A 72,089-nucleotide genomic window follows, 5' to 3' on the forward strand; every position below is an offset into this window, starting at 1 on the left:
CCGACCCGCGGATTACCCGCGGACACCGCGGGTGTGTCCGCAAACCGCGCATCTCTAGTATATATATATTCCTCGCGTACTAATTGATTAAAAGAGCGTGCACTTGCTGCGTGCTCGCCCGACACTGCGGCGCGAGCGCTATGTCACGTTATCGATGGGAAATGCATTTTTAGACAATAGGATTTGCCTGAGCCAAGCGGTGGAAAATGTATTAGAAAAGACAGATTTCAAAAAATAATAATTAAACATTTTTAAACTTGAGACTTCCCGCGGCCTGGATTTTGGATGCTGGCGGGCCGCATCTGGCCCGCGGGCCGTAGTTTGGGGACTCCTGCACTAGACAGTATATCTTACCTTTACTTGTAAATGAAGACCATTCGCCTTTCCTTCTGGATGAAGATCTCTTTGACTTTGTTGTAGAAGTCCTCCTTTTTCTCTGAGTTTTAAAAGTCTCTCTTTCTCAATGGAGATAATTTATAAGTTTATCAGCTATTTTAATATCTCACCATGTTCCTTCACATTGGCATTGTGGATGCTGATATTTAGTCTCATGTAGAGCCAGATCAATACGTGATATTCCAAACGTTTTGAAAGAAATCTGCCTCACTTCTCGTCTGCCTTGTTATTTTCATCAGGAAACACGGAATTTCCGCGATTTTGACCATGAAAATTATCAAAATATACAGGAACCACACCAAAATCACATACAAAGCATAGACCAGAAGGACTCTTTGTAGGCCATGAGATTGACTTCATGTATCTTTTTTTAAGGATTTTTTTTTTTACATTTGTTTCTCTATGGCAAGATGCATTATCGTCTAGAAAACTGATGTCATCATCCCCAAACATCCTTTCCATTGATTGAACAAGAAAAGTGTCCAAAATGTCAAAATAAACTTGGTATTTATTGAAGATGTAATGACATATCCCCAGTGCCCTTACCTGACATGCAGCTTCATATCATCAATGACTGTGGACATTAGGGGTGTGGGAAAAAATCGATTCGAATTCGAATCGCAAATCTCACGTTGTGCGATTCAGAATCGATTCTCATTTTTAAAAAATCTGATTTTTTTTATTTTTAAATATATATATATATATATTTTTTTTTTTAATTAATCAATCCAACAAAACAATACAAAGCAATACCATAACAATGCAATCCAATTCCAAAACAAAACCCGACCCAGCAACACTCAGAACTGCAATAAACAGAGCAATTGAGAGGAGACACAAACATGACACAGAACAAACCAAAAGTAGTGAAACAAAAATGAATATTATCAACAACAGTATCAATATTAGTTACAATTTCAACATAGCAGTGATTAAAAATCCCTCATTGACATTATCATTAGACATTTATAAAAAAAAAAAAAAAAAAAAGAACAATATTGTCACAGTGGCTTACACTTGCAACCCATCTCATAAGCTTGACAACACACTGTGTCCAATATTTTCACAAAGATAAATTAAGTCCTATTTTTGGTTCATTTAATAGTTAAAACAAATTTACATTATTGCAATCAGTTGATAAAACCTTGTCCTTTACAATTATAAAAGCTTTTTACAAAAATCTACTACTCTGCTTGCATGTCAGCAGACTGGGGTAGATCCTGCTGAAATCCTATGTATTGAATGAATAGAGAATCTTTTTGAATCGGGAAAAAATTGTTTTTGAATCGTGAATCGTGTTCAATTGAAAAAAAAAAGAAAAAGATTTTGAATCAAATCGTGACCCCAAGAATCAATATTGAATCGAATCGTGGGACACCCAAAGATTCACAGCCCTAGTGGACATGTGCATGTTTTCATCATAAATATCATTTGAACAGTACCAAACAAAAGGGCTAACATCATCACCTTTCCCAATGAAGACTCGCGAGCAATCACTGAATAGTCCATGATTGCTTTTCCTTGGGCCAGGGGTCGGCAACCCAAAATGTTGAAAGTGCCATATTGGACCACAAATACAAAAAAGTAATCGGTCTGGAGCCGCAAAAAATTCAAAGACTTACAGTATATAAGTGTTATGATGATGGCAACACATGATGTAAGTAGCTAAATAGCTATATTAGCCTACTATCAAAATGACTATGTGTGGCAGGCTGCCGCAAATCTTTGTTGACAGAAATGTTGAAATGTAATATTTATTCTACACATTTTTACAACATTGGAAAACATTAGTAAAACTTCTCAGAGGGTGAGATAACTCCTGAAAATGACTATCTTAGAATGGCCAAAAGGTATAGATGTGTGTGTCCAAGTTAAAGGAAAACGTCAGGCTGTCTTCTTCTTATGGATTTATTACAATCTTTGCAAACTGGGTAAAGTTTGCTGTGGTCTGGAACAACATGAAATGCAGCCAATATTACATACAGATAATGAGACATGGACAAATAAACTAAATACGACATAAGTAAAGGAAATTAAATGAGCTCAAATATACCTACAAGCGAGGCATAATGATGCAATATGTACATATAGCTAGCCTAAATAGCATGTTAGCATTCAATTGCTTGCAGTCATGCAGTGACCAAATATGCCTGATTAGCACTCCAAAAAGTCAATAACATCAACACAGCTCACCTTTGTGCATTCATGCACAGTATAAAATGTTTGGTGGACAAAATGAGACAAAGGAGTGGCATAAAACAAGTCTTTCTGTGGCAGTGTCGGAGAAAGTTGTACATGTAAACAAACTGTTGAGTCACAGTCCACACAACAGTGAGTTCAAGGGCCGCTGAAATGAGTAGAACAAAACGGCGCTCGCCAAATACTCTCATCAGTGAAGCATAAACACAAACATATTAAACAGTGGGCTTGCTAACAATTAGGAAGGTTTGTGTCGTGTTTGTCCTACCACAGAAACCATATTACAACAAAAAACACATTTTTCACCCCATTTTTTTGCCATTTCCATACATTTTTGAAAAAGCTCCATGGAGCCACCGGGGCGCCGCTAAAGAGCCGCTTGTGGCTCTAGAGCCGCGGGTTTCTGCCCCCCGCCTTATTCTATTGGAACCTAGTGTTGTTCTGTTTAATGCAGTTCTTTGTTTAGCTTTTCTGTATTTAAATCCAATTTCCTTCAAGCACTTTCTCACAGTTCAGTCACAGACGATGACTCCAGTTTGTTTTTTCTGTGCATTTTCTCTTTTCAAAATACATTGCTTTGTTTTCTCGGTCTTGACACTTTTATGTTTTCCTTGGTCTTGCCTTTTACAACGCTCACATGTTGTTTGTACTCAGTCCAGATTTCACACACAGCTGACTGAACCATCAACATCTTTTGCAACAGTGCGCGATTATTTACCTTACTGAAGAAATTTGAAGAAAAATCCTCTCCTTTGTTTCAATTGACCTCTCTCGTGTTGGAGCTATGATTCATGTCAATCCACCTGGTGCAACAGTTCTCCAAGGTGTGAACGCAGACTAATGAACATATATGCTGCGGGTGTTAGCTTTGGAAAGGAAAATGTACAGGCTGATTCCATATTTCCTCACAATAAAGTAATTCCATATATTTTTTACTTTGCCTGATCTAAAAAAATATGCTGTTACTGACTACCACCATTTATTTTGTTGATTTCTTTTAGTGTTTTCTTAAAGCCAGAACCGGAACGTAGTTTTGTGTCATGTCTGTTATCCGCCTTCTTTTTTTAGAAAATTAAAAAAACATTTTCCAAGTCTGGCGATTCCATCATATTTAATTGCTGTAAATTGTGCATAAATGCTTATCAATAGTTGTCCTGTGCTGGGATAGGTTTCAGACCACCTTCTTTCTGAGAAACAAATGTCACCCAGAGAAGAACACGAGAAGCAAATCTAATTTAAGTCCTGCTAAATGCAGTCTCAAGGTTCACTTAGTGGAACGCATGCAGACGAGGCTGCCAGGCAACAGAGCAAAGTGGATCGTCAAGTTAAGGACAATATTTACAGACTCATGTCCACATTTCTGCCCTTAAAGGCCAAATGTGACTTTCCCCCCCGACCTGTGGCGTAATATTCATATTAAGTTATCACAGCGGTGTCGTCCTTGAATGTGCCGCCGCACTTAGCAGCAGATGTGATGAAAACATGCAGGATATCAGAGTGAATGGAAGTGGATTGGCGGTAATTCAAGCGACACCCGCGTCCTCTCTTATGGCTTCTCTCAATTCCAGACGCCTTGATGAGCTACTCTGGTTGAAGTAAACAAACATGCCACTTATCGGGTTCGCTGGAGATTTAACAGAGAGAATTGTTGTTTTTTATTTTCTCCCTCAAATGAGAGAAAGAAAGGAGACAATGCCCAACATATCATAGCAATAATGTGACTCACTGCAGACGACCACAATGCATGCCACCAGACATCTTTCTAATTGATTTCAATAGACTAAAAACATGAATGTCTTACTAATCTCTTATATCGAATTTTCGGACTATAAGGCACACTTAAAATCCTTTAATTTTCTCAAAACTCGACAGTGTGCTTTATGTACGGAAACATTTTGGTTGTGCTTACCGACCTCAAAGCTATTTTATTTGGTACATGGTGAAATAAGTGTGACACATAACAAATATGTGTAGACTGCAACTCAAGTAAACAACATCAAAATTGTTCCGTTGAAAATATAGAACATTGCACGCGGCGCTCAAAAATCTATCAAAATGTTTTAGTACGACTTTGGTAAGCTATGAAGCCGCACCGCTCGATGGATTGTACTGTGCTTCAACATACGAGTATTATTACGGTGTGTGTATAAGGTAAGACATATTATCTGGCGTTTTGTTTCGCAATATTATGCAAAAGCAATTTCTCTTACCTTCTGGTACCTGCTGATCTGTATTTGGGATCTAACTAAGTCCTGAAAATTTGTGCGCGTCCGCCTTCGTAGTTTGTGGCGACACCGTAGTCGATAAATTTCTTCTTTTTCTTTTTTGTTATGGGACATTTATCCGCTGTTGCCATTTCTAATATAAAGTAGTGTAAAGTTCTAACTTATATCTGTCAGCAAACTCGCCATGAAAGGGCTAAAACATACCGGTGCAGTGAGTTTACATTATTCACCCAAGGAACTTTAGTTATTATAGAGTTCCGGTCGGACGTTTTTTCACGGGACACATTTTCGGTGTTATTGCACTAGTGAGCCACGGATGAGTGTGTAACCCCCCCGGGGTTACCCACATATGCGGTCCTCTCCAAGGTTTCTCATAGTCATTCACCGACGTCCCACTGGGGTGAGTTTTTCCTTGCCCGTATGTGGGCTCTGTACCGAGGATGTCGTTGTGGCTTGTGCAGCCCTTTGAGACACTTGTGATTTAGGGCTATATAAATAAACATTGATTGATTGATTGATGAGGAGATGCTGCTCCGTTGTTGATTGAAGTAAAGTTTGAATGTCATTAAAACAGTTAGCTCCATCTTTTGACACTTGTTCCACTCCCGTCCTTGCACGCTACACCGCTACAACAAAGATGACGGAGAAAAGACACTGCCGAAGGTGAGCCACGTAAATAAGACCGCCCACAAAACGGCGCATCCTGAAGTAGTTGAGGAATAGTGCTGACGTATTGAAAAAAAAAAAAACAATAACATTTTATACAGTTTATACATTTATTGTCCACTTGTCTAAATAAGGATTTGCAGATGCCAACCAATCAGAAGCCTGTAAAGCAAATACAGTCCTCCCTCGCCACATTGTGCTTCACCATATTATGGATTATTATTATTATTATTTTAGCATATTTTTCATTTTTGTTGTCCTAAATTCAGCCTTTTCAAGCATGAACATGACTAAATAAATTGTAAATATCAAAACAATAGAATCGGTCACTCGAGGAGGCCAAACCAATCAGAGCGTGGTATTTAGTACTGTGGCCTCTTATTGGCTCAGCCTCAAACAGCATTATTATATTGGATTAAACAAGTGTCAAGGTGACTAAAATATGTTATTTCGTGTCTAGAGGGCAATCATGATGTTAAAAACGTATTTAGTAAGTCATAAACAGGTTTTTTATGCTCTACCTATAAAAATACTTGATTTCTTAGCAGAAATTCACTTAAACGAGGGATTAAAGAATAAAGTATGGCAAAAGAAACCCATTCCTTGGACAGTAAATAAATACAAATACAGACTTAAATTGTGTATGTAAGACAAACAAATACAATACACTAAACTTTGCACTATAAAGCCAAATAAAGACTTTTGCAAAATGTCAAGCTTTGACGGTTATTTCCTGTCATGGTTCAAGTGGAAGGTAAACCTCAAAGGTGCCTTTGCACGATATACAATATAATAACAATATAATAATGAACCTTCCTATGGTTAGTAAAGAAAATTTATCATAAAACGTACTTTTGGACTGATGATTCTGCTCATTTACAGGAGAAGCAAGTAGCTAGCTTAAATGGTACCATGAAAACATATTTAAACAGCCAAATAAAACTAATATGGCTCTTAAGAAGCCAGAATAACATCTAATGTTTCTTATGCCAAGAAAGTATATAATGTATGCAATTATTCAATTACATTTTAGAAATATAACTCAGTTAAAATATTTCACTGTTTATTACCTTTTTAGCTCATTCAACAATACCATGAAAATAATAATAAACGTGATAATTTTGTTCTCGATAACTGTGATATGAAATTTTCCTAACGTTAAGCGATCATCGGAACAGCAAGTCAATTCCGGGTCGGTTTGGTCCACTTGAGCTCAAATGTGAATAGTACACAGACCAAAGACAAAGAGCACTGTTAAAATGACGGCAAGATGCTTGCAGAAGTGATAAAAATGTAAGAGATAATGTGCTGCTCCCATCGTGTCTGACAACGGCACTCTTTAAAAGTATATTTTGGAAGCTTTAGTAAAATCTAAGACGGTAAATACATCCATCCATCCATCCATTCATCCATTTTCTACCGCTTATTCCCTTCGGGGTCGCGGGGGGCGCTGGAGCCTATCTCAGCTACAATCGGGCGGAAGGCGGGGTACACCCAGGACAAGTCGCCACCTCATCGCAGGGCCAACACAGATAGACAGACAACATTCACACTCACAGAATTAAAAAACAACCTATTCATCAGGTTGTGACTTTATGCTTCTGTACTATATGTTCTTTACTTTGGTGCAGTATCCCGATACAACAAACATTTAGTGTTGACCGATACCGATCCTATACAATATGAACACAAATCATACATACTTCTATTTTTCAGTGTGAAAAGGTTTGATTAAAGAAATACTTCAGAGAACAATGTGGAAAAACACAAAACTATTTGTTATTAACCATCTAGAATAAACTTATGCTGGCTTTAAGTTAAAGTGGAGTGGTAATTGATTTTCGGCGACACCTGTTAGGCACAATGATTTAATAATTCAAGCTCATGACAGAGTAAGTTAAATGATGCGGACACGTTTGTTACTGGATACTTTTTAATACGCTTCTGCTTTGGAGACATTGTATGTACAGTATGTGTAAGTAACATGCAAATATCATTATTTATTTTATGATGATAAATGTGTTTTATTGTTCAATTAAGGACACGTAGTATGTACGTCTAGCTTGTGTGCTTTTGTGTGCTTAGCTGTCGTGTACCCTATAGCCTACCATGTTTACCTTTTGTAAATAACTTCATTAAAATAAAAGAGAAGACAACTTATGTGCTTTATGGAGGACATTAAGATGTTAACTGGCTTGCACAAGTAAAGGTGCTGCAGAACTGCTTGTATTGGAGATTTAGATGCAAGCCGATATATTCCGATACTTGTTTTGTTGCTGATATTACTGATCGATTGGTATATCGATCGTATTGATATATCCCTACCAATAAACTTTTTTTTTTTTTTACATTTTTGGTCTGGACCAAAATACCAAACTATGAGGTGAACATTGCCAAAATCAAACAAAACTGTGTTTGAACCTGGATTTCAACTAAATACAGTCAACAATAACAACAAGGAAAAAAAACCTCCCCTCTTTTTCACGTTAAAACTGGATTTCTAAGAGAATTAAGAGACAACAATTTCACAATCTTAGCGAGATGTAATGAAAACATGAGTGTTTAAAAGAAGAGTGTTTAAAAGAAGACAAGTTTTGTTTTGTAGTTGTGTGATAAAAAACACAGTTGAATTTTGCAATTTGAAATGTTTCCATATCTTCCATTCAAGTCTCTGGTGTACAGCAGGGCTATTCAATTAAATTGTTTTAGGGGCCACATTTCCAGACAGCTAAGGACTGGAGAAACTGACTTCACCTTGCACTATTAGTCTTATTTTGTATATTCCGGAGAGCCAGCGTCTTCTATAGCAGGGCCCAACTTTTCCAGTACAGACTCACTTAAATATTGACATTGAATTAGTAATGTTACTCTCAATTTTAAAGTTCACAACCCTGTCAAATTTTATGAACGATATGTTAATCACAAAGATTATTCTTATCTATATACACATTAACCTTAGACTTAGGTGAGGCTGATTAGAAAAAAAAGGTACTAACCAAATATACTGCATAAGAAGCAACTTAAAGAATAACTGACGAAAAAAACATTTACATACCATTGCCCGAATGCAGCAGGGCTATTCAATTAAATTGTTTTAGGGGCCACATTTCCAGACAGCTAAGGACTGGAGACACTGACTTCACCTTGCACTATTAGTCTTATTTTGTATATTCCGGAGAGCCAGCGTCTTCTATAGCAGGGCCCAACTTTTCCAGTACAGACTCACTTAAATATTGACATTGAATTAGTAATCTTACTCTTAATTTTGATAGTATTCAATAATTATATTTAATCTACCTAAAGTTTACAACCCTGTCAAATTTTAATCACAAAGATTATTCTTACCTATATACACAAGAACTAATCTTATCTATATACACATTAACCTTAGGCTTAGGTGAGGCTGATTAGAAAAAAAAGGTACTAACCAAATATACTGCATAAGAAGCGACTTAAAGAATAACTGACGAAAAATACATTTACATACCATTGCCCGAATGCAGCTGAGATGGACTCCAGCACCCCGCGACCCGGAAAGGGACAGGATTGGAAATGGATGGATGGATGGATGGATGGATGGATGGATGGATGTTGTGCTAAAATAAATGATGAAAAAATAATAATGAATATGTTTCCTAACTAAACTCTTAATAAAATTAAAGTGAAAATGTAAATACAGCTTCACCACTTTAGTCATAATTGTTGCGCTGAAAAAACTTCTCTCTGACTTTAGCTGTTTTGGTTGAGATTGTCATTACTGCCCCAAGTGGTGAAAAAGTGTATGACAAATGCCTACCACCACAGCACATACAAATCACAGCTGAGAAACCGGCGCCGCTCGCGGTCCTACATGGTTAAGAAACACAGGCCTATAGTAAACATTTGATTTTGTTCTATTTATTTTGTTGGGGTTACAGGAGCGCTCAGCTGTTTTCATGGAACTTCTGCAAAAAAGCTTGCCAATTATCTCTATGACAGCACTGTAGTATTTTTTAAGAATCTGCTGCAAAAATGTTAGTCTCTCATAAGTTTTTTGACCTGAACTCGCTGACTAGCCCAAATGATGAAAAAATAGGAGGACCTGAAATGGAACCTTGAGGAACACCACTAGAATAATTAACGAGGTTGAACAAATGACTACGCTATAGCAACATGATGAAAAAAAACTGCCAAAAAGGAGAGGACTTGAAGGGGTGCCTTGAGGAACGCCTCAATTATGTACATCACCAGTTTGGACCCAAGTGTTTAAAAATGTCAAGGCAAGGATCTGCCGATGTGTTTACAGTGGTCCAAGTTCCTCTATACAGCAGAAGCACACTATTAGAATACAAAAAATGCACAAATGTTTGTCTACCAAGTTTTGAACCGAACCGGTGGGTCGGTGTGGTGTCATTCCTGTGCTGGTTTTAGCCCCAAGGCTGCCAGCTGAATAGCCCTGGTACACATTTACATTTTGGAGAAGAAGGTGGTAGTAAATAATGTAGTGTATCATGGGACAAAAACAGTCCTGTGCACGTGACTAAGTTCCATGTGCAGAGAGTTCACAGTGCGGTTAGCGCTTTGAAGTCAAGCATTTACAAGTCCAGCCAAGATATTTGACCCTTTTAGCCCTCAGAGTGATGTCCTCCTGTAGCATCAGTCAAAGGAGAAGACACTACGTTTGCTTTAAAATACTTCATGTCCAAGCTCAGTGTTCCATCATCTGACTATTAGAAGTCCTGTCTTCAGTCCAATAAGCCTTCAGTTCAAAAATGTGGATAATTTCTGCATGATTGGCAAGTAAATACGACAGAAAAGGACATGCATGCACAATTCAGGGTGGGACTCTGCGTAAATGAGATCAGTTCCTGGACAAGGACCTCTGCACCATCCTCTGATGAGGACAAGGACACAGGTAGCCCCTCAAGTGCATGCGTACCTTGATGTGCAGCGACGCGTAGATGAAGGGGTTGTAACACGCCGAGCTCATCGCAACCAAGTGACAGCAGACTTGGAGGACATTTATGTAGCGCTTGCCGATGATGTCACAGTCTGGGTCCAGGTCCAGTAGGAGGTTGAGCACCTTGGAAAGACCAACAATGTATGTTAGTACTTTAGCAACTACTGTTGCAATAAAATACTGCAATTAGAGTTATCCCAAAATATTTGGTTACCTACACTGTTTCTTTTAAAAAATTTTATTTAATTTTATTATATTTTAACAAGTCCTGTCCAGCCACTCAGCAAATCATAGTGTTGCTTTACAAAAGAGAAGTGTGGGATACTTCTCTTGTTGCCTTATTTGTATTTGACTTTATTAAATGGATGTATTCAATGTTTGGCGAAGCCGGACCGGAATAGGAAAAAGAAAAAAAAAGAAGACGGAAGGGGAAATTGCGGAGACAGGAGGGAAATAAGACAGAGAGAGAGAGAGACAAAAACAACAAAAATAACATCAGAAAATATGATACATACAAATATGATACCAGAAATCATAGCAAAGAACCAGTTAATGAAGTTAATAGTAACACAGAAATAACAATGAACATTATTGCACTACAAATGGAGCAATAAAAATACCAAGAGAAAAACACTATTGATAATGAATAATACTACTAACAATAAAGACCTCAACTATCAACTTTAAAATTGCTTCAAATGCAACAATACATAAATGTAATGAATACTTGAATTACAAATGTAAGTGGATAAAGAGTGGGAAAAGAAAGAGGAGCGGACTATATTAACCTTATAGATTGTTATGGTAAAACTAGGTTAAGCTTTAGCAGTGTGCCGTGTCTCAATCCGGTTTCCCCTGGACATGTATGTACAGTATGTATGTATGTTTGTACAGTGAATGAGTGTGCATATGTATGTATGACCTATCCCTCCATCCATCTATCCATTTTCTACCGCTTGTCCCTTTTGGGGTCGCGGGAGTTGCTGGAGCCTATCTCAGCTGCATTCGGCCTACACTGTTTCAAACGAACACGTCAGTCAGCGGTATTATTGCTGATATTCATCCGATTTTGTGGTGGGGAATGTTAGAAAAGGTTGATCAAGTGAAATTAATCAAACACATAACAATGGAAGCCAAGAAAAACACTAACATATTTGCTTTGAACTGGAATGGAATATGCTGCCTTTAAATCATTTGAAGTGAAAGTGGTTTTGGCGACACCTAGTGGTCACAATAACTCATTAATTAAAGCTTAAGAGGCTGTAAGTTGAATTATGCAGACACATTTGTTACTGGTTACTTTTTAATACTTTTCTACTTTACAGACTTTGAATGTGTACGTAATATACCAATATAATTATTTGATACATGTTTACTTTGACAAATGTGTCGTTTTAGACTGCAATATCTTATTAGGTATATCCAGCTTGTGTGCTTAGCTGTTGTGTAGCTGCTAGCTCCTAGTAGCCTATAGTGTTTATCCATCAAAAAATCAATGTTTATTTATACCATGTTTACCTTTTGCAAAAGACGTCACTAAAATATAAGAAAAGACCAACCTTGTGTGCTTATTGGAGGACATATAGATTTTAACTTTTCGATCTTTTTTTTTTTTTAATGACATCGAACCGATATCCAATAATATCAATATTGGATCATGACACTTCTAATAGAAAGTACATTTATTCTTGCTATGATAGTAGTCAGTGTAAAGTTTGTATGGAAGCAGGGACGTGCGGTCAGGGGAGGAAAAGCCTTATAAAATAAATATTAATATTTGTCCATTAAACTGTGTTATACATGTATTTAATGATGTATGATTTAAATTATAGAGTTTTTGTACATTTCCTGATCAAATGCATTAACTTCATAAGTCACCAATACAATGTTTGCAGAAATATTTCTACTCCATGAATTTGTAGCTTCCACAGCATACATAATGTATTCATTGACAGCATTCTTCTTGATAATTGGAGTATAAATAGAGAAAAATCGTCAGTGTAGTACTCTGACTCACCAAAGTGTGAGACTTAGACTTCCTTTTTATTGTCATTCAAATTTGAACTTTACAGTACAGATAAGAACGAAATTTTGTTACATAAGCTCATGGTAGTGCAGGATAAAAAAGCAATAAGGTGCATATATAAATAAATAAATAGGTTAATGTACAGATAAATATATTGCACTTTTTCACATGCATCCACGTTTATGTATGTATGTTATATTGTCTTTTTTATTCTAGCGAGTTAATCCATTTTGGGGGGAGTCGAGGGGATAATTATGATGCGTTCAAGAGTCTTACGGCCTGAGGGAAGAAGCTGTTACAGAACCTGGAGGTTCTGCTTCGGAGGCTGCGGAACCTCTTTCTAGAGTCCAGCAGTGAGTCAGCATAAGGTGGGTGAACTTCAGCTAGCAGGTGCATGTCGTAACTCTCGCTTTTTAGTGAGGAAGCCAGCGTTATGTTTACTTTTTTTGTAACACGTCAGATGCTTTTTACGCTCTGCTGAATGAATGAGGCTGTCAACATGGAGGATAATATATCCAAGATCAAAAACTTTCACTCAAACCAGAGTTGATCGTAGAAAGTAATTAAAACGTCTTACGTGTTTATAAAAGTAAATAAATAGAATGAGACTAAATCAGTCTACCCCAGGGCAGCTGTGGCTACGAAAGTAGCTTACCACCACCAGGTGTGAACGAATGATGGGTTTTTAACATGTAAAGCGACTTTGGGTACTTAGAAAAGCGCTATATAAATCCCAGTTATTATTATTATTATTATTATTAAATATTTGATAACAGTATTATGAAGGGGAATGAATCCCCTTTTTTTGTTGTTATCTTAATGAGCAATTTGTATTAACATTAATTATTCAAACTTAAAACTACAATGGCATCGATGCTTCATCTGGCGTGAAGGTCACCGCACATCACTGTAAAGCGGTATAGATTTATTATCCATTGAACGTCAGTATCTGGGGCTGCATGAGTGCTGCCAGCACTGGGTGAGCTGCGGTTCTTCAAAGGGAAACATGAGTTCCAACAAGTAGAGAAGGGTACATATGCTACTTCCCAAGGGACAATACTACAGAAAGGAAACTGTATTGCACTTTAGAGTAGGGATCGACCGATTGTTGGCAGGGCCGATTATCGCCATCGATATATTTGGCATTTTGACTTAAAACAATATCCGCCTTCTTTTATCGGTATCAGCATATATATATATATTTTTACAACTACAACAGAAAGAAATCAGACGATACAAATATCATGCCGCTATTTAGTATTTAAAAAACATGTGAACAATGTGATAAGTAGGGAGTAAGTTAGTAGGATTAACCAGCGCTCTTTTCTGCCAGGCTGGGGCTCAGACGGACCATTAAAATATCGGCTCCAAAAATTGGTTATGGGCCTCCTTGACTACTAATGGTTGGTATTGGCCCTGAAAAAAAACAAATCGGTCGATCTCTACTTTAGAGAAGCTTTTTGACCTCGGGGCCCAACTTTTCCACTAGCCACTTAAATTTTAACACAAAAACAGTAACTCACTCTTGACCTTAATCATATTCAATAATTATATCTAACCTACTTAGTTTACAACTATGTCAAATGATATGAAACAAAGTGTTACAAAGATTATTATTTATTTAACACACACCTGAGGCTCAATCAGGCTGATTAGAAACATAAGTACTAACCAAATATACTGCATAGGAAGGGACTCATTAATAACTGATGAAAAATAAACTTACATATAAATATATTGTGCTAAAATAAATAAACTAAATGAATAATGAATATGATTGTTAAAAGTGCTGTTTGCAACTTGCTCCGTTACATCTTTCAAACCAAAACATTGAACACAAAAATCATTGGCTAGCTCGTGTTACCATTAATGGTTTACCAGCACACATTTGTTTTAAAATGGTGTACATTTTTCACAATTACTAAGTTTATGTAATAGAAACATTTTACCGGCCCAAATAAAATGACTGGTGTTTACGGCGGTCACTCACCCGGTCTCGTCAACACGTACGCGCAGGGAGGGCGTGCACACATACAAAAGCAGTGCAACATTTTGTAGTCATGCTGTTGTTATGATAGAATATACATTTAAAGACAGCTAATGCTAGCTATGCAAATCTCTATAATTAGCCAACAACACCCACCAGAGCTAATGCGCGTGCATGTGTTACGTAAGGGCGTAGTTACGTCATTACGTCCTAAAAGCCGTAAAAGGGCGGGATGTAACACTTAAAATACATTGGAAAGTTGTCGCTGTCACGCCAAATGTATTCCCCCCTACAAACCCCCCCCCCCTCCCCCCATTTACTTCCGGGCACGTCATCCCATAGCTTGTGTTTTTAAATTGTTTTTTTTATTTTTTATAATATAGCATTAACAAAACGTCTGTATTAATCGGACAAATTAACTTGAGGATATTCCTGACTGAATGCATATTTGACTCGTGGACATATGCGGAAATGAATAACAGTAAATAAATGAGGGGGGGGGGGGGGGGGGGGGGGGGGGGAATTTGGCGTGACAGCGCCCTCTAAGCCAGTGGTCCCCAACCACCGGGCCGCGGACCGGTAGTACCGGGCCGCACAGGAAAAAAAATAAAAATAAAAAATAAAAAAATGTTTTTTTTATTTTTTTATTAAATCAACATAAAAAACAGAATATATACATTATATATATCAATATAGATCAATACAGTCTGCAGGGATACAGTCCGTAAGCACACCTGATTGTATTTCTTTATAAAAAAAAATAAAAAAATAAATACAAATAATAAAAATACCCCCCCGAGTTCAGCAACAAGGTTTTGATTGATTGATTGAAACTTTTATTAGTAGATTGCACAGTACAGTACATATTCCGTACAATTGACCACTAAATAGTAACACCCGAATACGTTTTTCTATTTGTTTAAGTCGGGGTCCACGTTAAATTCGTCGTTAATCCATACTTGTCAACCTTGACACCTCCAAATTCGGGAGATTTGTGAGGTGGGCGGGGGCGGGGTTAAGGAGTATATTTACAGCTAGAGTTCACTGAAATGCAAGTATTTCTTATATATATATATATATATATATATATATATATATATATATATATATATATATATAGTTAGAATGAACTGAAAGTCAGGTATGTATTTATATATATATATATATATATATATATATATATATATATATATATATATATAAATAAAATACATACCTGACTTTCAGTTCATTCTAACTATATATATATATATATATATATATATATATATATATATATATATATACAGTATATATGTATTTTAATATATGTATATATGTATTTTTTATATATATATATATATATATATATATATATATATATATATATATAGTATATATGTATTTTAATATATATATATATATATATATATATATATATATATATATATATATATATATATATATATATATACATATAATTAAAATAAATACTTGAATTTCAGTGTTCATTTATTTACACATATACACATAACACTCCTCTCTACTCATTGTTGTATTTGAAAGTGCAATGCTTTGCTGCCAGTAGCACAGGTTTTGAAGGAGCATAGGTATGTGCAGTGTAATATTCTGGGTTGGAGTCAATAACCAGGCGAGGTGATGAAGTTACGTCTCTTTACTTCATACTTCAGAACCGACTCCCACACTTGCCCATGACAAATTTGTGCTTTGTTTTAAAGATGTGATATTTGGATTTACACTATATGAAAAAAAATTTGAAAAGGAATTTTACCTTTGCAACCTCATTATACTATTGGCTAAGTTTTATATTCATAAATGCAAGTTTCTCAATACCCGACCTGTTTTTTGTGCCTTTAAAAAAGATTTAGAACTACATTAAAACACTCTCTACCTCTAACAACCAAAAAGCTGTGAAAACGACGATGCTGTGCTCCAAATTTTGATTATTTACAGAACTTGTGTGAGCCTATGGCTTTACATTTTGTTACATATATATATATATATATATATATATATATATATATATATATATATATATATATATATATATATATATATATATATATATATATATATTGCATTCTTCTTTAGTTGCTTTATTGAGTTTACAAACCCCCTGGCGCTGTTTTGTACTGTTTCTGTACTTGTTTTGATTATTTATTTATTTTTTGATTGTATGTAAATGTTGAATGTTAAAAAAAGAAATAAAAAATACTCCCACACTTGCCGTCAGGGTGCGAAATACAACGTAAACCGTTGGCCAACCAAAAAGTAACCACAAAACACTATACGGTATAATGTTCTGTGGTTACTTTCTGGTTGGCCAAGCAGACGTGAGGACAGACTGTCCTCACTCAGGTCCGCACAGACCTGGAAGGGGCGTGCCTTAAGTCCGGCTGGAAATCGGGAGAAATTTGGGAGAATGGTTTTCCCGGGAGATTTTCGGGAGAGGCACTGAAATTCGGGAGTCTCCCGGAAAATTCGGGAGGGTTGGCAAGTATGCGTTAATCAATTCATGGTAAAGCTAGCTTTGAGGGCTCTCTCGTTTACCTTTGTGGTTTTTCTCAGAAAAGTTGCCTGTTTCTCATTGTTTGTACGTAAGCGTACAAAATAGTCCATCGGCTTGTTTTGAACGGAAGGGTGTTTCATTTGGATATGGTGTTTTTGAGACTTTTATTAGTAGCGTTTAAGCTTGCTTGGCACCATGGCGCTATTGGATAGCTTCTCACCACACACCAAGCACTAAAACTTCTCCATCACCGTCACTTGCTCGCCTCCTCTTGCTGCGATCCTAAACTGTCACTGTCACTGTCGCGCAGCACTAACTCGATTGTCTTTACAGGTATTTATCGCCCTCTGCTGCCACCTACTGAAAAAGAAGAGTATTACATTACCTGCCGCACTTTATTATAGCATAGACACCCGACAATGGCTAATTAGGAGATATTAAATAATTTCCCACGGCACACCTGACGATCTCTCACGGCACACTGGTTGAAAATCACTGCTCTAAGCATCTGGAAATGTTGCAAACAGTCCCTTTAACTAAACTGAAATGCAAAGAAAAACCCAGCTTTACCACTTTAGTCATAATTTTTGCACTAAAGAAACTTCTCTATGACTTTAGCTCCAGACTTCTTCTGTTTGTTTGAGATTGTCATTACTGCCATAAGTAGAGGAAAAGTGTACTGAACGAACCACAGCTGAGAAACAAATATTTTTAGGCTGACGTCTCGGGGACGCTCACAGCCCAACCCAACATGTAAAAGGGGAACTGCACTTTTTTGGGGGGAATTTTGTCTATTGTTCACAATCGTTATCTTTAGTTGAAAGATGATAAAAAACGCTAGCAAGATACAGCTAATGGGAGTCACTGTTGTAGCCTTCAAAACCCTCCATCAACGTTTTATGTACACATTGCAAGTATTTATATAATGTAGTAACAGACACGATCATAACAATATGTAAAATTTTCAATATTTACCTTATTTTGATAAATTTAATCATTGCTGGGACTGATTTCTTCCGTGCATTTATTTCCGTTTCCACAGCAGCGCACATCTGACTTCTGGCAACAAATGTTTGTTCCTACTTCCGGAAACAAACGCAAGTTTTGTTTACTAAGCATGGCAGAATCAATAACAGACAACAAAGACGACTATTTTTGGACAAATGAGGATTCACAAGCTTATCTTTTTAAGGCTGAATATACTGAGGATGAATTACTGCTTCTAGAAGCGAGCATGAAGGAAGAGTGAGACCTTGGAGCAGACGAAAGCCAAGAGAGTGAGGTGAAAGTGACTTTGCCGCTGTAAATGTGGAACTTAAAGCCATGCTATTTTGACATAAATGGAGTGCTTACCCACATAAACCGGAAAAAACATTTGTCCATTGAGTGAGTCACTTTGATATTGATCATGATACACGCAGCACTACAGTAAATATGCTGTCTGGCTCGCTGTGTACAAACAAAACATGAAATGTGGCCTAATACTTTACAGATACTGTAATATGATTGTTTATGTATTTCAGTCAGTACAAATTGGTGTCCTATCGCAGTGTAGTGCATTACAAACTGAAACGCATTTCGTGTTGTCGTAGAAGCTAACTTTTACGGCTAATACCGAAAGCATGCCGATGTGTTACTACGCTAGAAAAAGAGTTCCAAAGTGTTCGCTCTCACAATAACAATGTCGCTACAGCTTGGTTATTATACAGGTTATGGAACGTAAATTAAGTATTGGTGACGGTTTTTCAATGGATTTTTAAAGTGATTTAGAGGTAGAATTGATTTCCCCCATTTGCTGCATTGCTAGCCACTTAGGACAAGCCGATTTTTATATGTCAGATAGCACAAAAAATATATATATATATTTTGTCTTCTTGTCTCTCATTTGTATTGCGAACGATAGGCAAAATTCTCCCAAAAAAGTGCAGTTCCCCTAGATACACTGCTTTAGAGTAGTCAGTGTACAGCTTATATAGCAAAATCCCCCCCAAAAAGTGCAGTTCCCCTAGATACACTGCTTTAGAGTAGTCAGTATGCAGCTTATATAGCAGTATAGATTTTCTATCCACTGAAAAAGTCAACACAATCATTATTGTAGAAATAGCTGGCAATACTTGTGGATATATATTCTGCTCTCTTGTGGGGATGATAGCCTGATTGCTCCAAAATTGCTATCCTGCTATCTTGGTGGTGATCTACTTGATCTACCGAAGACATGTTTGTTCAGCTATGCTGCATTAACTTGCCTCTCCCATTACTGTGATGATCTAATATGGGAGACTTTGGCACGGCTCATGGTGAACATCATATCTCTCATAACGATGTCTACAATTTATTCCTTTTATGGGCAGTTAATCCTGTGTGTGCGTTTGATGAAGCATGAAACATTCATGGAGAGACTTTTTGGACATAGTTACCTGCAAAGGCAGCCAGCAGAGAGCAAAGGCGAGCACTGAGGCCACCAACAGCGAGAAGGTCTTCCTCCTCTTTTGCTTCCAGTGCTGCTTCCCGCCGGCCCGCTCGCCGGGTACCGCATAGCGCTTGAGGCTGAGGCTGATGGCGCAGTACGAGATGCTGACGGACAGCAGTGGGATCATGTAGGAGGCAATGAGGATGAAGCAGGAATAGAGCAGTCGCAGATTGCCGTTTTCAGGCCAGAACTCCTCGCAAACCACGAGGTCTACGCCACTGGGCCGCAGGTCGAGGTAGCGTGTGTAAAAGGACGGCGGCGCCGCCAAGGCCAGAGACAAAAGCCAGACAGCCGTCGCCACCGCGCCACAACCCCACAAAGAGATCCTCCTTCGCACAGGGTGAGCTGAGAGAAGAAAATGGAAACATCAAGACAAAGAAAGACACAAAGGAAGCAACACATTTCAGCTGATGCTTGAAGAAATGATCTGGTCTGTCGCTGTCAACCTTGGACATTTTTCTGGAAAATCTCCTCTAACCTGTGGCGCGCCTCAAGTATTAATTTTGGGCCCGGTATTATTCTATCGCTACATCACAGATGTCAAACTCAAGGCCCCAGGGCCAGATCTGGCCCGCCACGTCAGTGTACGTGGCCCACTAAAGCCTGGAAAACATGTTTCAATAAAATACTTCAATGTTTTACTAAATGCATTTGTTCTTTAAAAAAAAAAGTGTTTTATATTTATACATATATATATATAAGTGATACAATGCATATCATTTAAATATTATCTAATCATGCCAAACATTACATCATGTACTGTGTTAAAAATATTTTTGTAAAGACAAAAATAAATAGTTAAATATCTGCTTGTCACCTTTATTTATGACTTCAAAGCAAGTTACCCATTCATTTGTACATAAAAAATCTAATTAAATGCATCAGCAAATGTGTGATAATATAATTTATTTACATTTACATTAGTGCTGTTAAATGATAATTTGCTCTTAATCGGATGCATCGTACTCGAATTTTGATTAATGATGATTAATTACCTGCATGCATAATTTAAATTAATAAAAAAACAAAAAAAAGCGACCCTCTAAAGGCAGCCCTTACTGTGGTGTGGCCTTCAATGAAAAGGGGTAATTTTGGAAAAATAACTAAATAAAATCCCTTTTCCTATCTTAGCAGATGATGTGCAAATGTTTATACACTTTACTTCCAAAACAGACTCACCTAAAACACTAATTTAATGCCTACAAGAGGTAAATGACTGGATGTCCATAAATTGTCTCAATTTAAATGACAAAAGAAACTAAGATCGTCATTTTTGGTGAGCCTGATCTCTTTTCTGGCCTGAACAGTGCCCTCGGCCCGGACCTACTGCCACCCTTCTTCGGAAACTCCTTAGGAAGGTCAAAGCATAACTGCCCACAAAGTACTCAAAAGTAGTCGTTCATGCATTGATAACATCTCGCTTGAGCGCTTGTACAGTAGGAAAGCGAGTCATGTGGCCTCATTCGTCACGCATTACCTGACACATGAAACGTGACGAATTGGGGGTGGGGGGAGTGCACTTTTCCCATCCAGTAGTGTTGAATATCTTAAAATGTGTTTTGTGGCAACTCCAACTCTGAACACAATGTCAGTTGCTATGTAGTGTGGCGCTTTCCATCATTTTCAGCAGACTGCATTGCAAAATGATTAACCCCCCCATATTTCCTCTCACGCGAGATCCACCCAGGAATGGTTGCCATATGAATCTCTTCCAGACTGTAACTCTTTGGCATTAATCAGTCCTCCACAAATGATGCATATTTTACAGTTATTTATAACGTTATAACAGGCCTAATGTTTGAAAACAAGTGAAAATAATACGTTTTAGAAACTCACGTCAATCAATCAATTAAAGTTGACTTATATAGCCCTTAATCACAATTCGGTTCAGAAAATGTTGACTTTGATTGCACAAAATCCTTGAAATTGCCTCAAGTGCGCCAGTACTGAGATCAACTAGAGTGGAAGCCATGTTTACTTCTGTAAACACTGCAGTGCATGAGACATCATGGCCGCATACGGGTAAGATTGCATTCACATTAGATTTTTTTTTTTTTTTTTTGTAACGCGAACGGCCACTAAAAAGATTGGTTTTGACAAAAAAAAATCAGAATTGGACAGCCTCTTGTTGTGTACATGCACCCTCCGCTGTTGCCATTCCTAACACAAAGTAGCGTATAGTTTTAACTTATATCTATTAGTAGACTCGCTATAGAAGCACTAAAAACTACTACAAGTATGGAGGGGAGAAGACACTGTAGAAGTGCAACTACGTAAGTAAGACTTCCCGCAGAGACTTTAAAACGGTCTGTAAAACATAATCTATGCACATTTTTGACCAAAGAACGACCATTACATGTTACGTAGACCACAAGGAAGTGTTCTAAATATAGAAAATAAATCAGAATATGAGGGGAACCGCACTTTTTGGGGGGAATTTTGCCTATCGCTCACAATTATTATGAGAGACAAGAAGACAACAGTTTTTCTTTTTGCTTTCTAACATATAAAAATCAGCTCATACTCGGTGGCTAGCAATGCAGCTAATGGGAGCAATCAATTTGACCTCTAAATCACTTTAAAGAAGCATTCAAAAACCATCAACAATACTTCATTTATGTTCCGTAACCTGTGAACTCTTTTCTTCTTTTTTTTCTTTTTGCGTACTAACACATCGGCGTGCTTCAGTATTAGCTGTAAAAGCTAGCTACGGCAAGAAATAAGCTAGCTTCTACAACAACACGGAACGTGTTTCAGTTTGTAATGCACTACACTGCGATAAAACACCAAGCTGTACTGCCTGAAAAACATAAACAATCATATTACAGTATCTGTAAAGTTTTAGCCCACATTTCATGTTTTGTTTGTACACAGCTGAGCTAGCCAGACAGCGTATGTACTGTAGTTGTACTAACACGCGTGGCGTGCTGCATCTATCATGATCGATATTAAAGTGACTCACTCGATGGACAGTTGTTCGTCTGGTCCAGCTGGGGACGTTTCCTGTTGATTTTGGGTAAGCAATCCATTTATATCGAAACAACTTGTTTCCAAATTCCATATTTCTAGCGTCAAAATGGCCTTCATCCCCCTCTGCCGGCTGTCTGCTCCAACGTCTCACTCTTCCTTTGTGCTCGCTTCTGTAAGCAGCAGATATTTAGCTTCAAAAGTATAAGGTTGTGAATCCTCATTTGTCCAAAAATAGTCGTCGTTCGTTGTCTGTTACCAAGTCTGCCATGATTACAAAACACACGTGTTTGATTCTGGAAGTAGAAACACACTGGAAGTCAGACGTGCGCTGCTATGGAAACACTAATCAGTGTGCGGAAGAAATCAGTCCCGGGAATAATTAAAATGATCAAAATACGGTAAATATTGAACATATTACATATTGTTATGAACGTGTCTGTTACTACATTATATATAGACTTGCCCTGTGTATATAAAACATTGGAGAGTTTTAAAGTTGTTTTAGAGGGCTTTGAAGGCTACTACAGTGACTCCCATTAGCCGCATTTTTCAAGTGTTTTTTTATCATCTTCATAAAAAACATGTGTGTTCTTGTCACTCTTAAAATGATTGTGAACGGTAGGCAAACTTCCAAAAAGGTGCAGTTCCCCTTAAAGTCCAGTGCCTTTTTTCTTTGAAATGATATATCCAAAATAAATGACTTTTTGGATGGACTTTTGTTACTGTAGTTGTGCAAATGTGAATATTTGGGCTACTATAATAAGTGTAGATTAGGGTTATTATTCATACAATACTTGTTGGAACTGTACAAAAGCTACGATTTCGGTACCCATCCTTAGACACACCACAGTAAGAGGATCCATACAGGATTGAATGAGGTCACCTACAGACTGCAAGACTTGGGGAAGAGTGGACCAAGGAAGCATGGCTTCCAAGATGTGTCTTACCTAAGACGACGTATCGGTCCACAGCGATGGCTGTGAGGGACAGCACGGACGCAAACACAGTAGCACATTGCAGCAAAGGCACCAAGTGACACAGCGGTCTCCCAAAAGCCCATCCATGGCTGTCGAAGGCATAGGACATGGTCAGCGGCACGCAGCTCAGACACATCAGCAGGTCTCCAGCAGCCAGGTTTCCGATGAAAAAGTTGGTGGCGTTGTGGAGTTTTTTATCCACCAGGATGCAAGTCAACAGGAAGGAGTTCCCCACGCTGGCGATGACCACGACGAGGCAGTAGAGCGGCATGAAGAGAGGTTTGAAACGAAGAAGCAGCTCCATGCCCACAAACATGTTCAGTGGGTCACTGTGGTTCAGTCCTTGGGTTTTGATTAAGTCCAGGTGGTCAGGTTCTCCTGGGTGGCTGGTGGTGTTGGTCAGTGTGAGGTCCACTTTCATGAGGACATCCATGCTGACCCAATGGAAGACAAACAGGAAATGTCATTCTTTCATGCTTCTCATCACATTCCACGGTTGGCAGATCAGTCAATACGTCTAGGAAGGAATTTGACGTTGGAAGTTTTGGGGAAAATTGCAAAGCAAAACTTTTCAGTGTAAAATCTTACTAAACAGCCTCAACAGTTTCTGTGTCAAAAGTCTGCCTTTACAAAGATAATACTGTATTTCCTCTTTTAATCGCTGTAACAACATATTGACTCAAATATAATCAAAATCTGTTTTATTTCTTTCATTCAGTTTGAAGACAAAATCCACCACAGAAACATCTCATTAAATCAGGGTTTCAATGTAACGGAATAACAAAATAATAATAAAAGTAGGAATGTTCCGTTTAACATTCTGGCCTGATCCGAGACTTTGACTATTAATTTCTGAAATGAAAATGTTTTATAGCAAGTAACTAAATAAAACACATTTTAACAAGCTGTCATGTCTGTTGATCATGTTTTTGTTTGGCCATGTGCGGTTTATTTTTTGGACTCTTTTTAGTTCCTGGTTGTGCACTCTTGCTTGTTTTGTTTCCATGACTACTTATTAGTTTCACCTTTTCTTTTTGGACTCACGCACCAAACTCATTTGGACACACGCGCCTGTTGTAATCATGTCACGATTATTTAAGCTTTCAGTTGCCAGGCAGTCGGCCTGGCGACATTATCATCACTCTGCTTCATGCCATGTTTACGATTCCATGCTCAGTTCACGCTGTTTGTTTCACCGTTCCATGCCAAGTAAGTTTTTGTTTATTGTTTATAGTTTCTGCTCTTGTGCAAGATTTGTTTCAATAGTCAAGTTTGTTCTCCGCCTTTGTGTGCGCCTTTCGTTTGTTCTTTTTTGATAGTGTTAAATAAAATATGTACTCACATTCACGTCTTGCCCGTGCCAACTTTCCGTTGCATTCCGGTAAAACAAAACACCCCAAGGACCAAGTCTTGACACAAGCTTGTTATATCACATTTAGAATTTGCTAGTATTGTTGTAAATCAGATGATGTGTTAAATATGTGGCATTGAATGCTACATACTATTCTTTTTTTTAACCAAAAAACATTACCCGTGCACAATAATTAAACAAAAGCAAAAAGTGCTATTGGCTCCCATTTAAATAATTTAGTTTTTCCCTCGAAGTCTTCTTGTATCAACATACTTACTCCCTGAGTATGTATACAGTAACAAATATGAAAAAACAATGACATTGTAAATTCAACAAAAACAATATTGATCTAATCACTTTAGTATTGTTTATACACTGATACTACACTAAGTATCAATAGTCAACGTCTGGATCGATCACCCCTACTTTACATTCAAACTTTAGCAATTAGCTTCTTGTGTTGTCCTGCTCGGTGTGTGTGTAGCATGCATAGCCATTCCGTTACCTCTAGTCCTCCAGTGATAATGCTACTTAATAAAAAGGTTATATAAAGTATTAAGTATTTTTTACCCAAATGGTGGTGAGGATTAGTATTTTTAGAAGCAATTTCGCACTGTGGATAGACGACACGTTTGTTGATACTTGCTCTCAAAGACACACAACCTCCTGGAATTCATACAACTCCTGCATGTGTGTAACAAGGAATATGGAAATGCAATTGTGTCTTTCAGAGCGTGCATCTCTTTTGAAGGAATCTTTCATGAGTAAAATCTTTAGCCATGTACCTGCAAATTCTGTGACACAGCTGAGCTAAAACCGATCGTAGATCTATAAACAAAAGCAAACATCGGCATCCAATCCTATGATGTATAAATAAAAGTTGGATATTTTCTCTGTCTGACAGTTAAATGACTCTGCTTCATTGATCCGCCTTACCTTTATAATAACATCATGAATCCTCCTTTTTGGGTTTTTTAACCTGCTAAACAGCCTTTTTTCCAAATGTACTTCTACTGCCTCTTTTCACATTATTTGTGCGTGAAAGGCCGGAAGAAAAGCTCTGAGAAAAGTTGTTTGGGTAGAAAGGAGGTATGTTGGCAGCTGTTGGTTTGCATGTGTGAATCTGTAAATGCAAAAATGAGCCACCCTTCCCCGTCATCCATCCATCTTCTTCCGCTTATCCGAGGTCGGGTCGCGGGGGCAGCAGCCTAAGCAGGTAAGCCCAGACTTCCCTCTCCCCAGCCGCTTTGTCCAGCTCTTCCCGGGGGATCCCGAGGCGTTCCCAGGCCAGCCGGGAGACATAGTCTTCCCAACATGTCCTGGGTCTTCCCCGTGGCCTCCTACCGGTCGGACGTGCCCTAAACACCTCCCTACGGAGGCGTTCAGGTGGCATCCTGACCAGATGCCCGAACCAACTCATCTGGCTCCTCTCGATGTGTAGGAGCAGCGGCTTTACTTTGAGCTCCACCCGGATGGCAGAGCTTCTCACCCTATCTCTAAGGGAGAGCCCCGCCACCCGGTGGAGGAAACTCATTTCGGCCGTTTGTACATGTGATCTTGTCCTTTCAGTCATAACCCAAAGCTCATGACCATAGGTGAGGATGGGAAAGTAGATCGACTGGTAAATTGAGAGCTTTGCCTTCCGGCTCAGCACCTTCTTCACCACAACGGATCGATACAGCGTCCGCATTACTGAAGACGCCGCACCATTTCGCCTGTCGATCTCACTATCCACTCTTCCCTCACTCGTGAACAAGACTCCGAGGTACTTGAACTCCTCCACTTGGGGTAGGGTCTCCTCCCCAACCTGGAGATGGCACTCCACCCTTTTCCGGGCGAGAACCATGGACTCGGACTTGGAGGTGCTGATTCTCATCCCAGTCGCTTCACACTCGGCTGTGAACCGATCCAGTGAGAGCTGAAGATCCTGGCCAGATGAAGCCATCAGGACCACCTCATCTGTAAAAAGCAGAGACCTAATCCTGCAGCCACCAAACCGGATCCCCTCAACGCCTTGACTGCGCCTACAAATTCTGTCCATAAAAGTTATGAACAGAATCGGTGACAAAAGGCAGCCTAGGCGGAGTCCAACCCTCACTGGAAACGTGTCCGACTTACCGCCGGCAATGCGGACCAAGCTCTGACACTAAACGTACAGGGAGCGGACCGCCACAATCAGACAGTTCGATACCCCATACTCTCTGAGCACTACCCACAGGACTTCCCGAGGGACACGGTTGAATGCCTTCTCCAAGTCCACAAAGCACATGTAGACTGGTTGGGCAAACTCCCATGCACCCTCAAAGACCCTGCCGAGAGTATAGAGCAGTTCCACGACCAGGACAAAAACCACACTGTTCCTCCTGAATCCGAGGTTCGACTATCCGACATAGCCTCCTCTCCAGTACACCTGAATAGACCTTACCGGGAAGGCTGAGGAGTGTGATCCCACGATAGTTGGAACACACCCTCCGGTTCCCCTTCTTAAAGAGAGGAACCACCACCCCGGTCTGCCAATCTAGAGGTACCTCCACCGATGTCCACGCGATATTGCAGAGTCTTGTCAACCAAGACAGCACCACAGCATCCAGAGCCTTAAGAAACTCCGGGCGGGTCTCATCCACCCCCAGGGCCTTGCCACGGAGGAGCTTTTTAACTACCTCAGCAACCTCAGCCCCAGAAATAGGAGAGCCCACCACAGATTCCCCAGGCACTGCTTCCTCATACATGTTGGTGGGATTGAGGAGGTCTTTGAAGTATTCCATCCACCGATCCACAACATCCGCAGTCGAGGTCAGCAGAACACCATCCTCACCATACACGGTGTTGACAGTGCACTGCTTCCCCTTCCTGAGGCGGCGGATGGTGGTCCAGAATCGCTTCGAAGCCGTCTGGAAGTCGTTTTCCATGGCTTCCCCTAATTCCTCCCATGTCCGAGTTTTTGCCTCCGCGACCGCTGAAGCCGCACACCGCTTGGCCTGTCGGTACCTGTCCGCTGCCTCCGGAGTCCTATGAGGCAAGAGAACCCGATAGGACTCTTTCTTCAGCTTGACGGCATCCCTCACCGCTGGTGTCCACCAAGGGGTTCTAGGATTACTGCCACGACAGGCACCATCTACCTTGCGGCCACAGCTCTAATCAGCCGCCTCGACAATAGAGGTGCGGAACATGGTCCACTCGGACTCAATGTCCAGCACCTCCCTCGTGACATGTTCAAAGTTCTTCTGGAGGTGGGAATTGAAACTCTCTCTGACAGGAGACTCTGCTAGATGTTCCCAGCAGATACTCACAATGCGTTTGGGCCTGCCAGGTTATTATTTCCTTTAACCTTACTTATTTCCATTAAGTAAGGTTAGAATATGAACAATTCATCCAAAAAAACTAAACAAAAACTAATTTAAAACTCCAAACTGTTTTGTTTTGGTTAAAACAAAACTAGGTGCATTAAAACGAGAAAAAAAAAACAGTCTAAAAAAGATATATCAAGGAAATCACATTTAGTTATGTTAAATATTTGCATAGGTGTTAATCAATAAAAAGGTCACTGAAACAAAATAGACAGAAAAAGAGACTCCTGCTAGCCTTATATTTTACGAGCTGCAGTAAAAGCTCCACGAGAAAGGCTTCTCAATGAGGCAATCAGATTCGATGGGTTTCCCCGTTAGCCAATCAGTGAGCTCGGTGAGCTTGGCGACAACAAGCCTATGTCACGTCTTGCTATCACTTCTTGTTATTGTTATTTCTGAGTAAATTGGGGAGAAAAAAGTGTAATCCATACTATTTTAATGTGTCGTCATTATTGTATTATTACTAATACTACTAGCTCTTAAAAGTCATAAAAGAAGTCCATAGAAAGCTATTGACCATTGACCGATTTTTCTGAGAGGGGTTTCTAATATTTCGACTTAAAATATCACAAACAACTTGTGTTGGTATACTTTTTACTGTAAATAACTGGGACGCAAAAGAAAAAGTACAAAATGAGTACGGGTTTTGTAATTATATATTATATATTAAGATATGTATCTTGTAATAATATACTAGGGTTGTACGGTATACCGGTATTAGTATAGTACCGCAATACTAATGAATCATATTCGGTACTATACCGCCTCTGAAAAGTACCGGTCCGCCACCCCACACACAGTAGCTCACCGGCGTCAAATGTAAACAAACGCCATTGGTGGATGTACACCTAACATCCACTGTAATGATACCAAGTAGAGTAGCGTATCTAGTTGATACTACTATGACTACGTAGATATTTTTTGGGATCACAACATCTTCTTTTTTTTTTTTTTTTAAATTGATATTATATTTATAAACTCAGGAAATATGTCCCTGGACACATGAGGACTTTGATTTTGACCAATGTATGATCCTGTAACGACTTGGTATCGGAATGATACCCAAATTTGGGGTATCATCCAAAACTAATGTAAAGTATCAAACAACAGAAGAATAAGTAATTACCGTATTTTCCGCACTATAAGGCGCACCTAAAAACCTCCAATTTTGTCAAAAGCTGACAGTGCGCCTTATAATCCGGTGCGCCTTATATATGGACCAATATTGAGCCTCCAACAGGTAAAAGTTTCAATCAATCGCAACTACGGTAAGCAGCCGCCGACTTAATTTTCCCCCGTAGAAGAAGAAGAAGCGCGCGGTGCATGCTGGGATACATGACTGCGCGAGGCATGCCGTTTAATTTTCCCCCGTAGAAGAAGAAGAAGCGCGCAGTGCATGCAGGGATATATCAGTGCACGAGGCGTGCCGTTTCATTTCCCTCGTCTTCATTTTCCCCCGTAGAAGAAGAAGAAGCGCGCGGTGCATGCTGGGATATATGACTGCGCGAGGCGTGCCGTTTCATTTCCATTTGTTTGTTTATGTAAGATCCCAAAATGGCTCCTATTAAGAGACACGCTTACGACGCAGAGTTTAAACTTAAGACGATCAGTCACGCAGTAGAACACGGGAATAGAGCAGCAGCGACACTGACTCCATTAATGACGACTTCGACGAGACGGAGCCGGGCATGGATGCCGTATTCGCCCAACTGTTTAATTCGGACACTGAAAAAGAAGAATTCGAGGGATTCATGGATGAGGAATAACTTCATAAAGTGAGCTTTACATGTTTATTTTGTGTGTTGTATTGTGTGACATTAACGTTTGAGCTACTTTGAGTTATTGATATAGTGTTACTGCTCTGCACTATTTCGAGTGTTACTATATTGTGATTGCACTAACGTTTGATTTACCGTAACAGTATCGCTGTTTTTTACGTGTTTATTGAATCAGGGAAAAGTTCCCCTCCACTATGTGATATAAATGTTGCGCTACATGTTATACCTTGCTGTTGTTAAAAGATAAACAAAACACCACGTCACTGACTTTACCTCGGAGAAAATAATAAAACAGCTGTTTATTCATTTTGGGAGTGAACAGAGTTGTCAGAACGCTGGTTTGTAATCTATTAATAAAGTTTGACTGACCTATCTGACTGTTTTGTGACATTCCCTTTAGCGCAGCTCCATCTAATGGATGCATAACGTAACCCCAGCCTCTACTGTAGCGTCTATTCTATGCGCCTTATAATGCGATGCACCTTATAATGTGGTGCGCCTTATATATGAACAGAGTTTTAGAATATGCCATTCATTGAAGGTGCGCCTTATAATCCGGTGCGCCTTATAGTGCGGAAAATATGGTAATACATTTTAACAGAAGTGTAGATAGAACATGTTAAAAGAGAAAGTAAGCAGATACTAACTAACAGTAAATGAACAAGTAGATTAATAATTCATTTTCTACCACTTTTCCTTAATAATTTTGACAAAATAATAGAATGATAAATGACACAATATGTTACTGCATATGTCAGCAGCTAAATTAGGAGACTTTGTTTGCTTACTTACTACTAAAAGACAAGTTGTCTTGTATGTTCACTATTTTATTTAAGGACAAACTTGCAATAAGAAACATATGTTTAATGTACCCTAAGATTTTTTGTTAAAATAAAGTAAATAATGCAATTTTTTTGTGGTCCCCTTTATTTAGAAAAGTACCAAAAAGTATCTAAATAATGTTGGTACCTACACCAAAATATTAGTATCGGGTCAACACTATAATATACTGAATATTGTTTCTTATATATAAGGTGATTATGTATTGTACTCTTGACAAATAATTTGATTATTCAATCTGAGTGACATTATAGGCTTTTGCTTCTTCCTGTTAATTTTTGACACAAAAAATGTTTGTTAATTTTCTTTCAATATTATTATTTAATGTAAAATATTTGTAAGTGGAGAGGTTTTTTGGTTTGTTGAATCCAAAAAAAAATAAAAAATAATCCTAACTCCGTCAAAATGCCACTGGACCACATCAACCCAGTATTGGATGTATTCCGTCACGTGACTTCTTCCCGTTAGTGAAAACCAGCCGTGGTCAACCAAGCCAAGATGACTGTAGAGCAAGCAGCGCGTGAACTATCTGAGGACAAAGGAGGCTTAAATCTTTTTGCTCAAAGCAGATATGAGCAAAAAATCTAACTATGCAATAGAATAGATCTCTATACTTTATCAACAAAAGATTTGTCGAGTGATATCAAGGATTACCGTATTTTTCGGAGTATAAGTCGCCCCGGAGTATAAATCACACCGGCCGAAAATGCATAACAAAGAAGGAAAAAAACATATAAATCACACTGGAGTATAAGTCGCATTTTTTGGGGAAATTTATTTGATAAAACCCAACACCAAGAATAGACATTTGAAAGGCAATTTAAAATAAATAAAGAATAGTGAACAACAGGCTGAATAAATGTACGTTATATGACGCATAAATAACCAACTGAGAACGTGCCTGGTATGTTAACGTAACATACTATGGTAAGAGTCATTCAAATAACTATAACATATAGAACATGCTATACGTTTACCAAACAATCTGTCACTCCTAATCGCTAAATCCCATGAAATCGTATACGTCTAGTCTCTTACGTGAATGAGCTAAATAATATTATTTGATATTTTACGGTAATGTGTTAATAATTTCACAAATAAGTCGCTCCTGAGTATAAGTCGCACCCCCTATGAAAAAAACTGCGACTTATAGTCCGAAAAATACGGTATCCGTCAATGTCGTTCCCAGACATATCGAACTATCATGTGCTCTGGCGTCATTCTACACGACAAAACGGATGAAAACTTGGAAAAGCATTGAGGTCTACAACTTCTTTGTGTGTGGCTGGGTCAAGGAAATTAGTATCAAGACTCTCCCGGATAAATATGCATTTTTTTTGCTCAGGTAAGGTTGCATTTTATGATTTAGATTAGCGTCTGAGTCTCCATGTTTGTTGCTGTTGTACGCACCATTTACGAGTGGCATGTTTTTCCCCTCTTTATCAAAATATAACTATAGATGTTAACATTGTGCATGTGCTGAAAGCTTCATTAATGATTGCTGCCTTTGGCAAAAGCTTGACTCTTTTAGATTTTGCTGACAATTGCTTTTATTGGTGCTTTTCAAAACACTTGTAGCAAATGTGTATAAGAAATACAAATAATACCAAGATAAAACTTAAATAGGAAATCATAACCGTTAAAAGTCTATCAAACACACCTTTAACGAAGTGATCACTGCAAACTCATGCATTCTTACGACTCTGCTCCCTTGGACTGGAGTGTGAGGTGTTTGTAAAATCTTGCACTCTGCCGCCCTTTTTGATGACCTCTCAAGGAACTCTGAAGAAAAGTCTATCCTTTTTTGCGTTTTGAACCATTCATACAGCCGAAAATAACACAAGCATGACTCTGTCTTTAAAAAAATATATAACTAAAAGCGAGTCATGAAAAATAGGAGTGGGGTTACATTTAGGGTCGTCTTATATGCGAGTCAATATCGTCGACGCAAGATTGGACGACGCAGCGGTCACATTTGACATTTATACCCGCCGAAAAAAATGCATTTCTCCAAAGTAGTTGAAGTGATTATCATAGTTCCAAATACTTGACTTGCCGCAGATTTGCTGCTGAGGTGCACAAATGATTTTCTTGAGCGAGCGCGATGCGAGAATTGACATTTCATTGCCTGTAATACCTTCAGAGGCAGCATGCAGGGACACATTATGCATTGTGCTTTTTGCCTTCAAATAGCTGTTGGAGCCCACTCACTGCCATCGCGACAGTTGATGGATAGAAGGTAGTGGAGCGCTCAGCAATAAGGCTGGTACACTACAGTACACCGCATATAAAGTATGTCGCAAGAGTATTCGGAGGCTTTTCAAGGTGTCACATAAATAAATGATTAGCATGTTCTTGCTGTTTACGTCCTTTTCCCACAGTGGTTCTTATGAACCTCAGCCATTGTCCAAGCTGCAGCCTTTTCTCCAAAGGATGGATGTTTTTTTTTTTACCAACCCCGTTTCCATATGAGTTGGGAAATTGTGTTAGATGTAAATATAAACGGAATACAATGATTTGCAAATCCTTTTCAACCCATATTCAATTGAATGCACTACAAAGACAAGATATTTGATGTTCAAACTCATAAACTTTATTTTTTTTTTGCAAATAATAATTAACTTAGAATTGCATGGCTGCAACACGTGCCAAAGTAGTTGGGAAAGGGCATGTTCACCACTGTGTTACATGGCCTTTCCTTTTAACAACACTCGGTAAACGTTTGGGAACTGAGGAGACACATTTTTTTAAGCTTCTCAGGTGGAATTCTTTCCCATTCTTGCTTGATGTACAGCTTAAGTTGTTCAACAGTCCGGGGGTCTCCGTTGTGGTATTTTAGGCTTCATAATGCGCCACACATTATCAGTGGGAGACAGGTCTGGACTACAGGCAGGCCAGTCTAGTACCCGCACTCTTTTACTATGAAGCCACGTTGATGTAACACGTGGCTTGGCGTTGTCTTGCTGAAATAAGCAGGGGCGTCCATGGTAACGTTGCTTGGATGGCAACATATGTTGCTCCAAAACCTGTATGTACCTTTCAGCATTAATGGCGCCTTCACAGATGTGTAAGTCACCCATGTCTTGGGCACTAATACACCCCCATACCATCACAGATGCTGGCTTTTCAACTTTGCGCCTATAACAATCCGGATGGTTCTTTTCCTCTTTGGTCCGGAGGACACGACGTCCACAGTTTCCAAAAACAATTTGAAATGTGGACTCGTCAGACCACAGAACACTTTTCCACTTTGTATCAGTCCATCTTAGATGAGCTCAGGCCCAGCGAAGCCGACGGCGTTTCTGGGTGTTGTTGATAAACGGTTTTCGCCTTGCATAGGAGAGTTTTAACTTGCACGTACAGATGTAGCGACCAACTGTAGTTACTGACAGTGGGTTTCTGAAGTGTTCCTGAGCCCATGTGGTGATATCCTTTACACACTGATGTCGCTTGTTGATGCAGTACAGCCTGAGGGATCGAAGGTCACAGGCTTAGCTGCTTACGTGCAGTGATTTCTCCAGATTCTCTGAACCCTTTGATGATATTACGGACCGTAGATGGTGAAATCCCTAAATTCCTTGCAATAGCTGGTTGAGAAAGGTTTTTCTTAAACTGTTCAACAATTTGCTCAGGCATTTGTTGACAAAGTGGTGACCCTCGCCCCATCCTTGTTTGTGAATGACTGAGCATTTCATGGAATCTACTTTAATACCCAATCATGGCACCCACCTGTTCCCAATTTGCCTGTTCATCTGTGGGATGTTCCAAATAAGTGTTTGATGAGCATTCCTCAACTTTATCAGTATTTATTGCCACCTTTCCCAACTTCTTTGTCACGTGTTGCTGGCATCAAATTCTAAAGTTAATAATTATTTGCAAAAAAAAATGTTTATCAGTTTGAACATCAAATATGTTGTCTTTGTAGCATATTCAACTGAATATGGGTTGAAAATGATTTGCAAATCATTGTATTCTGTTTATATTTACATCTAACACAATTTCCCAACTCATATGAAAACGGGGTTTGTAGATAACAATCCTCCCTTGCAGCAGCGGGAATATATGTCATTCTAAGCTGAAAGTCTATATGCAGGTGTAACAGAGGTAAAATACACATTTGTCATTTATTATAATTTGTTTGAGAATTTTATCTTTAAATATTTTTCTTTTCTGCTCGCCTGTGAGAGGACGGTTTGATGTCTTTTTGTCCCTCCTGAGCCCCTGTAGTCCTCCAAGGTTGTGTAGGGTGAGTCTCGGTCGGGCGATAACACCGACATTTTTGTTTGTTTTTCGGTGGAAATGAGGTCTTTAATTAATGAATGTGTGTACCAAGAATGTGAATATGTTTACCTGTGTTGTTTCCTAGTTTTAAGTTCGGATTCCAGGTAATATCTATTTATTATTGCCGCCAACCGCCTGCTCTTTGTAAAATGAGACTGGTTCGGTGTGTGTGTGTGCATGCATGTGTGTGTGTGCGTGCGTATATGTGTGTGCTTATGTGCGTAGGTAAAGAGTGTTATTCTGTGTGTTTAGGCGTAAGCCAAAGAAAGACGGGATACCGACATTGTCTGATTGTCGCCCGCAGGTTTGTGGTTTGTGAACCTGTGACTTGAAAACAGTGTTGTTTCCTCCAAAGAGGACTGAGGATTTAGTTCTTTCTATTTGGGGGGTGGGGAGGAGGTTAAAAAAAATTTCATTTAATAACAGGAAGAATAAAGCTTCTTCTTTCCCCACCGCCAAATGAATAATGAGAAGAAGAGGTTGGGGCATATTTAAATTTTCTTAATTAATGTATTTATTTATAAATGCATTTTTTAATCAATCAAAAAAAAGCTTGTTACACTGCAACCTTGTTAATTAAGTAATATTATTATTATTTTTTTTTTGTTATTATTTCAATTTATTTTCTTTTGTTTGTTTGGTTGTATTTGCTTTGTCTTGTGTGTTTTGTTTTTTCTCTGTTTGTTATATGTTCTGGCTGGTGTTATTTTTGGAAAATAATTAATACAAATATAAATAAAAAAACGACTTGTCCAGGGTGTACCACGCCTTCCGCCCGAATGCAGCTGAGATAGGCTCCAGCACCCCCCGCGACCCCAAAAGGGACAAGCGGTAGAAAATGGATGGATGGATGGATAAATAAATAAAGAATAATGAAGTAATATTAATTTTGTATTGGTTTACTGTTCAAACCAAATATATGTATTGTATACATTTATTATTAGATATTTTTTTAATTAATGACATTATTATTGTATTGGTTTTTTGTAATTACATCAGCACATCTTATAATTATTTTCTATTTATTGCTGATATTACTACTATTATTCTGACTAATTTACATTTTCATTCATTCATTTATCATTTACAAATATTTTAAAGTATGTTTCATATTGTTTTTATGACGATGTTAATTTTTAGTCTGAATGCCTCAAAGGTGGCCTTTTACCTCAAACCTCAGTGCCATGCTATGTTTTCAATAATGCTGTGTTTGTGTGTGCATGTGGAGTTTCTCCTTTTTTTAAAACTAGTTTTTAGCACTTTGTGTGCTATCTTGCCTGTGCACTATATAATTAAAGTTTTATTGATTTTTTTTTTTTCTCACTTCCAAATTAATCTTTCAGCCAATTGCACACACGTTCACAAAATATAGTTCCACTCCTGTAAGTTCAAGTGAGACTTACTTAAAGTAACAGTGTATTCATATTGGAAATGACTGCAATGCATGATGGGATATTTTCTATCCTTTTAAGCTGATAATGAACAGTTAGGTACAGTGACAATGTCGGTCCTCGATGGTTTATTATTCATGCCATTTCTGCTTTGAAGTGTAGTACATAAGTTCTTTGTCAATGACCAGATATGTGGATGTGTGTGTTGTTGGTTACATTTCTTACTCTGCCTCCAATGATAAGGCAGCAAAATACCCTCTCATCTTGTCAAGGGACATTAGCCCAGCCTAGTAACACGGTTTCCATGGTTTTCGTGGAAGCCATCCAGACTGTGTGGCTAATTTGCAAGGCGTGAGGAGAATTGAGAAGGCTCAAATGCCACATACGAACTCCAGGTGACTTTGTTGTTTACTTTGGCCCTGATTCGCCCTTCTCCCCCAGGAAACTATACGGGGCATTTAATCAAAGTTCCATTGTATGACAAGGAGGTGACTGGACTATGAAAGGCACAATAAGACAAGGCTGATTATGCACAATGGTTGAATTTTAAAGAGGATTAATGACGTCTGTTCTATTCAATCACTTAGGTGTAAGTCTATGCGAGTGTCATCTTCAGTCACAATACATTGACTATGTATATTACATTGGCACGCTATTGAAATGTGCTAATGATTGCAGAAGAACGTGTCTAATTGCACCAGATTTGAATGTTCACTGTCCATAAGGTAACTGCATGATTTTATTCACATGATGGAAACTTCCTAATAACATTTGAAAACAGTGTAAAATAATGAAATACAAATAAAATAATAGAATCAGGACTAGGGATGATGTTCGAAACTGGTTCTCCCGGTTGTTCGATAAGAAAAGAACGGATTCCATGGACTCGAATCCCTTTTTGAGAACCGGTTACCCTTTTCAAGGCCACTAAAGTCTTTTTCTTTACTATGCACTATAGTAAAGAAAAAGAGTTGGTTCTTTATTCGAATCCCTGGGAATGAATCCCCCTTCACAGGAAATGCCCTGTGGGACATCACAGGAAATGACGTAGCTCAGTCATGCTACGTCACTTCCTGTAATGTCACACAAGCAGCAAAAATAACGGACCGGAAAAAACGCCTCAAGGCATGGCTATTTTACAAAAAAATATGACGAGGAAAAGGCAATTTGCAATTATTGCCAGGCTTTGCTCTCATGTAAGGGGGGGAAGTACAACAAGCATGTTGAAACATTTTTAGGCTGCACATAACCTGAACGTTCGAGAACCGTGTCGTGTCTTCGACACGTGGAGAAGCAGCGACAGAGATGACGAAGCACGCCCCTCTTCCTCAAACCTGCAGTGGCGGTGAGTAACTAACGTTAACTGTTGCCGGTTAATTTCCATATTTGCTCACTTGTAGCCTTTAGGCTAAAATAAGGTTACCTCTTATGTCAACTAGGACTGCAGTAATGTTAGCTAGACTAACGTTACCTAAGCACAGTCAGTGGCTAACGGTAACGTTAACGTTAGCCTTTTTGTATGTGTCTGATAACGTTAACGTTATCTTGTAGCCTACACCACTCCAGAGTTTGCAGGTCTGTCTAATAAACTAGTGCTTTCTTTCTTTCTTTAGTTTATTTCGTGCATGAACACACTTACAGCATAACACATCACAGTTTCATATCATTCACTTTACATCATGTCCGAAAAGGAGTAGGAAGAAGTAAAGCTTATTTAATCCTACCCCTTTCCCACTTCAGAGCGTTTACAAATATATACATCATTTACTGACCTTTTTATAATAAAATAACATCTGTGATATAGTATATACAACAGTTTTGTAATATGTAATTAATTAATTAAGTCATTATTAATATACTGAGATGAAGAATATCTTATTTTCAATAAGGTTGAAAGTATTTCTCATAATTCTTCTTTGTACTTTGTGAGCACTATTAATTTGAACAACCTCTTAAAGTGGATCATATCAGTACAATGTTTAACTTCATTACTTAATCCAGTCCATCATTTAATTCCACATACTAATTCTAAAGACTTAATAACAGACACCCTAGTCTTCACATTCAGTGTTGATGACCGAAGTGCTGTTATCAACCAAACCTACCCCCCCCCCCCCCCCACACATCCCACACCCTGGATTGTAAATAATGTAAATAATTAAATGTGATTGATTGATTGATTGATTGATTGAAATGTATATACTCTGATGATTAACCTGTGTGATGACTGCATTATGATGATAGTATATATTTGTACCATGAATTGATTTAAGTGGACCCCGACTTAAACAAGTTGAAAAACTTATTTGGGTGTTACCATTTAGTGGCAATTGTACGGAATATGTACTGTACTGTGCAATCTACTAATAAAAGTCTCAATCAATCAATCAATCAATTCAGCTAATTTCCCCCCTAATTCTATGCTGTGTCTGTCCCTCATTTTCCCTCCAGGACAAGGATGTGCAGTCATTCCTGGAGGAGGCCACACTGATGGACCCCAGAAGGTTTAGATACAGACTGGAGGAGGATGTCGTCAAACCTACCTGTGTGTCCAAGTTAGTTCCACGCCAAGTAAACGTGTTTTTTCCACCGTTGGTGACCCGATTAGCGAAGAGCGGGTCAGACTTGATCCTGAAAAAGCAGACATGCAAATTTTTTGGAAGAAGAATTGTTGATTGATGACTGTGGTGTTCTTAGTGTCATAGTGTGTGTAGTTAGTATGTTCCAATAGCAGCAGAAGTGCACTTTTTGGAGAGCTGTATTATTTTCAGTTTTGTGCCCAAGGGACTGATTTTATTTAACACTATATTATTATTTATACACCTATAGCAGTGGTTCTTAACCTGGGTTCGATCGAACCCTAGGGGTTCAGTGAGTCGGCCACAGGGGTTCGGCGGAGCCTCCGCCGTGGAGGTCAAGACACACCCGACTCATCGTGTAAATAAAAACTTCTCCCTATCGACGTATTATGGATACCCCAAAACAATGTTTCCTCTAATTTTCCATATGCGTGAGCAAACGTAAAAACTCCTTGAGCATTCAGTGGAGCACATGTGAGCGATGTCAGACACATGCACTGTGGCCACACCAGCAGCACACCTGTCCCAAACCTGACTAAATAACAAGTTAAATGTTTTATTATTATAATCAAATAACAGCAGTCATTTGCTTGAGATTATTTTCTAATATAAGTGTTTTGGCCCACTTACAATGACAATAACAAAAAATATTGTTTTTCATGAGCTGTGTACTAGAATTATATGTGTGGGTGGGGGTCCTGTTTTGGAAATAATTTGTACCCCTTTCAGATATCGCATTTAGTTCCCACTAAAACATTCACATGTTGCACAATGAGATGTAAACATGGGATCATGTGTACATTCCTGTAACTTTCTGTTTGTAAAATATATCTTTATTAGTATTTCTTTAAAATAATAACATGATTTCATGATTAATATTTATAAATTAAGATTAAATTAAAGAAAAAAACATTTTATTTTTCACTAAAGAAGGGTTCGGTGAATGCGCATATGAAACTGGTAGGGTTTGGTACCTCCAACAAGGTTAAGAACCACAGGTTGTTTTTGTGTCACTGTATATATTTGTTTTTCTGAAAAATCCCACTTAATATACTTTGGGTAACAACAGTCAATATTTTTTTTTTTTTTTTTTTTAGGGGGTAACAGTCAATATTTATTTATTTATTTTATTTATTTTTTTCTTATAAAATAAAAGTGAGCTATTGTTAAACCAAATATTGTGTTGTTTTCCATATAAAACAACCTATCTGGATTCGATAAGAGAATCGACAAGGAATCGGTTTGATAAGAGGATTCGATAATGGGCTCGAACTCGATAATTTCTTATCAAACATCATCCCTAATCAGGACCTATTATTGTACTTATTCCAACCATATTGAGGATAGACAGTAGTTTTGTGGAAAAAATGTTTCAAATCTATATGAAATAAAAAAAAGTCTGCTAATAATAAAATAGTTTTAAAAAATTAGAAAAGAAAAATAAAATTGTACAGTATTATATTATTATTATTATTATAACATATTATAAATACACACACACTTATACATTTATGTATACATATATGTATATATATATATATATATATATATATATACATACTGTATTTACACATATATACATACATACAGTACATAGATTTATACATATATACATACTGTATTTACACATATATACATACATACATACATACAGTACATAGATGTATACATATATTCATAAAAACAACACATGTGTATATGTATATATATATATATATATATATATACATACACACATATACATACATATATATGTACAGTATATACACATATATATATACACATACAAATATACATATACATGTGTATATATGTATATACATATATACACATGTATATATACATATACATGTGTATATATGTATATACATATATACATGTATATATACATATACATTTGTATATATGAATATACATATATACATGTATATATACATACATATATATGTATATATACATTAACACATATATATATATACACACATATATATGTATATATACATGTATATGTATATATACATGTATATGTATATATACATGTATATATGTGTATATATATATGTTTGTATTATATATATATATATATATATATGTTTGTATTATATATATATATATATATATATATATATATATATATATATATATATATATATATATATATATATATATATATATATATATATATATATATATATAATGGTGGTGGTCGGAGGGGCCGTTGGCGCATATTGCAGCCACGCTTCCGTCAGTCTACCCCAGTACCCCAGGGCAGCTGTGGCTATGAAAGTAGCTTACCACCACCAGGTGTGAATGAATGATGGGTTCTACATGTAAAGCGACTTTGGGTACTTAGAAAAGCGCTATATAAATCCCAGGTATTATTATTATTATTATTATATATATATATACAAACATATATATATATACACCTATTCAGTGGCCTAGTGGTTAGAGTGTCCGCCCTGAGATCGGTAGGTTGTGAGTTCAAACCCCGGCCGAGTCATACAAAAGACTATAAAAATGGGACCCATTACCTCCCTGCTTGGCACTTAGCATCAAGGTTTGGAATTGGGGGTTAAATCACCAAAAATGATTCCCGGGCGAGGCCACCGCTGCTGCTCACTGCTCCCTTCATCTCCCAGGGGGTGATCAAGGGTGATGCGTCAAATGCAGAGAATAATTTCGCCACACCTAGTGTGTGTGTGACAATCATTGGTACTTTAAATTTTTTAATACATAGATATATACATATATATATGTGTATATATATGTGTATATATATGATATATGTGTATATATATGATATATGTGTATGTGTATATATATATATATATATATATATATATATATATATATATATATATATATATATATGTGTGTATATACATATATATGTGTGTATATATACTGTACATATACAGTATATGTATATATATATGTATATACTTATATATATATATATATATACATATACATGTATATACTTATATATATATACATACATGTATATGTATATACGTATGTATATACATGTAAATATATATATATATATATATATATATATATATATATATATATATATATATATATATATATATATATATATATATATATATATATATATATATATATACAATTGTGTTTTTATTAGGCTTGTAATGCCTTTTAAACATGCATTGGTTCTTGGAGGAAAATGCATACTTTTTCAATGATTTATTTATTATTTATTATTAGTGCATTGGTTTGTTTGTGTTACAGAATCAGCACAGGAAGTGAACAAACAAATATTTTAGAAATTGCAATGATTTATATAAGGGATTTATAAAAGCTGTGCTTCTTCATACTCCTTTTTGGACATGTTGTAAAGAGAAATTGAAAATATGTGATGTACCATATTGTAACTGTATGCATATTCAAAATAAACAAATACCATAGCCATAACAATAATTGGTTTGTCTGCAGAAAATAACTTCAAAACACATATTTTGAATAAAACATGTTCTTTGCAAGACACCATCTAACACCAATATATTGTATCCAAATTGTCCCCTTAAAGCTGATTTAAATTTTTTTAAATATATATATATATAATTTTGGATATGTTTAGTAAATATTTTTTTTGCAAAAAAAAAGCAAAATGCATCATCAATATATCGTATTCAAATTGTTCCCTAAAACCTGAATGAATAAAAAAAGTAATTGTAAATACGTATAGTAAATATTTTTTGCAGAAAAGATTCAATATGCATCATTGAATGATATATGCAAATTAATACCTTCTTTACATACATTTTTTGGATTAATGATTTGTTTGTTTTACAATTGTCTAAGTGGAACAATGATGTACATATAATAAGCACAAATATGAACCACTTACCTGAGCTGCTGTTATGGAAATTAAACAAACGGAATAAAATCCTTGTCTGATTGCTTTCAAAACTTCTTGATTTTTATTTTCTCTTTCTAATTGTTTTATTGATAAAAGAAAAAATGTAGCTATGTACGCTCTTCCTGCAGCCCACAGTGAAAAGGACTCACTGAGCCAGAGTGAACAGGGAAAGGTAGGAAGGGAGGCAGTGAGGGAGGGAGGACTGAGAAGGACTCACGTATTTTAACCTCCATCCCAACACACCTCAGAAGAGAAGAGTGTTTGCCACCTCCATCCATGTTTGCACACATGAACAATTTACATGAAAAACGCTGCAATTGTGTCTCATTTCTATTTAGGCGAAATAGCAACCTTTTGGTTTTCCTTCATTAGTCTTGATTTTAAGTGGATTCTCACACACGTTAAGAGTAACAGATCAATTTGTATTTTATTTTGGTATTTTCTATTTTATTTATTGGTATTATTTCTACTAATGTTCTCTCAATGTTATATTTTTATAAATGTAATAATGTACTATTTATATTTGATTTTTACATATATTTTATAATCTGTTTCATACTTCTTCTTCTTCATTCTCCAATGTGGACGCCTCAAAGGTGGCTTTTTTCCATCAATCCTCAGTGCCATGCCATGTTTTGTTTGTGTCAATAGTGCTGTGTGTGTGTGTGTGTGTGTTCTCATCTCTCTTTTTTTTTTTTTGTAAAGCACTTTGTATTGCCACATGCCTGTGCATGAAACGCGTTATATAAATGAAGTTTGATGGGTTAATTGATCACCTGGAGGAAGTAACGGGGTGCTGGGGAGGGAGGATCAGGACATCTTTTCGGAGATGACAGAAAATAAAAGAAATAACGGAAATATGAATTGTTGTCAGGTTTGATTTCAGAGCATGCAAACAGTTAATAATAATCTAATTATGTTACACATTTTATATTGTTATGTTATTATCTTGGTCTAGTTTGATTCTATTTTATTTGAACAAAGAAAATTCCAAGTTTGTGAAGCTCTTCACTGACATTGGCAATAAAAATCATTCTGATTCTGATTTTTATTTATTTATTTTTTTAAGTCGAATCTCCAAAGTTGACCACAATTACTTCTGGAAGCTGGTTAACTTCCAATTTCTTAAAAATGTTAAACTATTTTTTCCACAATATAGGAATCATAGTTGAAATGAGCCCCATCATAAAACTATATAGGCATTTAAAGTCATAGTTTAGTTGTTATACAAGCATAAAACCACTGTATGAAAACACAAAATACAATAAAAATGACTCACCCTTAAATGGCACGTGAAGTATTTGGTGCAAACACAATTGGAGCCACATTTATCTGTCAAACAAGTTTAAAAACAAGTCAACCGTCATGTTGGAAAACAGAAATAATTTGCTTGCTTACCATTTTATCTTTGATGACGCATAGCAGGGGAGTGACATGTTTTAATATTGATGTCCCCTTATTGTTGTTTTGTACTGGGCAGCCAGGACAGAGGAAATAGAAGAAAACAACACATCCTTACAGTCAACAAAACAACAGTGATTTATCTGGTCTAAACTCTAAAATCTCATTTTGGGTTTCTTTTATACATTTTACACATTTATTTATACGTATTTAGCATATACACTACCGTTCAAAAGTTTGGGGTCACATTGAAATGTCCTTATTTTTGAAGGAAAAGCACTGCACTTTTCAATGAAGATAACATTAAACTAGTCTTAACTTTAAACAAATACTCTATACATTGCAAATGTGGTAAATGACTATTCTAGCAGCAAATGTCTGGTTTTTGGTGCAATATCTACATAGGTGTATAGAGGCCCATTTCCAGCAACTATCACTCCAGTGTTCTAATGGTACAATGTGTTTGCTCATTGGCTCAGAAGGCTAATTGATGATTAGAAAACCCTTGTGCAATCATGTTCACACATCTGAAAACAGTTTAGCTCGTTACAGAAGCTACAAAACTGACCTTCCTTTGAGCAGATTGAGTTTCTGGAGCATCACATTTGTGGGGTCAATTAAACGCTCAAAATGGCCAGAAAAAGAGAATTTTCATCTGAAACTCAACAGTCTATTCTTGTTCTTAGAAATGAAGGCTATTCCACAAAATTGTTTGGGTGACCCCAAACTTTTGAACGGTAGTGTACATCTGAACCATATGTCCTTTAAAGCCCTATATGTAATGATAATAATAAATAAAACAATATTAATAGTAATACCTCCACCTTGTATTACTACAGCCGGATGTGTGATGCCAATTGGACACTTGACAGCCAAAAAATTCTTCTCCTGAAGCCGTTTCTCCCTTTTTTCAAGTGGACAATACATTCAGGAAAATGACATGTCTATGACAGACAATTTAAGTTATGATCGATTCTTCTTACTGCATCGAGACTATAGAACACAAAGAATGGGGACAGGAAAAATTTTGGTTTGCGAACAAGAAACCATTTCTGATGAGATCCCAAAAAAAAATGGTTGTAATTAAAATGTTGCCTCTCCGAAGATAATGTTTGGTTGTAATTGACTCTCTCGAGAAGGGTACAGGTAAACTGTGCTGGTGTTACTAATGCAGGGATCACTAACTGGCAGACCACAGTTTGAGTGCGGACCCAGACGCAGTCCCGTATTAACCTGGGGCCTTATGTATTAAAAGGGAACTGCACCACTAATGGGAGTTATTACTTTATTGAGTCTATTGCGCCCATAAAACCCTCTAAAAACATAAAAAAACGCTAAGAATACTACATTTACATTTTGGGACCTGAATATTAACCAAATACCAGCGATATCGTTATTATAAGCAATAATGCAGAGGAACTACTTTTACCGGCGCATTGATCACAAAAGAAAGTTTGTCTTGATTATAAATAATGCCGCTCACTTGTATAGTAAAAGTTTGTGGCCATAAACCGAGAAGTTGGTTAACTTAGACCGAGAGATAGCGAGAAAGACATGAAAAGACATTCGTCTGCATCCCCTTTTTTATACTTACGTGAGGATTATGATTACCGTATTTTTCGGACTATAAGTCGCAGTTTTTTTCATAGTTTGGCTATGGTATTGGGTGCGACTTATACTCAGGAGCGACTTATGTGTGAAATTATTAACACATTACCGTAAAATATCAAATAATATTATTTAGCTCATTCATGTAAGAGACTAGACGTATAAGATTTCATGGGATTTAGCGATTAGGAGTGACAGATTTTTTGGTAAACGTATAGCATGTTCTATATGTTATAGTTATTTGAATGACTCTTACCATAATATGTTACGTTAACATACCAGGCACGTTCTCAGTTGGTTATTTATGCCTCATATAAAGTACACTTATTCAGCCTGTTGTTCACTATTCTTTATTTATTTTAAATTGCCTTTCAAATGTCTATTCTTGGTGTTGGGTTTTATCAAATAAATTTACCCCAAAAATGCGACTTATACTCCAGTGCGACTTATATATGTTTTTTTCCTTCTTTATTATGCATTTTCGGCCGGTGCGACTTATACTCCGAAAAATACGGTAACTCTTCTTTGAAACGGGACGATATAAACATCCCATCAGTCGGCATCCCAGTGAGAGCAGACATTGTACAGCGAGGGATTGTTTTCTTATGTTTGTATTTCTTGTTTAGCACTTAGCAATACTGCTACGTACTGGACCTGTTTAACACTCAGCTTCTAAAACTTGTAGCTCATCCTCCTTATATGCAGGCTCAAAAATCACATTTTTTTCCAAAGTAGTCCTTGTTGTCTCTAATGAAGGAAAATGCGAAAGTTGTGATGTGTCTGTGAAAAGAATACGTTGCTGTATGCTTAAAATGACCAAAAAGGTCAATGTTACATGTCATTATGAATGTGCCTGTTAATACATTACATACATACTTACAGCCAGTGTTGGGACTAACGCGTTACAAAGTAACGCGTTACTGTAACGCCGTTAGTTTCGGCGGTAACTAGTAATCTAACGCGTTATTTTTTTATATTCAGTAACTCAGTTACCGTTACTACATGATGCGTTACTGCGTTATTTTACGTTATTTTTTATGTAGTATCGGCTAGAAACTGATGCGCTGCGGTGTCGTTCTTCTGAATCTTCCTCTGTCACAAGCCGGAGAGAAGAAAAGAGCCGTGTGTCTGGGTGTGGGTGTGGGGGGGAGGGACACACGTGATCCGCGGTTTGATATATAAAACAAAACAAAAAGGTTGTTCGCATGCACGTTCAGTCCACACACAGCGTGGTCATGGCGAGCGGAGTAACGGAGGAGCTTGAACGCCCCGCGCCATTTAATCGGTGTGTTTATAGGAGCAGACTCAGTTGTGCAAGACGAGGGTTTTAAACACATGCTGAACGTGCTTGAGCCACGTTACGACATCCCGTCACGCACCCACTTCAGTGATAAGATTGTGCCAGATCTTTATGAGCAGGAGAAGAAAAAAGTTGTGGATGAACTATCCAGAGCATCATCTGTTGCGCTCACGACAGACTGGTGGACGTCCAGGGAAACTATGTGACGATAAGCGCTCACTTCATCACAGCAGACTGGCAGATGAGCAGACACGCCCCCTCTACGAGAGTCACCTTGCACAGGTACTGACACAAGCAGTGGAGGAATGGAAGATAAAGATATCCCAGTCACAAGTGATAATGCCAAAAATCACATAAATGCAGTGAATGAGGCAGGACTGGGACCACAGATAGGTGCTTTGCACATGTAGTGAATTTGGCATCACATCTCAGTCAATAGGATGGATCAGGAAGGAGGTTTCCTAGCACAACAGCTGCTCATGTGCTTAAGACAAAGCAAGAAATGCTAAAGCTGCCTACTCATAAAGCTCATACATGATGTCCCAACGAAGTGGAACTCCACTTATGATATGTTGGAGCAGCAGGCAGCTATATACTCTGAATTGACCCACAAGACCCTGAAGACAAATGTCAAAGACATCATCACCCTGTCTGATGATGATGTGAGAGTGGCAGAGGAGGTCCTCCAGGTGTTTAAACCCTTCAAAACTGTTACATCTCTACTGAGCACTGAAACTTCACCATCTGTGTCAATGATCCTGCCACTGAAAACAAGGATTGTACAATCCATGACTCCAAGTGTGGAAGACAGCACCATCACTTTAGATGTCAGACTTTATTTCACTATCTATGTTTCAAGGAAGATGATGTGCCTTCTTATGTTGCACTTTAAGTTGTTTTTTATTAATGGTCATTGGTCCACGTTTAAAGAAAGGAGAAATGCCTTTTTATGTTGCACTGTTTTTCATTAATTATGTTAAAATGAAAATAAAAATGCATGTCAAGTTTATCAACAGATTGTATTATTCTCCAGTGCAATAACAGTATTGTAATGAAGGCTAAAAGGGCATTAATGGGAGCTTCAAAAAAAAAAGAAGAAAAAAATAAGTAACTAAATAGTTACTTTTCACAGTAACGCATTACTTTTTGATGTAAGTAACTGAGTTAGTAACTGAGTTACTTTTGAAATTAAGTAACTAGTAATTGTAACTAGTTACTGGTTACTGGGGTTCAATCCCCACCTTCTACCTTCCTAGTCACGTCCGTTGTGTCCTTGGGCAAGACACTTCACCCTTTGCCTCTGATGGCTGCTGGTTAGCGCCTTGCATGGCAGCTCCCGCCATCAGTGTGTGAATGTGTGTGTGAATGGGTAAATGTGGAAATACTGTCAAAGCGCTTTGAGTACCTTGAAGGTAGAAAAGCACTATACAAGTATAACCCATTTATCATTTATTTATTTATTTTCAGTAACTAACCCAACACTGCTTACAGCATGTGTATAAAACATTGATGGAGGTGTTTGGCCACTTTATAAGCGCAATAGATACAATAACTCCCATTACCTCCATTGTTAGCTGACTTTTGCTAGCGTTTATTTACGAGTTAGAATGTATGAATGTAATGTAATGAAAGAAAAATATATATATGTGCTTGTCTCAGATAAGGATTGTGAATAATAGGCAACATTTAAAATAAAAAAGTGCGGTTCCACTTTAGCCGTTCGCACAAAAACCTGGCGTACGCCTTTTTTTCACAGCAAAGTATCAAGATTGCGCTGCCGCACGGCAACTTCATGGCTCACGTGTTCACATTTCTACATGCTGTGGATATTTTGGCGACACACAGAGGTGATACTGGGCAACTGTTTGAATAAAAAATGTGCAAACTAACTCTCCTCAGACTGATTCATGCGCACATCAGAGACATATGGACACCCAAACAGTTAATTTCCCATACAATGCAGCAGAACAGGCCGGTATTTTTGCGCAATTTGCAAAAATGCACCGACACCCAACTGTCCTAAACAGAGCTACTGACTGCACACATAGTGCTCTAAAAGCACTATCATATGACGAATATGTATATGGCAACAGGAAACATTTGGGGCGGCATGGCTCGGTTGGTAGAGCGGCCATGCCAGCTGTGTGCAAAGTACACTCATTTTAAAAAGCTGTGGGTTAAGTGTGAAATACTAAACCACACCTTTTCCTCAGCGCATGCATGCACTGTTGCAGTAGCTTGCAACAACCGTGGAATAGAGTACATTTTTTACACTCCAGCAAGAAGCACCTGCAAGTCATTGTCGGTGAAATTCTTCTATTTTGCAGTCTTGATCATTATCTTTGTGTTTTCTGAATGTGTAAATGAGAAATCCAAGGCAGATGGCTAATTTTAATATGTTTTGTGTATTTAAATGGGGGATCATTTCCACCTTGACTGGGATACAAAAAAGAAAGGTGCTTGAATGAATACGTGCGCACACATTCCTACATCTGAATTTGTTGTAAGAAATCCACACAGCTCTTAATGCATGAGGCCCAAGGACCTATGATAAAATATTGATAAAATATTAATTGAAGTATTTAAAGTTTTGATTAGGCAATTATATTTTGAATTTCAGTTTATTCACAATGCCATTGATTGTATTATTATTGATGTACCGGTAATAATTTTTTTCCAAATGCCTTTCTTTCATTGAACTTAATTTAAACATGTAAACGTTATGTTGTGAATTAATTATTATAGAAAAGGGTTAGGATTAACTATGAGCATTGCTTCTTCCTATTCCTTTTGACATATGTTGAATTGTGCAAATGTAACCATGTGACGTTCCTTAATGTAACTTGTTGAACATGTCTAAAACAAATACATCATATCCATAACCATTTATGACACAAAGCACAATGTTTTTGACCTGTTTTTTTTTGGGGGGGTGGGGGGGCGGTTCCTGGACCATTGCATGAGGAAAATGTTCTGTATTTGTACTTATTTGTATTTAGTATTGTCTGAATTGTCCATTCTTCTCATTTAATTTCTGCCTATTTCTTTTTACTCTTTCGGTTTATGCAACAGCTTTCTTCCACTCAGATTTCAGCCCGGTGCCGCTACTTGACGTGTCGAAATCTACCAGCAGATTTTAGATCGTTCGACATCTTACAGTCTAAGTCAAAATTAAAGAGAATCAGAAATTAGGTAAACTATAGAATGGTGCTGTAAGAACTTTGAAAAAAAGAGCCTTTTAAAAATGAAAGCAAGTCCATTTATTATGACTTTCCCCATCACCAAGCAATATGAGCAATAAATAAAACGTGAAACATAAAATGAAGCTAGCTTCTAGGGCTGTTCATCGAGAAGGACGTCATCTCTTAGACTGTCTAAGGCCTCCTTCTGTGTGATCATCTTCCACTCTTCTGGAATCCGTGCTGGCTGCTGCTTGTATTCCTTTGCAAACTTTTCGTTAACTCTTACTAACACATACCTAAAAAAGTAAAACAAAAACATGCTTACGTTATGCAGGAAAACAAAAATTGATTAAAACCAAAAAACAGTATGCTGACTTTCTAAGCCTACCTCCAGTATGGACTTGGTGTCTTCTCAGATGAAAGGTTCCACTCCGGATGGAGGGCATTGAGCATGCAGCATGCCACTGCAACATCTTGTGGGTCCTTGTCAGCTGGAGTTGTACTTTCAAGAGAACTGCTTTGAAACAGATAAGTGGAAGGACACAGGTATTTGGGCCTGTGAATCGATGACTCGTGAACATGATGTCCGCTTTTTTTCAGTTCACATGGCGTTTTGCACATAGGACACCGGGCATCACAGCCTTTCACCTTGCTGAAAAGCAAGTCACTTGGTTGGATGGGAAGGCACTGAAGTAACTGTTTGCTCTCCACATTTTGGGAGAAGTCCTGGGCCAGCTCCAAGCGCAGTCCTGCCAGTAACTCCATTAAACATGTGATGAAGGGATCCCATTCAGTGGTGATGCTGTAGAGCGGTCCATTCAGGAACTCCCAGGGGACACATACATCTCCATCTGCCTCCAGGATAAGGCAGACTCTTTCCAGCAGTGGTTTGGTGTCGCTGAGCACTCCGATGGTGCCTTCGGCCATCTGGCTGATGGCTGCTGCCATCTTTCCGATGATTTCTCCAAGTCGTTCAAGCCTCCTCGTGTTCATGTTTGACTCCAACAAGTGAGCTGCCACTTTCTCCTGGATCCTTCTCTGCCTGATGGTGTCATAGGAGAACAAGTAGTCCATAAAGTTTTCAAACTTGTCTTCCTTGATGAGCTCTTCCAGTAAACACTTGTGGAAAGCCTGCGGGGATAGATACTCTGGAGAAGTACTTTGAATTTCCTCCACAATTTGCATCCCTAAAGGTTTATAGATGTAGTCCATCACAGTAGGCATGATGACTTCTGTCAAGAATCGATGAGCCAACCTCCGACTATGATCTCTCTTTCGGAACTGATAGATGAATTCAGCCATCAGCTTGCTTTTTTTTGCGTTAATGCTCATCAAAAGTTCTGCGTCCTTGTCATAGCGGTCATGTAGTTTTTGGAAGTCATTGCAAGCAGCGTTGCACAGGAAGACTTTCAGATCCACCTCAAAAACTGTTCTGGTTTCCAGTGGTGTTTCTGTCAAAGCTTTATCAATAATTTCTAACAGCTCAGTGATGGCACTGTCAGAGAAATGTTGCAGTAAACGGGCTTTTTCCGCAACAAACTGTTTGTATTGCTCGATGATGTTAAGTGCAAGCTCCTGGGCTTTGACTCTGTGTGGATGGTTTTTGTCTTCAAACATGTGTTTAATTCTGTTGCGGTATCCAAAGTACTGACCATCAACTCTAAAACAAGTCGTCTGATTTTGACCAATGCCTACGATCTTATTCAAGTGCTTTTGGAGACCATGGCGGATGAGATTCTCTTTCAGAATAATCATCACTCTTTTAGTAATATCTTCTTTTTCTGAAAGCCTGAAGTCAAAGGTGGACATTGCATTATTCCACACATCCTCAAACTCTTCTTCCAGTTGTTTGTCTTCGAAGAGATGTTTTTTGGATTTACTGCACTCTAACAGTGAATGAAGCTTGGAGTTTTGTTCATTTTCCAATGCAATGTCCATTTTGTTCTGCTGAGAATAATAACTGTGGTTCTCATTGATTCTGTCTAGCCTTTGTATGGTTGCCTTTGTCAATCGTTCTTGAAGCTCATTTATGCTATTCATGAAGATTGGTTTAAGCATTTTAATGTAGCCTTTCAGCTTTTTGTTTCCCATCAAATGGGCTTCCACTTTTGCCTGGTGTGTATTTATTTCGACTTTGACCTCCTTTCTGGCTTCATCCTTTAGTTGACACAGGAGGTCATTTTGGCTGTAAAGATCCAAAGCATCTGGCTTAGTGCAGGCGATTCTTTTTGTTGTGTTCTTAATCCAGCATTCCATGTGTTCCATTCGTTCATTCTCCCACTGAGAAAGCTCTGTACAAAATATAGAGAAGGCGAAGGCCACGTCTGTTTCTTGTAGACTAACAGAGAAGGATTCTGCTTTGACGGCCTCCCAAACCGAACTCAGACGGATTATGAATTCAGGTAAGGTAGTTTGTGACTGAGCTGCAGCCTTCTTCAGGGCCCCAAAGAGGGTACGCTTTATTGTCAAGAGAGCTTCACTATGATGTGGATCAACTGAGAGAGGCTCATTGTACCAAGGCTTGATATAGCGGACTGATCCTTTGGTCTTTGCGTTGTGTGTTACTGCATTATCAGTCTCTCTTTTCTGTAGAATGGCTGATACACGTTTTAACTGCGTACCTTCTAATATGGTATGAATTCCTTCATCTCGGACCAACACTTTGCAGATGGGCATGGAGCCACCTTCTTTGATGCGTAGCAGAGCATTAACTGCAATAGTGAGGCTCGCCTCAAACTCAGATACTGTACGTGAGTAGATGTTTTGTAACAAGACATCACTGAGTCCTGTTGCAACAGTCGCCATCTCATTATCATGGATCTGAGAGTTGTTTTCAGGATCTGGGGAAATTGAGCAAAGACCCTCAACGTCAATTACCATTAGATAATCACAGTTAAGCTTATTTTTGAGCTCAGGCGACAACCGTAGGGCAACTATGTACACCCCTCTTGTAGATCTTGGAAATTCACATGGGAATTTCACGCTAAACAACGCTGAGAGAATCTCAGCATTCCTTGCATGATGCACTCCGAGGCTCGTTAGCGTCCTAAAGCGCTCTCGGGGAAGACGCCGTTTGACCTCTGCAAAGACGCAGCCTACCCAGTGCATGGGAACGTTTGAGGCGTCCCCATCCATGAGTTCCAAAGGTATCCCATTGAGGAGCAAATCAGCAGCAACATTTGGAAATCGTGGCACTTTGTGGCTGTGAATGTGGGTGAGTTCAAAAATGAGGCCCATTTCGCGCAAAAAGTGCTCAAGGCCCAGAAAAAAGGGAATGGGTTGAATTGGTTCTGAAGACGTTACTTCCAGACAGTTGATGGAAGCATTTTGGTTCATTTCCTGTTCAGTAGAAAAAGTCTCGTCATTGCAGTGAATGCCTAAGGTTCCATTTTCTTTGAGCACGCCGCTTAAAGAGATGTCAAGAATCTCTTCAGTGGCTACAGACACTTTTTCGCTTGACAAGTGCAGACTCTCTGATTCGCCGTCTTTTTCAGTTTGCGACTTGTGCTTCAAGCTTACTTCTTTCTCTGAATTGGGTAATTCCAGATAAATATCTATACGCGGCTTGACTTCCTCATCCTCAAACGTTGAATCTGTGTAAAAACTATTATTGCTAGCATCATTGGCTCCTTTTTGAAACTCAGTTTGTTCAGGAATGTCACTGTTCTCGTCTGTCTTCTGCTTTATCAGAAGATCTTTTAGATTGATTTGCTGTTGCATTTGCAACAGTCTAAGTTTCACCCTCATCCAACAGAGGAAATATGTCCTCTCTGCTTTATCAGTGCTTAAAATCGCTTCTGTAAAGATCTTCATTGATTGAGTCATTTCGTAGCTACTCAAACTCACCAAGATGTCTTCCTTTTCTTTTTGCAATACAGGATCAGCTTGTTGTTTTTTTTTACTTTCCTCTTTGCCAATTTGAGCCAACCTGCTCCACGAAGCTCCCTGCAAAGGCAACTCTTTCTCCCTAAAAAGGGCAGGTCCCATCTCTAGATGTTTCAAAACTTCATCTGCTTTGTCCATTGCCTTTTTGCAGATTGTCTCTTCATCACAATGAAACCCCTGCTCCGCTGCTAACTTGGCAACTGCCTCCAGTGTTGTAAGGCTCAGGTCTGGTAGTGAATGTTTAATAGCATCACACAGTACTAATTTAAGGTTCTCTGCATTCAAAGAACTTCCCGATAGGACGGATCCATCAGGAAGACCTAGCTCCTCCTTGAGGTCCTGATCAAGAAATCCCACAATTCTGTCCTCACTGGTCTCAGTCTGTGAGAGGTCAATCAAAAAGAGCTTGGTGGTAATGTCCTTGCAGGAGGCGAGTAGTTGCTTCTCTTTTTCCTTTGGACTTTCACAGAAAACAAAAACAGCTGAAGATGCCTGGCAGAGGAGGAAGAGGCATTTTTCATGCTTGCTTGCATCTCCTCGTAGGTTAGACAAAATCACTGGCACAGGAAAAGTGTCTCCGTTAGGGTCGCCACTGGGAAGATACCATCCGATTTCCACAAGACCGTTGGAGAGCCTTCGAGGTGGTTCTCCCGCTTGCATTCCTCTGTGAAGAAATGTTTCACCACCGATGACGTGGTTTAGCACCTCAGACTTGGAGATACTGCAGCTACCAAGCCTAACACATGTGATCATTGGCATGAACGTGCTTGCTAAAACTGCGTCTTGGACACTTTCTTTAATCCTCCATTGTCTCACAACACCTCTCAAAGGCCAAAGGAGGAAGCTACTTGCCTCTTCTGCATCCATGGGAGGAAGTATCAAGGGCACAGCAAACTGGCATTGCATCATGCGCACAATCATCTCCTGCTGGAGGAAAGTGCTGGCACACATAAAGACAGCTGACACGACATCAAGATGACTGACTGAGGCACAAGGACTCACTCCTCCACAATCAGCAGTGCCATTAAAATTTGAAAGAGCTTTGCATGAAGGACAACGAGCATTTGGACAAAGCAGCCAAAGCCTTTGAAGAAATGATTGTGGCAGATCCTTTGGTTCTTGGGGGTCTTGGTTCTCCAAGGTCCATGTACTAAGGTCCAGTATTGATGCTGGTTCCAGTTGAGAAGGATAGAAACCCTGCAGGCCAAGCTTGATGAGAAGATCATACTTGGCATGGTCCTTTAGGAGCTCTGGTTTGAATAAAGCACAGCCAGTCAAATTCTGCTTTAGATATACCACTTTTTACACATGCTCTGCTCAGTACTGGCACAAAAATGAGTACCATGTTATTCTAAAAGATACTATTCCTAGAACCGCATTGACATTCATTTAGCCAGTTGCTGTACCTTAGTTATGGATGCAGCAGTATTATACGCCACCGTCTTACAAAGCTATTACTTGTCTTGCTGCCTGTAGTGGAGGAGACTACGGAAAATAGTTGTACAAGTGCAGGGATTATCAATAGCATTGATTTGTGTGTATACTTGAATTTGTAATGTTGTGGTACATTTGTATATATATATAAATAGTATTTGACCAATAAAAATGTATAGTAACAAGAGGTCAAACTCCACAAAATACTAGTTTAACCTTATTTTTCTTGTGTTTGTGCTTTACATTACAGACACATAGAAATAATATATGGACATTGGAGACCTTTGCACAGAAGTGTAATGTGATAGTATATAAAAAAAAAATATTCTAATCTACACATTTAATCTACCATTCTTAAGATTGTTTACTTTCAGTTGAATGACATGACGTTAAACAAATCTGGTGTCATGCTGTCATGAAATGGTAGAGAAAACCTCGCCTGCAAAAAAGAACTTACTATTTCTTTTGCTGCTTAGCCTCTTTGCAAGTTTGATCGACATGACGAATGACGAGTCTCTTTTCTTCCTTTCTGATGGACTTTTTCTTCTGCGCTACACCACATCACTGACACAATGCAGACTGGAGTGGAAACCTGGGATTGAAATACATCATACTAAAATAAAATGACTAGAACACAAAACCTTGCTGAAACACAACAGCCTATTATGAAGTTCTGGCCTTTTTGAGGAGAAAAAAAAAACATTTTGCAAAATGTCATGTAAAAATTGAAAGGTTACTGATACATAATTTAAAGAGATAAAACGTTTGTTGGTAATTCCTTTGCTGGCTCTGCATTTGATGCACTTGAGTGATAATTTAAAAAAACAGAACATTGTAAACCCACCAAGTGGTTTTGAATGTATTGCATCATCAGAAGAAAGGTCTTAAAAATGCATCTTTTTTTTTTTTAACTAATCCCTGTGCTTCTTGTTAAAATATGTAGTATCAGCATGTTCTTACCTGCTTCTCCTGTTATAATGCCATTCAAACTATCAGAGTTGTGACAAAAGAAGATGCATCCTTCACAGAAAATCAATGAGTCAACAATGTCTTGTCTGTACAAGTGGAGCTCTTATAAGAAGGCGTATATCTTGTGACAGACCAGACAAATTCCACTTTTTTTTAATCTCAAGAATCCAACAGGTACAAGACAGCCATCTAGACGTCCCTCGTGCACATAGGCGACACAGGTGAACAATGACTGCGCCAACATTCTTTATCTGATAGACAAACTTGATTACAGCGAGCTCTGTAGCTCTGCACTGCACATAGCCCAGGAATTTGACACAATCTAGCAAGACAAAAAATAGTTGCATATGTGCCTAATATGCAGTTTAAAGCTTTTGTCAGCTCAAGTCACAAACCTACTAAAATCCATCATGTGTTGCTATGACATCAACAGTTACTGTAGATAAACTAACGATAAATAATTCAAAATACATACATTTCACCACAACAAACACAACTTAAAAAGCCATTCGTCAAGAATTTGTGTTTCTCAATGAACCGTTTAATGGGGAAATAATGAATTCTAGAATGACAAGGGTGTATTTTGCATTTTGTATTTCTATAGAACCCATCTTGTGTCATTTTGCTCAGTTTAGTCATACATACATACAATTACCCACACTGATGTAGGAGAGACCATTATCATTTAATTTGCAAAATTGGTATGTGCATGTATGTATATGTGTATGTATATATGTATATATATTTTTATATATATATATATATATATATATATATATATATATATATAAACACACATATATACGCAAACACATATACATATATATATACATACATATATATACACATATACATATATATTATCATTATTACACTATAAATGGAACAACAATAATAATATTAATAGTGATAACAATATTCTTCTTTTATCGTTTCTATTAATTGAGACTCCAGCTCATGCTATTGAGCTTCAATGTATAATGAATTTAATCAGTATTTCCCACAGAACTCCATCCATTTGATTGACTCACATTGATCTCAATAACAGCATTATCATTTATATATATATATACTGTATATATAGGGTTTCCCCAAAATGATAAGATTTTCTTTAAAAAGGGTCGAGAAATGTATATTTACATTTAAAACAAATCTGTTTTAATTAATTAGAATGAAAATATATATTTTTTATAGTTTTGCTATGCTTTCAATTGTTGCTGCTTTTTGTACAATGTACTTTGTTGAAATGTTTTCAAGTGTGAACAGACTTTTAAGGACTTTTTAAAAATCAGAAACAACTAGCAATAAATATTGCATCTTCTTCTGGTGTTATTATAAAATGTAGTCGTGTTTAGAGACTCTACTTCTGTCCCTCGATGTCCCTGACAAAAGAGGCTAAAGCGAACATGACGTCACACTTGCTTGGCGCTGTTGCTCCAGATGGATTTTCTCTTTTTAAAAGCCGCCACTGTCCTCTTAAATATGTTACATTTTGTAGATGGCTGTCCACGGGTATACCTGCAATATATTTATAAAATCACGTCCACATCGCAGACATGCCGACTACGCTCCAGACAATCCCGTGCGTCTTGTTTACATCTGGGTTCGGCATTGCGGTTTTCGGTGATCAAAGTTTTTCCCAGTGGTCAAGTTTTCGATGCATCACTTGTCAAAAGTGTGCAAATAACCGGCTATATACATCAATTCATACTGTAACGACCAGCTAATGTTAATGTTTTGGTTGTGTGGTTTGGATTTTATGTCAAACATACACCATCCGTGCCTGAAAGTTGTGTCGGACTTGGTGTGATTACTTCTACAGTTACAAATGGTAAATGGTAAATGGGTTGCACTTGTATAGCGCTTTTCTACCTTTTTTAAGGAACTCAAAGCGCTTTGATACTATTTCCACATTCACCCATTCACACACTGATGGCGGGAGCTGCCATGCAAGGCGCTAACCAGGACCCATCAGGAGCAAGGGTGAAGTGTCTTGCTCAGGGACACAACAGACGTGACTAGGATGGTAGAAGGTGGGGATTGAACCGGGAACCCTCAGGTTGCTGGCACAGTCACTCTCCCAACTGCGCCACGCCGTCCCCCAGTTACAGTTACAATATATCATATTACTTGAATTCGTTTTCAAGTACAAAAAAAAGCCCTTATTTTCAAGGTGTGGCGGTAATTACAATGCCAATTACATTAAGGGGAAACCTTGTATATATACATATATATACAGGGCATATATATATAGATTGTTATTTAAAGGTTTACCTAAGATTAAAGCAAGGATTGTAATACTTAATGCCACCTTTGGCGATGCAGGTTTTAAAACAGCACTTGCAGCATGTGCATTCCATGTTTAAAGCGTCACCTTTATCTGTAATTTTGAAGCCTCCATATTGTGCTTCATGCACCCTCTTTATTAACCAGTGGAAATGCAGGTATTTGCCATTCTTCCTTTCCACACCGTCTTTGCTTGTATGCGCTTTGCGTGTGCGTTTTCGTGTAAAATACCTTTTTAGGCAAAAACTTTCTGACATGAAAAAAACCAACAATGTGAAAAAGTAATTCACTCTTTAATGCCAATTTAAAACACAAAACATTTTGGCTAATGAAAATACAATCTTAATAAACTAGCTTTGTTTTTTTCCAACAACACCATGTCATTACCAGTGCAACAGCTCGGCCAACACAAATAGTTACAAGCCGTGTTAGGAAAATGACTTTAAAAAAAGTAATTCATTGCAGTTACTTGTTACTTTCCCCCCAAAATAATTAAATTACTAACTGAATTATTCTTTAATAGATGGGATTAGTTACAAGGGAATGTGATTTAATGCGTAACTATAAGAAAAAAGAAAAAACGTCCAAATATCTGGTGTAAGCCATTGTGAGACATTTCATGAGAGAAGAGTGCATCCAGAAGAGTGCATCCCTAGTATCTAGGACCAAATCTATTGTTAATTATGCACATTTTAGTTTTGAGCATTCAACTTCCGTCACATATCTCATAGAACACCATATGCTTATACTGTTTATATAAACCCGATCATTTTAGTACATTGCTTGACTTTCTTTTTCAATTACTTTCCCAATTTTATTCCACAACTGGATACGCTAATATGTTTTATTGCTGTGCAGTGATATGAGATCAGTGTAGAGAATATCTGTTTCATTCAAACATAAATTGCATACAAACTAATGATACAGATCAAATACAACATTAGGGTGCACAAAGCTGATGGGAAATAGTCCTGCTACAACCTAATATCCTTCTATAATTTGCTGCCGAATTCTCAAAAAACACAATTTGCTTGTTGAGTACACATTAGACTTCAGTTCTAATGTCCTATTATGAGTTTTGGACTAAAATGGCTAAACAAATAGAAAAACAATAAACTAGTGTGCATTTGCATACATGTGGAGGTGCGAGCGCACCTGAGGGTTAAGTTGTTGTGCAGAAGAAAAGATTATTGCTTCTCTATTTGTGTCCTGCAAAGCTCTTTAACAGTCTTACCCTCATGTGTCAGACACTGTGGGAATGAAGTGTGCGCACGCGTGTGTGCGTGCATCCGAGAGCAAGTGTAAGCTGGCATCATCAAGTCAATTGTCCTTGTAGAGCAACCCTTCAACGCTCACTTGATTGCTGAGATCACTTCTTGTGTCTCGCTTCAATACATTCAGCAGGACATTGGTAAGCAGAAGATCAGAAGATACAGAGGAGGAAATAAAGGACGTCATCACATAGGAGAGCTAAAGGAAGAGTGGTCAAGATGTTGATCACCATGCTAACAGCCATGTACGTCATGGTCAGAGTCGTAGAATCGGTAAGACAAACTGGTGGAGACAAATGGTAGATGGGATGGATGAAGAACATTGGCCACACCAGTGAGGTCAAATATTAGAATTAATTGAACTAAATGTATATTATAGTGGTGTAGAAAGACATTGCAATGTACTGAGGGGTGTTTCTAATATTTTGGTAAACTTCCTGAACAATATGGTCAAACTACAACGTCAATAATAAATATATTGATGAATTCCAAGTATAGTATCTTCTATTCTATGTTCTTAGTATTACTAATAACATTATTTATACCCGGGGTGTCCTAACTTTTTGATTTGGGGGCCGCATTGGGCTACAAAAATGAGTCCAGTGACCGAAAGCCGTCGGCATGTAAAGTAAGAATATATATAGATTATTCATATATTAGTGTACATATTATATTAATGTAATGGATATATATATAATTAATATAATTGGATATTAACAGTGTGTGAAAGTTCGACTACTACCTTGTTTACTTCTGTGACAACTTCTTTAAAGGTTTGTATTCAATCAGAAACATCAAGCAGCTAAAATGCGCCAAACATGGATAAGTGTGGACAGAGTGTTTAGCATTTTTCCCCATCATGCATTGTGATGGATTTAAATGGGTGTTATTTTGAACATTTTATGGTGCATGGACGTTTTTTTTATAACGTCCATAAAGTTCAGTGAGCACGCTCTGTTTACACATTTTTGAAAATATTTTACATATATTAGCCGCACCGGACTGTAAGTCGCAGATATATACCGGTGCGAAAGATTTTGTAAATGTTTATCTACCTACCTTAAATGATTCTTAACGGTGCCTGCCACACGTCAGTAAAACAGCTGATCAAACAAAATAGAAGTCATCATGATGGACCCACTAGCTGCAGAAGCTACTTCTCCAATCAGCTAAACACCACGGTGAGAATTTGGTGAATTTACGTATCCGTAACAATACAAAATAATGCCATTGTAACTAGTTAATAATACTAACACCGACACTTATAAACATGTTAGCATATTCACTAATGATAACAACGCTAGCTTGATAATATTAATAGCACTTACAAATATGCATGAAAACACTCCTACACACATTACACATGACGGTTTAGTAAGTATGAATTGTTTTAGTTATATTGTAAAACTTATAAACATTACTTAGACAAATGAATGAAGAATCCATTCGAGCAGAAACGCTATGGATGGTTATTCTTCCGGTTCAAGGCAAGGAATAGGAAGTACATTTTAAATCTGCAGCACCGGCAGTGAGCGAACTCGTCCAATTCAAAAGATAGCACAAACAATAACATCTTTTCAGTGTCTCTGTCGGTGTTATACTAAAACTATTTGATGAATACAAAACATTATGGCCATTAGCGAAGAAAAATCCACAAATTAGCCGCACCGTTTTATAAACCACAGGGTTCAAAGTAGAGATGTCCAATAATGGCTTTTTTGCCGATATCCGATATTCCCCAACTCTTAATTACCGATTCCGATATCAACCGATACCGATATATACAGTCGTGGAATTAACACATTATTATGCCTAATTTTGTTGTGATGCCCCACTGGATGCATTAAACAATGTAACAAGGTTTTCCAAAATAAATCAACTCAAGCTATGGAAAAAAAAATGCCAACATGATACTGCCATATTTAATTTTAAAGTCACAAAGTGCATTATTTTTTTTAACATGCCTCAAAACAGCAGCTTGTTATTTGGGACATACTCTCCCTGAGAGAGCATGTCCCAGGGTGGGGTTGGGGGGTGGGGTATAGGGGTAGGGGGGGGGCGGGGGGTGTATATTGTAGCATCCCGGAAGAGTTAGTGCTGCAAGGGGTTCTGGGTATTTGTTCTGTTGTGTTTATGTTGTGTTACGGTGCGGATGTTCTCCCGAAATGTGTTTGTCATTCTTGTTTGGTGTGGGTTCACAGTGTGGCACATATTTGTAACAGTGTTAAAGTTGTTTATACGTCCACCCTCAGTGTGACTTGTATGGCTGTTGACCAAGTATGAATTGCATTCACTTGTGTGTGTGAAAAGCCGTAGATGTTATGTGATTGGGCCGGCACGCAAAGGAAGTGCCTTTAAGATTTATTGGCGCTCTATACTTCTCCCTACGTCCGTGTACACAGCGGCGTTTTAAAAAGTCATAAATTTTATTTTTTGAAACCGATACCGATAATTTTGAAACCGATACCGATAATTTTCGATGTTACATTTTAAAGCATTTATCGGCCGATAATATTGGACATCCCTAGTTCAAATCATTGGAAAAGAAGTATGGGGCTTATAGTTCAGAAACAATGGTAAATGGAGAACATCTGAATTAACTGATTATAATAGTGGTTTTATAATATATTGTACAGTAAACATATGTTTGTACTGTCTATTAAACCGGATCATATCGTAAATTACTTTACTTTCTTACTCAAGCCCTTTTCTTATCTTACTCCACATATTGATATGCTAAAGGTGTTGCGTGTAACGCGGGCATACAGTATGACATCAATGTGGTTAAAGTTAAAGTATCAACGATTGTCACACACACACTAGGTGTGGCGAAATGATTCTCTGCATTTGACCCATCACCCTTGATCACCCCCTGGGAGGTGAGGGGAGCAGTGAGCAGCAGCGGTGGCCGCGCCCGGGAATCATTTTTGGTGATTTAACCCCCAATTCCAACCTTTGATGCTGAGTGCCAAGCAGGGAGGTAATGGTCTTTGGTATGACTCGGCCGGGGTTTGAACTCACAACCTACCGATATCAGGGCGGACACTCTAACCACTAGGCCACTGAGTAGGTTAATATGTGTCTGAGTCAAACTAATTTTCTTTGCATTTGCAGATAGGGGTGCGCTTGGCCAGCCAACAAGAACCGCTGCCTTATATGGTGTCCCAGCCTTTACCTTGGCAGGTGCACTCTGTGTCGCACAGCCGCAGGAGCAGCAGAGCAGACGAGGTTAGCGATAAAGTCTTCATGTATTTGCTAATTTGACTGTTTAATAAGACCTCTACATACTTCAGATCCTAGAAGAGTAGGGTGATACATATAATCATATTTACTAAATACCATGTCATACCATGCTGAAGCACAGTGAGCCCTTTTGTCCTCCCACACCTCATACGCAGCTGGTTTGTCAGAGAAAAGGACGACATAGCAGAAGGGATCAGTGCTGCCAATTTAGGGACTTTGTTCCTATATCTAGCACGGATTCAGCCCCTCTAAAATTGTCTTTAGAAAAAAAAAAAGAAAAGCAGCAAGCAACATATCTAGCGGGACACTTATGGAGACTGACATGAAAGTACATATTGCTCTTCTCAGTGAGCTTCCCAAATAAAAACAACACACAGGAGGAAGATATTGAACAAGACTGGAGCAAAGACACATCCCTGGCGTACACCGGTGCACACCTTAAAGGGTTCTGATTCGATTTGTCAAATGCAATGTACCATTTTTATGCAGACGACACCATTATTTATTGCTGTTCAACCTCCATCACTCAGGCTTTTGAGTTTTTACAAGCTGCTTTTGATGTCATCCAGGCTCGCTTATTTGATCTTAAATTGGTTTTAAATACAGATAAAAGCAAGGTAATGGTTTTCTCTCATTCAAGGGTGCTACTGGAAAATATTCCAAATATTGTAACATCAAATGGAAACCCTATAGAGCAGGTCTTAAATTACAAGTACTTGGGTTTTACTCTTGATCAGGAGCTTTCATTTAAAGCCCATATTAACAACTTGGTCTCTAAGCTTAGGGTAAAGCTTGGTTTCTTTTTTAGAAATAAAAACTGCTTCTCTCTTAAAGTCAGAAAGAAATTGGTGACAGCAACTATCTTTCCTGTAATTGATTATGGAGACGTGCTTTATTTTAGTGCTTCATCTAAATGCCTCCAGTCCTTGGACACTGTTTTTCATTCAGCTCTAAGATTTGTTACTGGCTGTCGTAGTCTCACCCACCATTGTCAACTGTATATGAAGTCAGACTTATCTTCATTGAGTGCACGCAGATACACACATTGGCTGACTTTAATTTATAAGGCTCTTTTAGGTTTAATACCTCCATACTTGTGTACTCTGTTACAAAGAAAAAGCAGCTCTTACGCATTACGTTCTAACAATGTGTATGTTTTAACTGTTCCTCATGTACGGACTGAATTTGGCAAAAGAGCTTTTGGCATTGCTGCCCCTATGGCATGGAATGAATTGCAGACGAAACTGAAACTTACAGAACTACTTCCATTTGGAGCCTTCCGTTCTGTCCTGAGGGACAAACAGCGAGAGACGTTTGCACAGTGCCTGTGTTTTTAAAGATGTAAATCTCTGTTGTTTTACAGTTCTCTTATGTATTTTAAAATGTATGTCTTAATGTATTTATTTTGAAACTGCTCTGTGACATGTGCTGTTGACCTCTTGGCCAGGTCACCCTTGTGAAAGAGATCTTGATCTCAATGGGTTTTCTTATCTGGTTAAATAAAGGTTCTAATGATTCCTGGCCGCCAATAGTCACACGTGACATCATCCCTTCATGGAATTGCCTTAGGATGTTGACAAACTTCTGTGGGCAGCCGAACTTCAGGAGGATATTCCAGAGAAGCTCCCTGTTGACAGTGTCAAAAGCCTCCGACAGATCAATGAAAGCAACGAAGAGGTCTTGGTGCTGCTCCCTACACTTCTCCTGAAGCTGCCGTGTTGTGAACACCATGTCCACAGTGCTCCTGTTCTTCCTAAAACCACATTGGGACTCCGGCAACAGGTCTTCCGTGATGTTGTTCACCAGCCTGTGTAGCATGACTTTAGCCAGGACTTTACCAGCAACAGCCAGAAGTGAAATGCCACGACTGTTGCCACAGAGGGACTTGTCCCCCTTGCCTTTGTAGATGGTGATACTATTGGCATCTCTCCACTGCTGAGGGACAGTTTCATGCTTCCACACGTTGCTGATGACAAGGAAAAGGGCACGGATGGAAAGGTAGCCTCCTTGCTTGAAGATCTCTGCAGGGATGCTGTCAGGACCAGGGGTCTTGTTGTCTTTCAGAGACCTTATTGCACTCTTAACCTCTCCAAAGGTTGGTGGAAGGTCAAGGTCATGGATGGTTGGGTAGTCAGGTAGTTCCTCCAGAACTGAGGGGTCTGTTGGGGCAGGCTGATTTAGCAGTGTTTCAAAATGTTCTTCCCGCCTTTTGGTGATGAGCTTCTGGTCTTTTATGAGTGTTGTACCATCGTTAGACTTCAGCGGGGAGACAGTGCGGTTTCTTGGGCCGTAGATGGTTTTCACTGCATCGTAAAAGTTGTGCATATCATTTTTGTTGGCATGAGATTGTATTTCAGCTGCCTTTGATATCCACCCCTCATTCTTCAGGGCACGCAATTTTGACTGCACCTCCCTTCTGGATGTTTGCCATTGCTGTCGGAGCACAGCTGAAGTGGGGTTGTTGAGTACAGCATTGTGTGCTGTGTGCATGTGTTTGAGCATGGTGGTTATTGTGGCTGTGTTGTCATCAAACCAGTCCTGATGCTTTCTGCGCTTATAGCCAATGGATTGGGATGCTGCCTCATAGAGCCTGGAGCTGATAGAGGTCCATTTGTCATCAATGGAGTCATCACTCTCCAGAATATGCTCAATGTCTTCCAGGTTTTCGGCCGGAGAGAGACGGAGATTGTCCCGAGCCATAGGATCTGCTAGCTGGGTACAGTCAAGCCTCTTCTTTCCTGACTTTTGAAGACGGATAGCAAGGCGTACTTGTACCCGGAGCCTGGTTATGATGAGCCGGTGGTCGGTCCAACACTCAGCTCCTCTCATTGCACGAGTTAGTGATACGTCTTTTATGTCTGAGCGTCTCACAATGGTGTAATCAATCAGGTGCCAATGTTTGGAGCGTGGGTGCATCCAGGATGTTTTGTGCTTATTTTTTAGTTGGAAGATGGTGTTTGTGATGGTCAAGTCATGCTCAGCACAGAGGCTTAGCAGCCGTAGGCCGTTAGCATTGGCTTGTTCAATGCCATGCCTGCCAATAACACCACTCCACACCTTGTTGTCCTTCCCCACTCTGGCATTGAAATCGCCCAACAAGAAGATCTTGTCCTCCTTAGGTGTGCGACGGAGGGCCTCATCTAATGCCTGGTAGAAGCGGTCTTTAACATCTTCCTTTGATGGTAGCGTCGGTGCATAGGCACTAAGAAGGGTGGCATATCTTTTCTTAGCCAGAGGGATCCTGAGTGGCATGAGCCTTTCACTTACTGTATGCCAACCGGTGTTTCTGGAAGTTTTGGTAGGAAGCTGTTTTTTATTGCAAGTCCCACACCGTGCTGATGCTCCCCTCCTGGAGGGTATCCTTTCCAGAAGAACGTGTAACCTTGCCCTTCTTCCTTCATCATCCTTCATCCAGGAGTCTGGTTTCACTAATTGCAGCAATATCAACATTGTAGCGGTTAAGTTCCGCTGCAATGAGTGCATTTCTGCGCTGGGGTCTATCAGTGGTGACGCTAGTGTCCAGGAGTGTCCTTATGTTCTATGATGCCAGTTTAAGAGGGATTATTTTCTTTGCTTTATTTCGACCGCGGAGTGGAATTCCCGACAGGTGCGGTAGCCTGTCCAGGATGGTTTTGAGTGGGCAATGTTTGGGCCACCTTTTCTAGGTCTTCCCCCAGTTGGGGTGAGCAGTGCAATCCTAAATAGGGCTGCTCAGACGTACAGGGGTCTGCCGAGAGCAGCTGCCACTCAATTTCAGCTACTAGGGACCATAGATAGCCCTGTACCGCTGGTGTGCAGGGTTCTGACTAGGAGCTTCCGGTGCATTCATACCTGCTCCCGTTATCAGACACCCCATCGCCACCAGACTTTGTTTCATTTCCAGTAGCTGGTCTCACCGAGGCAGAGATGAATACCTGCGCAGAGGAGCTTGTTTAAAGTGCCACTGGGGGTGCGCATGTCCCAGCAGCACTTCTTCACCGTGAGAGGGTGGGATCCGGTGGCAAGGGGAACCCAGGACGACCGGCACTCTTCCACAGTTGCAGGAGGCTGCCGGAGCTCCAGTTTTTTGGAGGACCGCCTGTCGTGTGCCACCAACCACGTTGCTTTTCTTTCAGGGTGTGCTCCCCTAGCTTTTGTCTTCCTAGACTTACCCACAAGGCAGCGGGTCTTCGCCGTATCCCTGGCTAGGGGGCAGTCAGGTACTAGGCCTTTGCCAAGGGCCACCTGGGGTAACAGTAGTTAAGGGGTTAACCTCCTAGTGCCCCAAGGCCCCCAAAGAAGAGCCTCCACTGCCGGATGCACTTTAACGTCATGCCCAGGACACACACACACACACACACGCGTTCTTGTATTAGTTACCTTCTTGAGACCTCCGAAACATGCCTTAATATATAAATATTTGTATTTACAACATTATTAATATATACATACTATGCAAATATAAAAAGGTAAGCTTTTAGTTAATTATTATTACATAGAGGTGGTACATTTTTAAAACCGACACACAGTCAATTTGAAAAATCCCTGCTTTTTGGGACAACCCTAATTTTGATAGATTCCACCACCAGGGGTTCAAATGAGACATTCTCTATTAGATGCAATGGTTTTCCTTATTGGGACCATGTTTTCGGTCCTAACTTGTTCACCGGTCCTCATATGGAAGGTACTTTTTCCTGTTGATGTCTCAGGAAGGGTAGAAATACAACACCACACAAACACACACACACACACACACACACACACACACACACACACACACACACACACACACACACACACACACACACACACACACACACACACACACACACACACACACACACTCAGATTCTTGTATTTGTTATCCTTCTTGAGACCTCCGAAACATGCCTAGTCCTGCGGTGCATTCAGTTTGAAATCACAAAACCCCTTACCTTTAACAGCCAGGTCACTACTATGATTAGGAATGAAAAAATCTACTTTACCTGGTTGGTTGATCTTTGTAGCGCGCAGCGGAAAGGACGGGGAGGTAGGAAGGAGGCAGTGTCGACAACACTGTGGATACTACCTGAATGTTTCAAACCACAGACTGCTTGTCCGCTGCTTTCTTTGGACTCACATTGAGCTAGCAGAACTAGAAACATGTTGTAAAAAAGGCTCAAAATCAAGTAAAAAATTAGCACAGTAGCTAACAGCAGCACTGTGCTGACTGAATGAGCACCGGAGATCCATCAGCCCGCAGATAATAGCTACATGTGCTTGGTGGACTTGGAGAAGGCATTCGACCGTGTCCCTCAGGAAATCCTGTGGAGAGTGCTCAGAGTATAGGGTATTGGACTGTCTGATTGTGGCGGTCCGCTCCCTGAATGTTTACGAGTAAGGGAAGAGTGAATCGTGAGATTGACAGGCTGATCGGTGCGGCATCTGCAGTGATGCGGACCCTGTATCGATCCGTAGTGGGGAAGAAGGAGCTGAGCCGGAAGGCAAAGCTCTCAATTAACCGGTCAATCGAAATTCCTCTCCTCATCTATGGTCATGAGCTTTGTATCATGACCGAAAGGTCAATATCACGGGTACAAGCGGCCAAAATGAGTTTACGACATCAGGTGGTGTGGCTCTAATTTAGAGATAAGGTGAGAAGCTCTGTCATTCGGTAGGAGCTCAGAGGAAAGCAGCTGCTCCTCTTCATCGAGAAAAAACTAATAGCTTTTATAAATGGTTGATTTATATAGGCTAGTAAGGTAAAGTTTTGTACCTGACAAGATTCGGCTATCTTGCTTCTGCAAGATATAAATCAACCATTTATAAATACACATTAGTAGGCTAAATGAACCTCTTCAACAAAAAAACTAATAGCGTTTTTTTCTCTCCAAAATTGTGATTTGATTTGCGATTTTTATATTTTCTACATACAACTACAAAATTAACAAGTGACAAAGGACATGTTACTTTTAGACTGCCAACATATTCTTGTCTCAATGTCCACACAGAACAATATGCAACAATTTATTTAAAAAAATATTTGGCTTTATGCAGACAGACTCAAAGCTTTTGTCTACATCATGTTCTTAAACTGAAGACATTATCAATAAAAACAATACAGTGATGATAAGGTAAGGTAATCATAATATATAATACTAATGCATGTGAAGTAACCATTTAAAAATATAATAAACGTTTATCCCTCATTTACTGTAGGATTGTTTACCATGAGTTTGAGTTGAGTTTGAGTTTATTTCAAACATGCATACAATTACAATATGATGTATCACAATTTCCAGTTTCTCAATAAATTATCAATAAATTCAAAATGTTTATCATGGTTCTTCTTCTTTGTACTTGGTAAACACTTTGAGTTTGAACAGTTTCTTGTATTGGATCATATTAGTACATTTTTTTATTTCTTTACTTAACCCATTCCATAATTTAATTCCACATACTGATATACTGAATGTTTTAAGTGTTGTACGTGCATACAAATGTTTTAAATGACATTTTCTCTTAGGTAATATTTCTCCTCTTTTGTTGAGAAGAATTGTTGTACGTTCTTGGGTAGCAGATTATAGTTTGCTTTGTATATAATTCTAGCTGTTTGCAAATTCACTATGTTGTGAAATTTCAGTATTTTTGATTCAATAAATAAAGGATTTGAATGTTCTCTATATCCAACATTATGTATTATTCTAATGTGTACTTTTGTAGTTATTTCTCCATATTTCTGCATAATAATTTAGATATGGTAACAATAGCGTACAATAGAGAATATGAAGTGATTTTTGGTCCAATATATATTTAGCTTTATTCATTATTGATGTGTATCTTGCCACCTTATGTTGTATATTTTTATATGAGATTTCCAGTTCATTTGATCATCAATCATTATACCTAGAAATTTGATTTAATGTAGTCTTTCAAGTTTTATTCCGTCTATTTGTATTTGTGTTGGACTTTCTCTTCTACTGTTACCGAATAGCATTATTTTAGTTTTACTGAGGTTTAAGGATAGTCTGCTTTTGTCAAACCAACTCTTTAATTTGTTAATTTCTTCTGTTATTATTTGTATTAGCTTTCAGTGTGTTCTCTCCTGAACAAAAACACAGTTGTAAAAAACTAAACAAAACCTTTGTACTGTAATTGGAAGATAAATAACTTGGTTATCCTAAGTAAATACACAAACAAAATTAAATGGACTAATTTTTGTAACCTAATAGATATTTAACATCTTTTAAAAAAAAATTCTCAGTTAGAAAAATAAGGTCGGACGTTGTCTTTTTGATTATTGCTATCATGTGATCACACTGTTCAGTTAATTCAACTGTTAAACAAACATGCTCAGGTGCTGAGAGCGATGCACAAAGTCAGACATCTTTCTTTCTGTTTGAAGCGAAAGACAAACGCAGGGCTAAACAATTCTGATTGGGGAACATGGCTGTCACTCAAACGCCCGTGATGGCGGAGAAGAAAAAAAACCCTCAGCCTCTTGTGGTTTTTTACCGCATAAAAAAAAAACCTTGTCGATTCGATTTCGATTAATCGTGCAGCCTTACTTTGGGCGTACGGAAACGGGGCTCACAGTGATGCATGTGGACATGAACCACTGTTTTGGTGGACCCCTGTTAGGCCTTGGTTAATAACAAATTTTGCTTGAAAACATATTGATCTACAAATTATTGCTGAAATATTCCCACACTGGTGCGGTGGAATTTTGCGATCGTTGTGTCCATGTTAGCTGCGACATGCTAACTAGTTGCGCTGCGTGATGCTAACGGACCAGCCGCCCCACAAAGAGTCACCAACACTTAATGATGACAAGATAATTCACCCCCTTATTTTCATTCCGCTATAGCACAAACGCGTGCAGCAGTTGAACTAAGTTTTTTTGTTTGATACCGTCATACGTCATGGTATTACTGTTAATACTTTGAAACCGAGTTTGTCTACCTGGGAAGCAACATCAGCACAGATAGAGGAGCTGATAAAGATGTCGGGCTGCGCATCAGCAAAGCAAGACATGCCTTTAGAACTCTCCGAACCTGTATGGCTCTCTTCCCAGCTCTCCAGAAATACCAAAATCAGAATCTTCGATACAAATATAAAATATGTCCTTCTTTATGGCTGTGAAACCTGGAAAACCACCAAATCAATCATCAATAAACTACAAGTGTTTATTAACAACTGTCTCAGGTACATACTGAGGATTTGGTGGCCCAACAAAATATCAAATGTAGACCTGTGGAGACGCATGAACCAAGAGCTAATTCAAAATTAAATCAAAAGCAGAAAGTGGGGATGGATCGGCCATAAACTTAGGAAGGATCCGAGAAACATTGCAAGACAAGCCCTGGACTATAATCCTCAAGGCAAGAGGAAGCCAGGGAGACCAAAATCCAACTGGAGGCGGTCCACTCATGATGAACATACCAAGATGGGGACCTCCTGGCAAGAAGCGAAGACCATCGCGCAGAAGAGAGAGGTGGAGATCCATGGTAGACGCCCTATGCTCCCAAGGGGACCAAGAGGATTAAGTCAAGTAAGACTTTGAAACCCAAAATTCTGCGGTATCTACAAAACCGTTACACTCCTAATACTTAGAAGTGTGTACTTGTTGTAACGCGTTACCGCATATTTTTATCCGGTCTGTGGCTCGTAAATGGAAAAGTTTGTACAATGTGAAGTTCGTAAATCGAAGTTACACTGTGTTATGCTTTTCA

At 38.5% G+C, this 72,089-nt stretch overlaps 3 protein-coding genes across 8 annotated transcripts in view; 1 reads left to right on the plus strand and 2 right to left on the minus strand.

Annotated features, from left to right (window-relative positions):
- Nucleotides 1-8,427: 8,427 nt before the first annotated feature.
- si:dkey-202l22.3 (7 transmembrane receptor domain-containing protein) lies at nucleotides 8,428-43,612 on the minus strand. 3 transcript variants are annotated; one of them, XM_062060146.1, is made up of 6 exons: nucleotides 43,597-43,612; nucleotides 38,896-38,983; nucleotides 23,335-23,798; nucleotides 19,365-19,762; nucleotides 10,405-10,548; nucleotides 8,428-9,082 (listed from the first exon to the last, which is right to left on the minus strand). In XM_062060146.1, exons 3-6 carry the CDS (start codon nucleotides 23,795-23,797, stop codon nucleotides 8,966-8,968), a joined length of 1,122 nt encoding a protein of 373 aa, XP_061916130.1. In that variant the 5' UTR covers nucleotide 23,798; nucleotides 38,896-38,983; nucleotides 43,597-43,612; the 3' UTR covers nucleotides 8,428-8,965. The 3 variants fall into 3 exon arrangements, with proteins under 3 accessions (XP_061916130.1, XP_061916129.1, XP_061916128.1); XM_062060145.1 differs by lacking the exon at nucleotides 43,597-43,612 and adding an exon at nucleotides 42,809-42,822; XM_062060144.1 differs by lacking the exon at nucleotides 43,597-43,612 and having other exon boundaries at nucleotides 38,896-39,183.
- Nucleotides 43,613-50,374: 6,762 nt separating this feature from the next.
- si:dkey-202l22.6 (interferon-induced very large GTPase 1) overlaps nucleotides 50,375-72,089 on the minus strand; it is a 26,251-nt gene continuing 4,536 nt past the window's right edge. For 3 of the 4 annotated variants that reach the window (XM_062060141.1, XM_062060139.1, XM_062060140.1), the window contains 3 exons: nucleotides 56,088-56,222; nucleotides 50,700-55,446; nucleotides 50,375-50,607 (listed from right to left, as the gene is read on the minus strand). In XM_062060141.1, the coding sequence (XP_061916125.1) occupies nucleotides 50,463-50,607; nucleotides 50,700-55,446; nucleotides 56,088-56,130 (4,935 nt within the window). In that variant the 5' untranslated portion in view covers nucleotides 56,131-56,222 and the 3' untranslated portion in view covers nucleotides 50,375-50,462. Of the gene's footprint in view, nucleotides 50,608-50,699; nucleotides 55,447-56,087; nucleotides 56,223-56,590; nucleotides 56,671-72,089 lie in introns of those variants that run through there. The other variant, XM_062060143.1, reaches the window with a different exon arrangement.
- LOC133658282 (uncharacterized) overlaps nucleotides 60,164-72,089 on the plus strand; it is a 17,342-nt gene continuing 5,416 nt past the window's right edge. The window contains exons 1-2 of the mRNA XM_062060147.1: nucleotides 60,164-60,429; nucleotides 63,271-63,384. Of these exons, the coding sequence (XP_061916131.1) occupies nucleotides 60,376-60,429; nucleotides 63,271-63,384 (168 nt within the window). The 5' untranslated portion in view covers nucleotides 60,164-60,375. The remainder of the gene's footprint in view (nucleotides 60,430-63,270; nucleotides 63,385-72,089) is intronic.

The sequence above is a fragment of the Entelurus aequoreus genome, linkage group LG10, assembly GCF_033978785.1.
Source record: "Entelurus aequoreus isolate RoL-2023_Sb linkage group LG10, RoL_Eaeq_v1.1, whole genome shotgun sequence".
NCBI lineage: Eukaryota > Metazoa > Chordata > Actinopteri > Syngnathiformes > Syngnathidae > Entelurus > Entelurus aequoreus.

Coding starts and splice junctions, on each gene's coding strand:
- si:dkey-202l22.3 (XM_062060144.1), bottom strand. CDS start 38,999: ATGTCTGCTTTTTCAGGATCAAGTCTGACCCGCTCTTCGCTAATCGGG. Junction 23,799..38,895: donor GAACTAACTTGGACACACAG/GTAGGTTTGACG, acceptor CCATTGGGTCAG/CATGGATGTCCTCATGAAAG. Junction 10,549..19,364: donor TCTGCTGGCTGCCTTTGCAG/GTAACTATGTCC, acceptor GGTCTTTCCAAG/GTGCTCAACCTCCTACTGGA.